Source organism: Podarcis raffonei, chromosome 17 (assembly GCF_027172205.1).
Source record: "Podarcis raffonei isolate rPodRaf1 chromosome 17, rPodRaf1.pri, whole genome shotgun sequence".
Taxonomy (NCBI): domain Eukaryota; kingdom Metazoa; phylum Chordata; class Lepidosauria; order Squamata; family Lacertidae; genus Podarcis; species Podarcis raffonei.
The window spans coordinates 40,143,480-40,209,909 of NC_070618.1; the positions used below are offsets into that span (position 1 = coordinate 40,143,480).

The window sequence follows — 66,430 nt, forward strand, 5'->3', positions numbered from 1 at the left end:
GCAATGATTTTGCAAAGTTTTTTGCAGATAAAGTTGCTCAGATTCGGAAAGAGGTAGACTCCACCGTGGGAGCAGGGCCAGGGCAGGAGAGTGCAAGAGTCTTGTCTTGTCTAAATGCATGGGATCAATTCCAATCTGTTACCATCGAGGATGTGAACAGGCTGCTTGGACAAGTGAAACCAACCACCTGTCTCCTTGATCCTTGCCCATCCTGGCTCATAAAAGTAAGCTGGGAAGGACTGGGCTCTGCATAGTGGTGAATGCTTCCCTCTGTGAGGGAGTCTTCCCAGCCCTGCTGAAAGAGGCAGTCATTAAACCACTTCTTTAAAAAACATCTTTGGGCCTGGCCAATATGGCCAACTATCGCCCAGTCTTGGGCAAGGTGACTGAGTGGGTGGTTGCTGAACAACTCCACGCACACCTGGAGGATGCGGACCATTTGGATCCCTTCCAATTGGGATTCAGGCCTCACCATGGGACTGAAACCACCTTGGTCGCGCTGGTCGATGATCTCCGACGGGTTAGGGACAAAGGCGAGAGCTGTTTCCTAGTTCTGCTGGATCTCTCAGCAGCCTTAACATCATTCTGGACCGTCTAGAGGAGTGGGAGCTGGCGGCACCGTTATACAGAAAGTCGTGTTGGGGGATGAGTGTTGAGACCCCTGGGCTCTCACTTGTGGGGTGCCTCAGGGTTCTGTCCTCTCCCCCATGCTTTTTAATAATCTATATGAAGCTGCTGGGAGAGAACATTGGGGGTTTGGGCTGGGTGTTCATCAATATGCAGATGATACCCAGCTCTACCTCTCTTTTAAATCAGAACCAGTGAAGGCGGTGAAGGTCCTGTGTGAGTGTCTGGAGGCGGTTGGAGGATGGATGGTGGCTAACAGATTGAGGTTGAATCCTGACAAGACAGAAGTACTGTTTTTGGGGGACAGGGTGCAGGTGGGTGTGGGGGACTCCCTGGTCTGAATGGGGTAACTGTGCCCCTGAAGGCCCAGGTGCGCAGCCTGGGAGTCATTTTGGACTCACAGCTGTCCATGGAGGCGCAGGTCAATTCTGTGTCCAGGGCAGCTGTCTACCAGCTCCATCTGGTACACAGGCTGAGACCCTACCTGCCCACAGACTGTCTCGGCAGAGTGGTACAGGCTCCAGTTATCTCCTGCTTGGACTACTGCAATGCGCTCTATGGGGGGCTACCTTTGAAAGTGACCCGGAAACTGCAACTAATGCAGAATGAGGCAGCCAGACTGGTGACTGGGAGCGGCTGCCAAGACCATATAACACCAGTCCTGAAAGACCTACATTGGCTCCCAGTACGTTTCGGAGCACAATTCAAAGTGTTGGTGCTGACCTTTAAAGTCCTAAATGGCCTTGGTCCGGTATACCTGAAGGAGCGTCTCCACCCCCATCATTCAACCCGGACACTGAGGTCCAGCACTGAGTGCCTTCTGGTGGTTCCCTCACTGTGAGAAGTGAGGTTACAGGGAACCAGGCAGAGAGCTTTCTTGGTAGTGGCGCCCACTCTGTGGAAGGAAATAAACAACTATCCAACTTTTAGAAGACATCTTTAGGGAAGTTTTTAATGTTTGAAGTTTTATTCTGTTTTTAATGTTTTGTTGAAAGCCACCCAGAGCAGCTGGGAAAACCCAGCCAAATGGGCGGAGTAGAATGTATGTATGTATGTATGTATGTATGTATGTATGTATGTTACCATTGGGAAAGGCACCTGACTGAGCAAGCAGGGAGGCAGTAAGTATGTGACTAAAAAAGCATTTATTTATTTATTAAATCTGTATACTGCCCTATCCCTGGAGGTCTCAGGGCAGTTCACAGAATAAAATCACAATATAAAAGCACAAAATACATAATCCAAATAAAAACAAGAACAACCCTATAGCCATGACACCTGCCATCATGCATAGTTTGATCTTTAAATGGAAGCACCCTGAGGAAGGTCTCCTTTTCAAACTTCTAGGCAGATTTCTCAACAGAAACTCAGCCATAAGCATCTCTTACACCCTGAAACCCCACCTTTCTTCTGGGGAGCTCAAAGTGGGCTTCCTTGGGGGTCTCCCATCCCTGAGCTTCGGGCTTCAGTCCTCCAAATTTCAGCAGTGACATGTGACTACCTCAAGGTGGGGGACTCTCCTTCCTTGGAGGTTTCTAAGCAACGGTGGGATGGCCATCTGTTATGGAGGCTTTAGCTAAGAATCCTGCATTGCAGGGGGTTGGACTAGATGACCCTCAGGGTCACTTCCAACTCTACAATGCTATGATTTTATTATATTTCATCATACTTAGGTCCAGTGGGTGGGGAAAGGTTCAGCTTTTGAACCTACATATGCTGATCAATTAAACTATCTTAATGAAAGGCATGGATTTAAATGGGAATCATTTGATTCGGCTAGATTTCCTCATATTGTTTTTCAGAAAATAATGGATTTTACTTTAGTATAATTAAAATAGCATGATGGTTACGATACAATGGAACAATGTTAATCCAGATTAAGCACATTTTCATGGTATTTTAATCTAGTTTGACTCAGTCTCTGGGTAACCAATGATTTATAAGTGCAGTTGTTCAATGTCCTTTCAGGTTCCTCACCTTCAGAGTACAGTGGTACCTCGGGTTACATATGCTTCAGGTTACAGACGCTTCAGGTTACAGACTCCACTAACCCAGAAATAGTACCTCGGGTTAAGAACTTTGCTTCAGGATGAGAAGAGAAATCGTGCTCCGGCGGCGCGGCAGCAGCAGGAGGCCCCATTAGCTAAAGTGGTACCTCAGGTTAAGAACAGTTTCAGCTTAAGAACAGACCTCCGGAACAAATTAAGTACTTAACCCGAGGTACCACTGTATGTTTCTTTCTTTCTTTCTTTCTTTAAAAAATGGTGCTCTTCATCTTGCCGTAGAAATGATGAAGTCCTGCTCCGCATGCAAGAATATGTGATCCAAAGCTGCCATTTACCATTTAGCAAGGCCCCAGTCAACTGCAACCTCCCAGAGTGAAGCAGAATAATGCTTAAATCATTTGAAGTATGTATAAACAGACTACAAATAAGAATGGCAGTGACCATTGACCATTTTGAAGAGACAATGCAGTTCCATATTTCCAGCAGCAGGAGCAACAGAGAATCTGGGAGGAGGAAGATGGATAAACCCATGTAGGAGAGTGCCATGCAAAATGTCTGGCTGGCACCCTAACCATGGGGCACAAAAACTGGCTCTCCACCCTGACAACCCTCAATGGTGTCTCTCTCAATGGGCTGTTCAGCAACTCCACAGTGAAGCAGAGCACTGTATAATCCAGTGTATGACCCCTTCCTTCAGAGACAGAGATGGTGATAGAAGTCTGGTGGTTGTACAGGAAAGGTGTCTTTTACCGATCCCTCTCTGGCTGTGTCTCAGCAGGCAAGGCCTGAGGTACCTGTCCAGAGACTTGTTCAGGTTCTGGTGAGCTGTATACCATAGATGTCACCATCACAGGTCCTCTCACGGTTTAGGCAAGTAGCTTCGGTGGAATTCTCTGCATCACGGACATTGTACTCTCCTTTTTTACAGGCTGTGGATTTGAGGTAGTAAATGACCCCAGCCATTCCTCCCAGGACCAACATGGTGGCAGCAGCAATTGCTATGACAGCAATAATGTAAAGCCAATGATCTGCAAAGAAGGAAGCAGAGTATTCTTAACAGCGTATTCCTAACAGTGCGTTGCCTTACAAAAGGAACGTTTTCTCCTCCAGGTGTTTCCCCATTCACTCAGCCTTCCCTCCTGCTGTTTTTCAACTTGCAGGCAGGGTGGGAAGAATGGCTCTCTGTATCTTTTCTCCTGCAAGTGGAAAAACAGCTGGGGGTGCATGTGATTTTGAACAGAAAAACAGAAAGAAAAAGGATAAAATGAACTCCCTTTCTTCACCACCCTGCCATTCCTCTCCCACATATTTTCAGCTTCTGGTGGCTGCAGTTGATTTTTCTAAGAAGCAAGGCAGGAGATTGTACCCCCACTGTAACCTGTTGAGCATTCATTCTGATTTGCTCTGCACAAAGCTTAAAAAAGGGTTAGGTGATGTCTGGTCTTTGCCGAGCATTCATTCTGATTTGTTTCTGGGGAGGTTACATAACAATGAACATCTATCCAGATTTGCTTGCATGGTGTGTATACTCAACTATCACTTGCTCTCCCCACACTTTTCAGTGCATTTTCCCATCACTTTTCTAACTACACAGAGTTTGTTTGTTTGTTTGTTTGTTTGCTTTAATAATAATAATAATTTATTGTTTGTACCCCGCTTATCGGACTGTGCTGCCCCGGCCACTCTGGGCAGCTTCCAACATATATATAAAAACATAATAAAACATGAAACCTTAAAAAGCTTCCCTATACAGGGCTGCCTTCAGATGTCTTCTAAAGGTTATATAGTTATTCATCTCCTTGACATCTGATGGGAGGGTGTTCCACAGGGTGGGCGCCACTACCAAGAAGGCCTTCTGCCTGGTTCCCTGTAGTTTCACCTCTGTGAGGGAACTGCCAGAAGTGCTGCATCCCAGTGCCTGGGCTTAACGATGGTGGTGGAAACGCTCCTTCAGGTATACAAGGCCATTTAGGGCTTTAAAGGTCAGGACCAACACTTTGAATTGTGCTCATAAATGTACTGGGAACCAGTGTAGGTCTTTCAGTGTGATATGGTCCCAGTGGCTGCTCCCAGTTACTAGTCTAGCTGCTGCATTCTGGATTAGTTGTAGTTTCAAAGATAGCTCCACGTAGACCACATTGCAGTAGTCCAAGTGGGAGATAACCAGAGCATGTACTACTCTGGTGAGACAGTGCACAGGCAGGTAGAGTCTCATCCTGCATACCAGATGGAGCTGCCCTGGACACAGAATTAACCTGCGCGTCCATGGACAGCTGAGTCCAGAATGACTCCCAGGCTGTGCACCTGGTCCTTTAGGGGCACAGTTACTCCATTCAGGACCAGGGAGTCCCCCACACCTGCCCACCCTCTGTCTTGTTGGGATTCATCTTCAATCCGTTAGCTGCCATCCATCACTTTAAAAAAGTGAATTTGGACCAGGGCTTTAATCCACTTTAATAGTGCAATCCTAAATTTCCAGTATGCATTTCTATGCCTGCTGTAAAATACTGACAGCCTAGTTTTCTTCCCCTGGCATAGATTTAAGCTTCCAGGACACACACCTGTTAAACACTTGCACCTGCTGCTCACATAGTCTTGACTGACCTGCTCCTTTGCCAGCACTCAGTTGGGGTGGATTGTCTAGCTTTGACTTCTAGCACTCAAGATGCAACCAAAAGGGCACGCGGTATTTCAAATCCTTTCTGCTATGTGGCCTCACCTTCCACCTTGATCTCCACCTGGCTGTGCTGCTGCCCATGCTTGTTGCTGGCTGTGCACTCATACACACCACTGTTCTGTCCATCTGCGCTGGCAACAGTCACTGTGCTGTTGTTGCCACCGTAGTTGAGGTTGGAGGCCTGAGGCACCTTCCAGGAGTAGCTGGCAGCTGGAGACCCATCCGCCTGGCAGGTGATGGTAAAGTTTTCTCCCCTTCTGATGGGTAAGGTACCACTGACAGCCAGAATGGAGATAACAGGCCTGTCTGGAAACAGAAGAGAAGGAGGCTTCAGGCCAGCCAGCAAACCAAGAAGAGGCTACCTTTCTTTGCTCTTCATCACTGTGATATTTGGGTGCTGCTAGCAAGCTCAGTTGAAGAGTTACCAGGTGTAACTCAATTGATCACCCTAACTTTTCCATCTGAAGCACTTTCCCAGCCTGGAGAGGTATCAGTGGAAAACTCAGAGGGAGGGAAATGAATAACTTGTGGTTTAGTCCACCTGGAATGCAATGTTGCATTGCAATGTGGTGTTCCAGCAGCAATGCCTTCTGAAAATTTTGGAGAAATACCACCCACCAAAGAAAGCAATAGAAAATTGGACACTTGGAAAATTGAATACAGTCATACCTTGGGTTGAATATGCTTCATGTTGAGCGCATTCGAGTTGCGCTTCACAGCAACCCGGAAGTAACGGAGCGTGTTACTTCTGGGTTTTGCCGCTCGTGCATGCGCAGACGCTCAAAATGACATCACGCATATGCGCAGAAGTGGTGAAAAGCAACGTGCGCATGCGCAGATGTGCCGTTGCTAGTTATGTTTGCTTCTGGATGCGAATGGGGCTCCGGAATGGATCCTGTTCGCATCCTGAGGTACCACTGTAATATTTTTGGGAAACTGGGCCAGGACTTTGGTCCAGCCTTGGTTTAGACTGATGACTCACCTTTCAATGTTTGCTTCTCTCAGTTTCTACTTTTTCCAGTCTTATCTTAAGCTGAGCTCCACATTTCTGCATCAATTTGCATTTTTTAAGTCCTCATGAAAATTCTTCAGCAATTTAGTGCAATTTTATCCTCGTACACATGACCGTATGCTACTTGGCTTCATATGCACATATTTGCAAAGCAGTGTTCTCTAATAAATGCATTCATATGTTATCTTCATTAATATATGCATTTTTATGCATAGTTTCCACATCTTTGTATAATTGGAGAATTGATTGGAGAACTGCATCACAAAATTTGGATACGTGTGTCTTTTGTAGGATAGCTGTGTTTCACTTTGTGTACTGTTGCAGAAAGTGTGAATTAGGTATGTTCACATAAAAAAAATAGTGAAACAAATTCCTTCACCTACTCACATTCCACTTGCACATTCACCAACCATCTCTCAGTTCCGTGGCCATTGGTGGCCTTGCATTGGTAGATGCCAGAGTCATTCCTGCTGACATTCCGTTCTCTGTAGAACTCCTCAATGCCTCCCTCCTTGGCACAAATGACCAGCGGGGTGGGAGTCCCGTTGGCTTCACAGGCCAGTGAATGCAAAGCTCCCTCAAGCCAGGTCTGGTTGCTTGGGCAGCTGGACTCATCCATTTTAGGTTTGGCTGAAACACATTGATATAACAAGAAACTCCTCTTGACATAAGCAGGGTGAGCCTCTGTATGTACACAGCTGCCACCAAACTATGTCACAGAAGGCTACATTATCCACCAAACTATGCCTAAATTAATGCTCTGCAATGAGGGGGCTTGGTTTCAAAACAGATTTTGCATTGTTGCCATTTCAGTTGGCTATTTTGTAATCTTTCAGTTTAGGCTTCCAAAAATTTTGTGATAAATTATTAGCTAATATCGTGGATTACAGATCCCATCAGCCCCTGAAACCACGGCCAATCGTGAAGGAAGATGGGAGTTGTAGTTAAAAACTGGAGGGCACCACATTGGCTACCATGTTGGTGTTTAGTTGTTTAGTCGTGTCCGACTCTTTGTGACCCCCTGGACCAGAGCACGCCAATGGCTACAAGGACAAGTTTTTTCTGGTAAGGATTTCTGCACCAGACATTTTGGATGCCACTCTTGGACACTTGGCTTAGGGTCAAAGCTAAAGTGTATCACTTAGGAACAGAGAGATTTGGATGCAGAAGGTTGAAATATACTGTATAATACATATGCAAGCAAACAAATTCCCCTCAAAGCGGCTCAAAACCTGGGAAACCTCCCAGACTACAGTATTCTTCTTCCTCCTCCTCACCTGGCAAAAAGGGAAGATCAACCCACCTGAAGTAGGTGGCAGGAGGGAAGTATAGACTCCTAGTGGAACAGGATGCCACCCAGCTTAACCAAGGACTAGGGCCAGTTCTCATGCCAGGTGAGGGTGAGGGGGTGACTGGCTTGATGTGTTGCTTCTCCAGAGACCACAACCAACACTCACTTTCCACTGTAACCACAACTGCCTTAGCCACTGTCCCAAGCCGGTTTGTGGCATTGCACCAGAAGGTTCCATTGTAGAGTGGGATCCCTTGTCCTTGGCTAAGGTAGTATGTCATGCCATCTTTGGTGCATGTAACCTCTGGAGGCGGAATCCCCTCAGCTTTACAGATAAAGGAGGGCAGTGCCCCCTCCACCAAGATCCAGTTACTTGGACAGCTAGATTCATCCATTTCTGGTTTATCTGAAATGTTAAGAGAGACAGTGACATTTTGCAATAATTCCTAGACAGATTTTTGTGGCAGCTGTGGAAGCAGTTCTTTCTGGAGTTAGTGAACTTGAAAAATCACCAGGTGGGGCAAAAGCTATAAACATGTTGCATAAGAAACACCCACCCATTAAGGAGGCAAATTCAGAACAGATGGTGAAGCCAAGCTGCTGGAGGTGTGGTCAGGGGAGATTTCCCAAGAGCCACATAGAGTGGGCTCCCTTTGGCACCCAGGCCTGAGGATCTCCCCTCCATGCCATGCCTCTTTGTAATGGAGCTGAAACCAAAACAGGCCTCTGCCTTGCCAGTGTGCCTCAACCCTTTGCCCCAGGAGGCCACAAACTCCCTGCCTATTGCTACTCCACAGTTTTAGGCTTGATCTTTAAAGAGGAACAATGGTAGGAACTAATCATAAGCCAGCTGAAAAAAGAGTTAGGGCTGTTCTGATGAACAGGCTTCAATTTCAATATTCACTTTAAAGAAATTATATATTCAAAGCAATGAAATAAATTACACACCCACTCACGCCCAAATTCTCCCATTTCTAAGCATTTGTGTTTTTTCCTACTGCTAGTCAGCCTTTGGTGGCTTTTGAAGAAGAGTTTGCATTTGATATCCCGCCTTTCACTCCCCTTCAGGAGTCTCAAAGCGGCTAACAATCTCCTTTCCCTTCCTCCCCCACAACAAACACTCTGTGAGGTGAGTGGGGCTGAGAGACTTCAAAGAAGTGTGACTAGCCCAAGGTCACCCAGCAGCTGCATGTGGAGGAGCGGAGACGCGAACCCGGTTCCCTGGATTACGTGACTACCGCTCTTAACCACTACACCACACTTGCTGCTTCTTGTTGGCATTTTCCTTCCTCTGTCTTCTTTCGCAGCCCTCAGCTTCATTTTGCCACACTGTCATTTAGTAGAACTTTGTTTCAAAGAGCCCACAATCTCATCATGTCAGGTATGCCATTAACAACAGGACTAAGCCACTCTGTGGGTCAGTGAGGACTGTGAGGGCAAAAAGAAGCCAAATGGAGGAAGGACAAAGGTAGTAAAACAGCAGTCAGAAGCTGCTTGCACCAAGAGCCAGAAATCAGCTAAAATAAGAAGCACTCATGGGGGAAAAAAACACACACAGAACGATGCAACTTTGTTTGGCTGGGTCCTGAAAGCAGCCACTCAAAAACCTACCAGCATGGCCCCCCCATTTGACAGAAGGTCAGGGCTCACTTACACTCCACTTGAATGCTCACAGCTCTGGTGCTGGAGCCATGCACATTTGTGGCTGTGCAGAGGTAAGTGCCGGCATAGTCTCTGGTGACACTCTGGAGATGCCCAGGGCTGTACGTCACACCATCCTTAATGCACTCAATGGTTGGCTCTGGGTCTCCCCCAGCAGAGCAGATGAACATTTGCTCTGTCCCTGATGTCCAGATCCAGCTATGGGGGCAACTCAAATCATTCATCTCAGGTCCATCTAGAAGACAGGGAGAAAAAAAGAATCTGATTTTACAGTGGTAATTATGGTAGGATAACACAACCCTGCTAGTGGCTCACAGTTGCGGCAGCCAGAGGAACTGCTTGACAATTCCTGCTGAAGACATATGGGCCTCAACAGAGCAAAAAATATACCCTCCTATACTTCTTACATTTCTGGTGGGAACTTGATCACCTTTTGCCACTATAAAGCTAGACAAATTTTATGGTCAGTTGTCTACTCTTACATTCTGTTAAAACCTGTGGGATTAAAGTATGGATCATCTGCACATGCCTAGTTGCTGCTTCTGCTTGGATTCTTCAGCATCAGCTGCACACATCATGCATGCAAGGCGCAAGTTGCACTTACACTCAACTCTGCTTGTGACCATCTTGCTGCTTGATCCATGTGCATTGGTAGCATTGCAGTGATAAACACCAGCATGGCTTTGTGTGATGTTCTGCAATTTGTTGGAATTGTACACTTTACCATCTTTCATGCAGGAAACATCTGGAACTGGGATCCCATGAGCTTGGCAAATGAAATCCAGTTGGCTGCCTTCAACCCAAGTTTGGTTACTTGGGCAGTCAGACTCACTCAGCTGAGGCCCGTCTGCAACAGAGAGAAGATGGACAGTACATCTACTGAAAGCTGGGCAGGAATAACTTGTCTTACACCAAAAAGCAGCCCAAATGACCCCATGGTCTTATAATTAAGGATGTGGCCTCAGGTGACAGCCAAGGCCAGGGAGGAGGATGAGTTGATCAAGTCTGTGTCTACCACACTGCCAGCTGAAGAACCTGAGCCGGGCAGCTTTGGACCTGCAGATCCTGGACCAGGACTTTAAGAGACCAGGGCCAGGGGCCAAATGCAGCCCTGCAGGCCTCTCCACCCAGCTCTCTTTCTCTTCTCCCCAGGCCAACTTCCTGGAGTGTTTAGCCTGGCCAAAATGTATACTCCCCCCCCCCCAAACAAGAGTATACTTGAGCCCTGCTCATGCTTCTGGCTTGCTTGGGTGGAGGACTGAGAAGGGCATGAGAATGTGCATGGAAACCGGCATACTAGACAAAGGTAAAAATGGTGTTCACCATTCAGTACACTTTTGCTTCTGGTCTCATCCAGCACTGGCTTGCCTAGAATGGGATGTAACCCTAGGGCTGAAAAGCCCCCCCCCCCCCGTAGTAGATGGTCCGTCCATCCGTCTGAAGTCTGAGCAGCCAACTACCTCCCACTCCATAGCTCCTGCCCAGTGGAACAGGCAAGGCAAGAAGCAGAGAAGCACTCACTGGCAGGCAAGTGAGCCAGGCTCCTTGGGCAGGAGGGGCTGGAGCCAAGGAAGCAGGGTGTGCACAAGGCTTCTGCCAAGCTTGAGCTTTCGTTTGAGCAGGTTGCTCACTGAGGTCTCTCCAAGGTGCTGCCACACTGTGAGCTCCTGCTTGAGATCAAGACCCAGTAGGCTGTTCCACCTGACATATGTGATGCTAAATTCAGAGCCATTGTCCCAGGGTGGCTAGCTTGGACCCCATTCTTGCTTGCCTCACATAGATCATAACACAGAAATTTCACTTACATTCCACATAGATGGTGACTGTTCTGGTGATGGAGCCGAGCTCATTAGTGGCAGTGCAGTTATAGACGCCGGTTTGGGTCTGGTTAACCCGTTCCTCTTTTTCCATGTTGTGAGCCACACCTTCTTTGGAGCAAGCCACAGTTGGCTTGGGGTTCCCCTCAGCCAGGCAGTGGAGGGTTTGGTGTGTCCCCTCTACCCACGTATGGTTGCTGGGACAAGTGGACTCATCCATTTCCGGCACATCTGCAATGTGCAGAGGGAACACACACATTGGTTGAGGGTCTTCTCTCTTTGGGTAAGAAATAAAGGGGGGGGAGGTTTAATGTTGGAGAATGTTGGTCTGGAACATTTGGGTGGTGTTGGGCAGATGGTTACTTAAGCCTCATTGGTACAGGCAAGTGTATGTGAGAATGTTTTAAGAAAAGCTGGGCCTTGCATGAGGCAGATCAGGTGACTGCCTTAGGCAGCTGGTTGTCATAAAAGGGGGAGCAACCCAAGGCGGTTGCCCCCCTCTGCCTTGTGGCTGAGCCGGCCTTGCCTCTTATGTTTTTGGCTTCAGATATCAAAAAATCCTGGGCTGACTCTGGTTTCAGAATTTTATTGTCACAAGCCGCCTCACAAGCGGACTCTTTGTTATTGCATTTGCAATTGTTCAAGATAAAACCTATTTTGGAAAGAAACTACTTTTGCCATTTTATGGGTCTTTATTGTTTGTTTACAGATAGTTGCCTTGGTGATATTACCTTGTGTCAGATTCAGAATTCATTGAATCACCACCATTGTATTGTTATACTCTGTGGGGATTATGGCAAGAGTTCATCTGTTTGCATTTACAGATAAGGATAGAGAGAAAAAATAACATCTAAACTACCTTCTTTGAATTTGGGATATGACAATATGACCAATGACTGGTCTTAACGTATTAATACGCACAGAAAACGGTTGAGAATGCATTTACATGCAGTTTGGCTTAATGAATATTTAAAAGTAGAACACATTGTTCAAGGCTTCTTACGCTTACAAAAGGCACCAACCCTCTTAAGGACGATGAAGCATTTTGTAGGGCGCGGTCATTAATTCTTAACAAATGCTTGTTTGACCTAATGTTACTCATTATAGTAGCTGCGGTAAATGAGACAGAAAAGTTGTAGGGATGTATCAAGACACTCTAAGACTCATTAAAGCAGGAGCAAGAGGTCGATACTCTTGCAACAAAGATGAAAGAACTTGATATCAATATCAAACAGTAGTCAGAGCAGATTAATGAATTTAAAAAGTCAAAATTCTTAAGAGATCAACACAATTACAACAACAAGCAGGTGTAAAAGGTAAAGGTAAAGGTACCCCTGCCCGTACGGGCCAGTCTTGCCAGACTCTGGGGAAGTCTGGAAGCCGCCCAGAGTGGCTGGGGAAACCCAGCCAGATGGGCGGGGTACAAATAATAAATTATTATTATTATTATTATTATTATTGTGCGCCCATCTCACTCTAGAGGCCGGGGGCCAGCGCTGTCCAAAGACACTTCCGGGTCACATGGCCAGCGTGACAAGCTGCATCTGGCGAGCCAGCGCAGCACACGGAACGCCGTTTACCTTCCCGCTGGTAAGCGGTCCCTATTTATCTACTTGCACCCGGGGGTGCTTTCGAACTGCTAGGTTGGCAGGCGCTGGGACCGAGCAGCGGGAGCGCACCCCGCCGCGGGGATTCGAACCGCCAACCATGCGATCGGCAAGTCCTAGGTTTTTACCCACAGCACCACTCGCGTCCCCACAAGCAGGTGTACTGGTGGTTTAATAAGGGAACTACAAATTTCAAGAAAATCACTCGGTATGATGCTACAACTTTGAATTCTGATTAGGACACATCAGAGCCACCCTTATGTCAGGAGATGAGGGACTTGGGGTTCAACATAATGCTGGTGAAGGCAACTCATCCTTGAGAGCTATGTGTAGACCTAATACCAGACCTAATACCAGAGCTTTTCAGAAGGAAGCAACTACACCTCAGAGTTCAAATTTTCACTCCCGCTCATTGAGGATGTACCACAGGTAGCAGTAATTAATTTGTCCTCTAGGCCACTTACGGCTATAGGAACTGACGTATTGAATCTGGGCTTATCCTTTGCCCCCACTCCACAATATAACTCTTTTCAGACACAGGTTGATCTGCATAAACTTATACGTGTAATAAAACTTAAAGCATATTTTGGCGATGAGTCTCCCCACATTGTGAGTCATTTTTGACCTGTCACATTTTATACTATCTTTACTGGATCCCGTCATTCAGACTTTCCAAAACACAGTTTTGCGGGAGATTTCTTGAATAGAGGACCAATCAGTTAGAATTTTCAAGGGCACAAAGAACAGCTTTAAGGGATCTATCACAGGATGAGTCAATAGTTATCAAACTGGTCAATAAAGGGGGAGCTGTTGTGGTTTTAAATACAACAGACTACAATTTTTAAATACAACGACAACTTTCTGATACCACATATTACACCCCCGTTACATGTGATCCTACTGGAGGAGCGGCCTGGGGAGCGCAAAGACAAGCAGCCAGGCTCTTCCCACTCTGAGCCAGAGAGGAGAGGCGTGATTTTTGCACCCACCTGGGCCTGCACACCTGGCCAACCAACAGATTCCAAGATCCAAGGTGAAGACCTTGCTTCCAATACAATCCAAGTCAACTCCCTTTCTCTGCTTCTGTGACAGAAGCCAGGACTGATACCATGCCCCCCACCATCACCAGCCCTAGTCCCAGGAGTCCTTGACACAGCCACTGTGGCATATAATCACGTTTTATTGGCTCTTCCTGACAGGCGGGAAACTGCAAATGGGTTAAGTCTGTCTCCTTTTCTCCTTCTGGCTGTTAAATTCTGTGAACACTGTCTTATTATCACTGCATGTGAAGCGGCAGTGGCAGTGGGAGTGTGATAGGCCTCGCTGGATTTCTGTTTTTGCAGCAGTCTGCAAGTCTCAGAGTGTCCTGGCACCTGCTGAAAGAGCAGTTAGGCTGGCATCCAAGCAGTTTGCAGTTGTGGCAAGGAGGCAAGAGGAAGAACTGTATCACTGGGGAAAGGTATGACCCCGGCTGCATACCAGGGGTGCCATCTTGCGGGGGACTGAGGGCCCCCCAAATTTTCTTTTCTTTTTTTTATAAGATATTTATTGAAATTTTCCACTTTAATACATTAAAAAATCAAAAAACAAAAAACAAAAAAAGTTAAAAACACATAAAGTTTACAATCCTTATTTTTCTATAACATATTTCCCTGACCTCCCCACACCTCCCCTTCTTATATTCCAATTCAAATTGTTAGTTCAACAAGTTCTTATCCCCAATTTTTGACCTTTTTCTATTTAGTTCATTTTTTAAAAAGCCAATTTTACCTTATAAACATCAATATTTATATATCAATACTCATTCTTAAAACCTCTTTCTAAAGTTGACCCAAATTCCCTCCCACGACTTCCCCAATTTTCATACGAATAGCAAAACAGAATAAAAGCAAAAACAGATTGTAATTATGCACCCTTTGGATCCCCAAACTCCACCCCCCCCTTTCCCGGTTTCAATCCCCAACAAATGTCCATCAGTCTTAATCTACTATCAGCCTGGAGATCTCACGTCCGAGGCTCTTAATTCTCTCTCAATTCCTCTCTGCCGGTTTTTTTGATAGTCCTTAATATTAAACACCAGATCTCGGAGAAGCTCTAGCCGAATGGGATCCATGTTTCTTCCAGCCAGACCTCCATACTTAAAAGTGGAGCCCGAATCTTGTTTCTTACTCCTTTCAAGTCCAAATGTCCCCAAAGCTCCAACTTCCATCTTAATCAGATTTGTAATCCTTGGATCTTCAGATCTCCACATAAGGAGATCTCTCCGTTCTTCAATCTCCAATTCAAACCAGATTTTCAACATCAAGTTCTTATTTTCCTTTGTAGCCATCATGTCAGGCCTCTGGCTCTCCTTTGTCATCTGCAGCATTACAGCTCCTCCTTCCTTTTCCTCAGGAACAGCATATATCTCTTTCTCCACACTCTCAAAGTTCTCAAGTTTCTCTTCTTGTCCAGCTGCATGGACTTCCTGAGTCAAGTCCTTATCAAATTCAATGAGTTTATTTACTGTTAAATCCAGAGTTGCAACATTTGCAGCCAAAACATCAATTTGGCCTTGTAACTTTCCCAAGAGAAGAAACACTCTGTCCAATTTAGCTTGAATTTTTCCTCCTTCAGCCATTCTTGTAATGTCCCAAAATCCCCTCTAGAGGGATTTTGGTTACTTTATCTTCCTTCCAGTTCAAATCCAAAAATCAAGTTAGTTTGTATCAGTTCTTACTTGTTTTCAACAAATTATAACCAAATTGTAACAAATATAACCAGCAGAGACAACAGAAACAAAGTTCTCTTTTTCAGTCTTGACAGCTAATTTGACAGCTGTCAAACTCTTCAATACCTCTTCAACAGGCTCTCTCGCGGATCACTCCCGGGTCCAGGGGGGTGGCACTTCAGCTCCCAAAATTAGCTCTTATCCTCCAGTAAAATTACATATACTGCCAAATCGTGAAATTAATGTCTTTTGCCCAATAAACAAGAAAAAATTCTCTTGACCTTAGTTAGCTGATCCTTGCTTTAGATTGTTTACAAGACGGGGAGACGGACTTCCTGTTTGCGCCTTCCCCGATCATGCCTAATTCAAAAAAAAATTTCTTTGTAAATCCAATTTCCGTACCACTCACGGGTTGTTGCTTTTAATGTCCAATTGTTCACAAGAAGAAGTCAGCGCTCTCCGACCATGGCATGCGGCTTCACTCCGCAGGAGAAGCAGTCGACTCTCAGCACCGCGCCGCTCACCCCGTCCCCTGTTCCGAAGCCTTTAAAAAGGCTCCTTCGCGGGTCGGGGGGGTGCAAATGGTGCCCGCCGAGTCACCAAGTTCAAAGGCTTCACCGCCTGTGATTTCTGAGGGTCCCCGCGTCGCCGCCGCAGCAAGACCCAACTCCTGCGGAGCCGATTCCCTCCGGAGCTCGGAGGGAATCCGCCATTAGCCGATGGCGCTAACCCGGAAGTCCTGAGGGCCCCCAAATTTTCAAGGAGGGGACAGCCCCCTCAAAATTCTGTGGTGGCTGTACACACCTCATGCATGCACACCATGTGGCATGTGCGACTGACGTCAGTGTGTTGCACGGTGTGCTCACAAGGCATGAGCACATTGCACAGGGTGCTGATGTTAGTTGCACATGCCATGCAGTGCTGGTACCCTCAATTGCAGGGATAAGCCAGCATGCTTGCTGGATGCACACTGTACATTTAAAGCACATTACACACCATAATTATGAAGCACATTTTCCACCCCCCAAAGACCTATGTTTAAGTGCCCAAAGTGCACCACATACATTGCCTCAGCAAACTGTGGCTGTGTACACCCCATTCATTTAAAGCATATTTCCCTCCCCCTAAAGGAACTGGAGTTTATGAAGAATGCTGGGAATTGTAGCTCTGTGAGGGGTAAACTGTGGTTCCCAGATTCTTTGTGGGTGGGTGTGTACACCATCCCAATCTGTTTCTGAGATCTGGCTGCATAAGCCATTCAGGTGGCAGCAGTGAAGCAGAAAGCAATAGGAAAGGGCTGTCATAAGACCACCTGTGGTATCACAGAAGATGCTGTGGGATTCACTTTTCAGGTGACACAGGGCAGGTGCCAGAGGTGGCAAAATGCCTCAGGCTAGGCAAGTTTGGGAAGGAGTACAAAGGCCTGGTTCTTCTGGTTGTGGAGGTAGAAAGCTGTTCAAGCCCTGCTTTCCTCCATATTCAGCAAATATGGAGAAAGGTGCAACCACGTTTTTCTGTAGCTCACCAGGTGGATCTCTACCCCTACGTCTCCCACCTCATAGACCCTTATGCCTCCTGTTCAAGTTTTCTGGAGATGTGGGGCAGGTATTCACACATGTGACCTCTGACCTTGCAGTTTGAAAACAGAGCATTGCTGCTTGAAAGGCACAGCTGTATGGATCTGCTGCTGCATCTCATATACAGTATATATATTATGTTTTTACCGTAAAAAGAGCAAAACCAAACATTATTGGAAGGGAAGTTCTATACTCACAGAAGACAGTAAGATTGGCAGACGTCTGCTTAAGGATGGTCTCACCACCAATCCCCCATTCTGCTTCACATATGAATTCCCTCTCATTATCTTCCTTCTCAGCTGTAAGGGTGGACTGCAGAGAGAGCTGGTTGCCAGACACCAGGGTCCTTCCAGAAGCAATTTTGGTTTGAAGAGAAATGCCGGGTGGTTTAGTATCAGAAGAATTGCATATAATGGTCACAGAATCATTCACAAGAGTCTGAGATGGAAAGATCTTCAAGGAAGGCTCAGGGAAACCTGCAATTACCATGAAGAAGATTGTTATTTGTATAACTACTCAAAAATGCTCCCTCTGGTTTCCAGCTAGATGCTGGTGAGCGGGAGTGTTTGTTTTGAGCTCTCTGGCTGTCTAGTGCCAACTGGAAGCTACCGGTACATCAAAATGTCAAATGCCAGCCATTATCTGAGAAGTCTGTGGCCATAAAGCTGCTCTAAAATGAAGATGCCCTTAGGGGAAAACTAGACGGGGTGGTTAAATGTGTGGTGTCCACCAAAACCAGCTTTCACATGCCTTCACCTCCTCCAATTTACAATGCCATGAACCTTCCACGTTTCCCAGCTTCATTTCATATCATTGGCTGCCAAACAAGAAACAAGGTCCATTTTTCTAAATCAGGAGCAAGGAAGCCTTTTTATCCCATGGGACATATTTCCTTATGTTCCTGGGCCCACATCATGCCAGCAGTGGGCGAAGCCAGAGGCAAAAGTGGGCAGACCAATGCATGGAACAATGCAAGAGGCTGCATTTCCAGCCACACAGAAGTCCATCTTTCCATCCTCCTGTGAGGCAAGCAAAAGACGTCATCACAGTGCAAGTTCCAGCAAGACCAAAAGGCACGAGGAGGGTTCGATGTGGAGGTGCTAAAGGGTGTGGCCTGGGGGGGGTGTCTGAAAGCCAGGCAGAGGGGCCTGGACAGCTCCTTTTGGGAACACAGCCAACCACATATTTATCATGACGCCTGGTTTGTTTAGACCTCAAGGGTCCAGATCCAGAAAGTCTTTTTTGCTGCCTCCTCTAAATGAGAAATGAATAACTAGGAAAACTTGAATGGTAATGGGAACCGTGGGAACTGCAAAATCATCTGCCAGTTGAAAATAAGTAAGCATGAAGAATAGGTCTGTCTGGGATAGAATGTGTTCTGGTGCAACCCATCATGCATAACTATGTGCATCTAGAATTGGAGCAGCTTGTGGATGCTTTAAAATTAAGAAAATAGTGCAGTCATTCATGGTTTGCTCTTACTGCTGCTTTAGCTGTTCTTCCCAAATGATATTTTTGTAAGAATCTGGTGTGTTTTTAATTACATGGCATATTTATTTCTTAAAACTGCCTTGAGCTCTTTAGAAAAGTGAAAAATAAACCCAGCAAATAAATGATGTTTACCAATTTACCATGTCTTCTGTGTGTTTGTGAACTGCTAACCACTTGTGATAGGAATTTTGAGGTCTTAGATATATGGTAATGTTCATAACCACACATACTTAGATCAGCACAGGAAGACCAACCTGGACCCATTTTGATTCCTAAACTGAGCAAATGTTTTCTCTGCAAGGTCAAACTGGAAAAAGGAGACATGAATGGAGTAGTTTCAACAAATATGGACAAAGCACAAAGACAGGTAGTTACAAAAGACGGAAGACTGCCAAAAACTTTCTTTGAAATGACTGACAATATGGACTTGATTGACATTTGGAGAATAAAACACCCATTAGAAAGAGAGGGAACCTTCTTTTCTGAAGCCAAAATGACATGGACACGGATTGACCAAATTTGGGTGACTAGCAGTATGGCGTCGAACATAAAGAAAGTGGAAATCTGCCCAAAAACCTTCTCCGACCATAACGCAGTAAAGATGGTGATGAAGCAAACAACAACTGGTTCCTTCAGATGGAGAATGAATGACACCTTACTTGGAGATGAGGAGATCTGCAAGAGGGCCCAAAAAACTTTGAAAGATTATTTTGAAATTAACTTGAAGACTAAAGTAGAAAAAAGAATAGTATGGGACGCAAGTAAAGCCGTGATGAGAGGATTTTTGATACAACAAAATACATTAAAGAAAAGAAGGCAAAATGAGAGGAAAGAGAAAATCCTGGAAAAGATAAAAGAAGGGGAAAGGAAACTAAGATCGAAGCCAAAATCGCAAGAGATTTTAAGAGAAATCAAATTATATCAAACACAATTTATGGAATTGATGAATCAAGAAATAGAATGGAAAATTAAACAAATGAGACAAAAGACTTTTGAATCTGCAGATAAATGTGGCAAGTTACTGGCTTGGCAAATAAAGAAGAGACAAAAACTCAACACGGTAACAAACTTAGAAGTGGATGGAAAGAACATATGTAATCCAGTGGAGATTAGAAACTGTTTTCAGAGCTACTTTAGACAATTGTATACACAAGGGCCGCAGAAAGAAACGGATATACAACAATTCCTCGAGAAAAATGGGATGAAAAAGATCTCTCAGGAAAGTAAGACAATTTTGAATCAGGAGATATCAGCACAAGAAATAGAAGGTGCCATCCAAAGTATGACGTTGGGCAAATCTCCTGGACCGGATGGACTGACTTCCAAATATTACAAAGTTTTGAAGGAAGGGTTAATACAACCCTTGAAGGAAGTCTGCAACGAGATTATGGAGGGGAGAAGGGCACCCGACACGTGGAGGGAGGCCTACATTACACTTATACCAAAGACAGAGACTGAAAAGACCCAACTTAAGAACTACCGACCCATCTCGTTATTAAACGTGGATTACAAAATCTTTGCTGATATTTTAGCAAAGAGACTGAAAAGAGTATTGATGGAGGAGATTCACGGGGACCAAGCGGGCTTTCTCCCGAAAAGACATTTGTCGGACAACGTAAGGAATATAATTGACATTTTGGAGAAGTTGGAAGTGAATATAAACACTAAGGCAGTTTTGATATTTGTGGACGCCGAGAAAGCCTTTGACAATATATCTTGGAGTTTTATGCTGAAGAACCTCCGGGGGATGGGGGTAGGCCAAGGGTTTGAAAATGGTATAGGTGCAATATATTCTGAACAGAAAGCAAAATTAATTGTAAATAATGTGGTTACAGAAGAGTTCAAGATTGAAAAAGGGACACGTCAGGGGTGCCCTATCTCCCCACTACTTTTTATATCGGTCCTGGAGGTTTTGCTTAATATGATTAGGAAGGACCAGTTGGTCAAAGGGGTTCAGGTCGGAGCTAAACAATACAAATTGAGAGCATTTGCAGATGACCTGGTACTTACATTACAAGAGCCAGAAGCTAGCACGAAAAGAGTTTTGGAAATAATTCAAGAGTTTCGTCAAGTGGCAGGATTTAAATTGAATAAGTTAAAGACTAAGGTATTGGAGAAAAATCTAACACAGTTTGAAAAAGAAAGGTTTCAGAATGAGACAGGGTTGACTGTGGTTAAAAAAGTGAAATATTTGGGAATAAATATGACAGCTAAGAACGTGAATCTATTTAAAGATAATTATGAAAAAACTTGGACAGAAGTGAAAAAAGATTTGGAGATTTGGTCAAACTTGAAGCTTTCCTTGTTAGGTCGTATTGCAGTTATAAAAATGAATGTATTGCCAAGAATGTTGTTTTTGTTCCAAGCATTACAAATAATGGATAAGACGGATTGTTTCAAGAAGTGGCAAAAAGACATATCTAAGTTTGTCTGGCAGGGCAAGAAGCCCAGAATTAAATTTAAGATACTAACGGATTCAAAGGAAAGAGGGGGGTTTGCCCTGCCAGACTTTAAACTGTACTATGAAGCGGCAGCTTTCTGCTGGATAAGAGATTGGCTACTTCTTGAAAATACAGATATTTTGGATTTGGAAGGTTTTAATAATATTTTTGGGTGGCATGCATATTTGTGGTATGACAAGGTTAAAGCACATAAAGGTTTTAAAAACCATATTGTCAGAAAAGCACTATTAAATGTCTGGATTAGATATAAAGATTTGCTGGAAAGTAAAACTCCAAGGTGGTTGTCGCCAATGGAAGCTAAGGCAGTTAAAAAGTTAAATATGGAGTCTAAATGGCCAAGATACTGGGAAATTTTGGAAAAGGAAGGGGACAGACTGAGATTGCAGAGTTTTGAGAAACTAAAAGGGAAGGTGAGAGATTGGTTGCACTATCATCAAATAAATGAAGTGTTTAAAATGGACAGTAAAATTGGCTTCCAGGTGGAAAAATCAAAACTGGAGACTGAATTGTTAGAATCCAGCACTAGAAATTTGTCAAAAATGTATAATTTGCTGCTGAAATGGAATACACAAGATGAAACGGTTAAATCAAGTATGATTAAATGGGCTCAGGACATTGGTCATAACATTTTGTTTGCTGATTGGGAAAAGTTGTGGACCACCGGGATGAAATTTACGGCATGTAATGCCTTAAGAGAAAATATTATGAAAATGATCTATAGGTGGTACATAACCCCAGTCAAGCTTGCAAAGATCTACCATTTCCCTGATAATAAATGTTGGAAATGTAAGGAAAAGGAAGGTTCATTCTTTCACCTCTGGTGGACGTGCCCGAAGATTAAGGCATTCTGGGAAATGATCTATAATGAATTGAAAAAGGTATTTAAATATACCTTCCCTAAGAAACCAGAGGCCTTTCTCTTGGGTATTGTCGGCCAAGGGGTGTTAAAGAAGGATATAACCTTTTTTATGTATGCTACAACAGCAGCAAGAATACTCATTGCAAAGTACTGGAAGACACAAGATCTACCCACTCTGGAAGAATGGCAGATGAAGGTGATTGACTACATGGGCCTGGCAGAAATGACGAGCAGAATCCGAAACCAGGGAAGAGAAGCAGCGGAAGAAGAATGGAAAAAATTTAAGGACTATTTAAAGAAATATTACAATATTAATGAAAGTTAGAATGATGTTGGATTAGAAAGTAAACGGTTACTATCAGTAACGGTTAAGACAAGGAGAATAAGGAGGATTAAATTAAAATAAAATAAGGGAAGATTTGCTGATTAATTGATTAGAATTTGGAATACAGAAAAGGGAGGCATGAGGAAGTCGGGGAAGTAAGGTAAAAGAAATTAAGAAATGAAATTGTACTTGTCTTTCTTGTTTGTGTTTTTGTTTGTTTATGTATTTGTTGTGTTTGTTGTATTGTTATGTTATGTTTTTGTCGTTATAAAAAATTCTTTAATAAAAATATTATCAAAAAAAAAAAAAAGCCTCCCCATTGTCTCTTTCCTCACAAATCCTGTCTTAAGGAGACATTTAAGATCTGAATAGGGTGTGAGCCTGTGACCTGGCCCAGGAACTAAGTATTTATCATTACAAAAGACTGGCCAGGCTACCCAGGAAATCCATTCAAGTAACCTGCCAGACAGGAGATAAACAAAAACAGGAGAAAAACAATATTAAAATTTCTATTTTGGACCGCCTTTTCTGTGATGTAGGTGTGATGTATCTGAGGGGTGGTCTTAGGTTACACCCCTTCTGTGATGTATGTATGATGTTTCTGGGGGTGGTCTTGATCTACAGGGTGGCAATTTCAAAAGTCTTTATAAGGCCTTGCACACCATTTTTCTGGGTCCTCCTCCTTTCCTGCGTGTGAGGGGAGCACCCTGTTGCAACAGATCAATAAAGATCAAGCTTACTAGCTGCTTTGCTTCTCAATATTCTCTGGTTGGCCTCTGTTATTTTCTCCTACCAATAGGGAACCTATGTAAGGACTCTATATGGGCTCTTGGATAACCCATAAGGGAAAGGGGCAATTTTTATTTACAACACACTCAAGAAAAGCTGCCTGCATTTCCCCCTTTCATCACTGAACTCTCCTAATGCATTTGCAGTATGTTCCATTTGCTCAGGTGAGGTTGGGGGTACTTGAACAAAGGCTGTGAGTCAAACATCCCTCGCAGCTTCATTAAAGCACCAAGCTCAGAGACCAAAAAAGAAAGAAAGATTGAGGGGAACAGGCAGTGTCTTTGTCACAGAGTTATTAATAGACTCCCACTAACAGGATTATAATAATTGCATATTTCCTGCATGCCCACCGGCAGTAGAATGCCTTTCCTGAAAGCAGAACTGGAAATTGGTAGTTACTCAGGGGGGAAAAAATACAAGCTATGTTTTTTGTTCTGAGAATGAGGTCCTTGCTAAACTGGCTCACATCAAGAGCCCCTCAAATCCAGCATCCTGTAGCTAATTGTATTCGCGCAGAGGAAGTGACTGAAAAGCTGTAGGACCCAAGGAAGGGAGCAGGCATTCTGAAGTGCTCCAGCTTCTTGTGGCCACTTTCAGCATCAGAAAATAGCTTTGTGTAAACTGGTTGGACTGCACTAAGTGCCCTGAAGTTTCCTGAAATATTTTTTTGCTAATATGATCAAAGAGGTTCATGAAAGGCTGGGAAACTAGACAAAAATGGGGGAAAGAGCCTCTGGATGGGGGCTATTGATTCCTTTTGTTTCATTTCAAGGTACTGTTTCAGAAATTACACATCTCCCTGACTTTCTGCTGAGCAGTAGCAAGACTCCATGTGGGCTCCAGGTGCTCCCCCAGGGCTTGTGCTCCTTTGGAGAACTGAAGATGCAGAGGAGACTGTTGTAGCTTTAAGAAATATTATTCATTCACATATTTACACCTTCAGTCTGTGTGGAGGGAGTCCAGTTCTTACAGCATGGTCCTCTTAAGAGGGGCTTGTCCCCCACAGCAGAGCAGCACTGGAATGCAAGGCATCTCTCCCAGCCTGCCTTCAGCTAGCCTGCCCAAAATGGATCTCCCCTTTGTTCTCTCTTTCTTCTTCCCAGCACACCTTGCTCAAAAGACTATCTATTCCTCTGCCACCTCAAACACACACCCTGTCACCATGGCAACCTCTATCTGCCCAGGCCCAAGATTCCTCTCAGATGGGCCATCAACACCTTTTGTCATGTTAATACCTCTATCCCAGGTGAGACCCTAGCTTGGAAAGGAAGCTTAGCCTGTTTTTCCACTGGCCTCCAAACTTCCCTTCAATATGCTATCAAAATCCTACGATTATTAATTTCTAGGGTTTAGGGGGGGTTCCCTCAAATCTATAACAGTACTAATAAGTGAAAGCAAAAGGAATCCCAACTGCATAACGAACAAGGGTGGTTCTGTGTTGGGACCAGCTGCTTGCCACCACTCAGCCAGCTGAAGACATGCTCTCCAGCCCAACAAGGAGTGCAAGTCAGCAAGCTTACGTAGCAGCCAGTTGCCCTGGTGACAGACCTGGCGACAGAGGCATGGAGGAAAACCCCCGTTGCACTGGCAACGTGTTTGCACCTTCCTCTGCCTGTTTGTTTCTGTCCCCTACTTTCTTTTCCCCAGTTCTGCTGCCTTGCAATTGACCTCACCATGCCTCTCCGACCTCTGATTTGTTCTTGCATCGTTTATTCACATGGCTTTTTAAGAGGGAGAGAAACCAGGAAAGCTGGTTCCCATGTTATGCTAAGCCAATGCTCTGGTGTGTTTCCTCTCAGTGCAGCAAAGAGGGAGGAGGGCAGGCATAGTTTGAACAGCCTGCACCAGCAGCACACTGGCTCATTCCCAGTAAGCTATGTTTGGCGCTGGCTGACTGTTCATGTGCATACCAGAATAAAGGGAAGACAACAGTACTGAGGCATATGGACCAATGACTGGACTCTGCCTAAGACAACTTCTTATATTCTCATGTCCTCATGATGCTGGACACACAAATTTTAAATACACTTTTCCAATTTTCATTCCACTAATATAGAAGTGTGTGTGTGCTTAATGTGTGACAGTCTCTTGTAAAAAACACACAGCTTCTGCCAGTTCATTCTTCAAATTCTGAGCTATTTTCTTTCTCTTTTTACAGTAATTCAAATCATTAATTTTCAGTGAAAATTCCAAAATTAATTTTCATTCTTAAGAGGAGAAGAAATAGTATACAAATGATAAAAAGCTTGCAACTCACCAAAGACCTTTAGGACCTTGATGAAGGCCGCCTTCTCCAAGAAGGGCCCTTCCGGCCTCAGGTCCAGGGCTGCATGGCAGGTGACTTCCTCCCCATGCTCGTCCTGCTGAGCAGCTATGGTGTGAGTCACCACAACATCACTGGCTTCATTGTCACTGTGGTCCTCAAAGGTCTTGACATACAGCTCCTCCTTCCCTTTATGCAGGGTCACAGTGAGGTTCTGGACGGGGGCAACGCTGAAAACCCGGCAGGTCAAGTTATATTCCTTACCCACCTCCATCACTGGCAATGGATCCAACACTACCTGCTCTGGAATCTCTGGAATGATATGTGGAAGCACATTGGAATGGGATGGTAAGAAAAACACTGGGGCCTCATTTGAGCAGTGGAAGGCTTGGTTTCTGGTGGGCGGGGCTCGTGCTCCGGGATGAGCCCCTCCCTTCCAGGTGGGCTCCCTTCAGAGGGACCGTCGGCCTACTCTTGCTTCTTGCCTCAGACTTGCCTCATGTTGCATTTAGTTTCTCTCATTATCTTGTTTTGTTACAGTTTTCTCTCAGTTTATTATTAAAGCTTGTTTACATTTACATGAGCCACTTATTTCTCTCAAAGAAAAAGAATCTTTGCTTAGGGAAGGTGTGGAATGTCCTAAACTTGGGTTTGCCAGGAGGATTGGTTTTGCTAATCACCCTCCACCTCCACAACAGGGATTACACATGAATGGCAGCTGCTGCTGTTGAAATCCCACAAGTAGGCCACATCCACACGATACATTTAAAGCATTATGATGCTACTTTAAACACTCATGAATACTTTAAAAAAAACCCCAAGAATTCTGGGGTTATTAGAAGACCCCTCTCCCCCTCCAAGAGCTACAATTCCCAGAGTTCCCTGGGCAGAGCAATTGATTGTTAATTAACCACAGTGGGGGCTGCAGAGCTTTTGCCACAATAGGGAAATGCATGAGGAAAAGGGGGTAATTGTTCAATGCACAATTGTACACAACCTACCCATAAATAAATCAAAATGAGTGCTCAATAAATAGCCAATATCTTTGTGCAACAAATCAGGATGACTGCTCCATAAACAGCAGAATCTCCAGGAAGAGTAAGAACTCAAGGTGAAGGGACAGAAATAAAGGAGAGCTAGGCTGTTTTCTGCTTTACTTGATGATATTTGCTATTTGCCATTCCCATGACCCTCAGGCTCCTCCTTAACCACTAGACATAGCCAGGTTCTGCCACCTGACATGCCATCCTTAACCTTCCACTACTATGTCACCAGGATCCATCCCTGTTGACCCTCTGCATGAGGCCCATTCAGGCAGTCAGGGTGGAGAGTCTAGGGTGGTCAAACACCCTACTTTACAGGGGACAGTCCTTTAATTAAGACTTTCAAGTATTATTGGGAAGGTCCTCTGCTTACCTAGCTGCCTAGTCCAAGGCCAGCTTAAAGATGAAGAAGCCTAAGGAGGGAAAGCAGAAGGCACCTTGAAGTTGCCTCTCAACAGACAGGAGACGGAACTGGCCCACTATCCACAGACTCTCCGTGATGTGAGCTGCATTAAATTTCTATTTAAGCTCCGGTGATTCTTTTAAAATGTATGCATTTATGCAAATTTTATGCAAATCTCTGTCCCTCTTTGTCCTACTTTTTATAATGCATACAACAAAGGGCCACCACAGTGATCAGGAGATCATCCACCAGATCCCAAGAAAACTCCTTTGGAGTCAAAGGCAAGCATATTCACGCCTATTAAGAAATGTGCATTTGAGCACTTCTCCTTGCTCCTAAGAGGCGATACACCTCAGAACTTTCAAATGGTGCTGCTCATGCTGGGATTTGAGAAAGGAAGGGATCTTAAGCTGTGGGGCATCTCCTGCAATGCCATCCTCCCTTGGGAAGGAAACTAGCTTGGCCTGACGCCGTTCATCTTGTTCAGTTTTTGGGCCAAACTGGCTTGGATTTTGTAATTGCCTAGACCAGAGACTGCATAGGAGCAAGCCACTACAAGTTCCCTAGAGAAAAGGGAAAAGATGCAAAGACCACATTTTGTTTTGTTTTTAAAATAGCCTTTGCTTCATAGCTACTTACGATACACCGTGATGTTTGCATGCACAGATCTGTGCTTTCCGTAACAGCTGAAGGAGCACTCTGCAGTGGGCGCCCACTCCGTGATGTTCACAAGCTGGAAGGCTGCCCAGCCGGTCCCATTGTCTCTCTTCTCCTTGATCAGAGATGTCTCCAAGCTCCCCCTGGCATCTGTTTCCTGACAGCTGGCACTGCAGTTCAGCCAGAGAGACCCACCATGCACCACCACAGGGTTTTTCGGCCAAATGGTCACATCAAAAGTGTGCTGTTCAGCTCCTGAAATAGTGCACATGCTCATAAGCGTTTTGTCAGGGAGTTGGCAAAAAAGAAGAAGGTCACACAGAGATTGACAGGGTCCTAAAACAGAGAGGATCTAATATTCCTTGCATTTGGGGCTTGGGCTGCTCTACATGCCACAGACATTGCCCACCCGAGCCAGGGCTCAGACTGTCCTCTGTTTGCTCTCCAAGATGTGGCAGCCCTACCTAACTTGCACTCCCCAGCAGGCCCATGCAGAGCTTGTCTGAGGCCCAGGGTGGGAGTCCCAAGTCAACTGGGAGGTGCAGGGCATTTTTGGCATGACAGTGTAAGTCTGGCAGGCCCCTCATGCTCCTCTGAGGCCTGAGTAAGTGTACAGACCCTCCAAGTGTCCCTATTTTCCAGAGACAGTCCCAGATTTACAGAAGTCACCCTGGTTTCTGATTTGATCCCAAAATCTCCTGCTTTTCCTTAGGACTTCCCTATTTTCATCCAAGGGTATGGAGTTATGCGATCCCCAAGCCAAGGAGATAAGTAACTATACATCTGAATGCAGCCCTGTATGGGGAAGGTTTTTTTAATGTTTAATGTTTTATTATGTGTTTATATATGTTGGAAGCTGTCCAGAGTGGCTGGGGAAACCCAGTAAGATAGATGGGATATAAATAATAAAGTTGTAGTTGTTGTTGTTATGGAATAGGGTGTCCCTATTTTAACCAGAGAAAAGTTGGAGGGCGTTAGTGTACCTGGCTGCCACTGCTCTGCATGGGTCTGCTCTTCAGCATGTTACCTAAGGCAGAATGTGGTCTATGGACAGAAAGTTCCCCAGCACTTGACTGGACTTTTGTATTTCTTAAGTGAAAGTTGAAACTCTTAGGAAGCTTTCCTTTGCTCATACTAAATTTTGCTTGTACAGTGGTACCTCGGGTTACAGATGCTTCAGGTTACAGACACTTCAGGTTACAGACTCCGCTAACCCAGAAATAGTACTTTGGGTTAAGAACTTTGCTTCAGGATGAGAACAGAAATCGTGCAGTGGTGGCAGCGGGAGGCCCCATTAGCTAAAGTAGTACCTCAGGTTAAGAACAGTTTCAGGTTAAGAACGGACCTCCAGAACAAATTAAGTTCTTAACTCGAGGTACCACTGTACTATGTATAACTATTGAACACTGCAGAATTTGCTGTGTTCCACTGGAATCCACTGACTGGGAGCGGCTGCCAGGACCATATAACACCGGTCCTAAAGTACACTGGTTCCCAGTATGTTTCTGATCACAATTCAAAGTGTTGGTGCCAACCTTTAAACCCTACATGGCCTTGGTCCTATATACCTGAAGGAGCGTCTCCACCCCCCATCGATCAGCCCTGACACTAAGGTCCAGCTCCAAGGATCTTCTGGCGGTTCCCTCCCTGTGAGAAGTGAGGTTACAGGGAACCAGGCAGAGAGCCTTCTCAGTAGTGGCGCCCGCCCTGTGGAAAGCCCTCCCATCTGATGTCAGGGAAATAAACAACTATCTGACTTTTATTAGACATCTGAAGGCAGCCCTGTATCGGGAAGTTTTTAATGTTTGATGCTTTATTATGTTTTTATATGAGTTGGAAGCTACCCAGAGTGGCTGGGGCAACCTAGCCAGATGGGTCAAGTATTAATAATAATAATAATAATCCCTTTTCTGACCCCTGGTCCTGTGCTTCACACTCAGTTTAATTGGTTGTTGTAGGTGTCTCATCTTTCCAGTCCTAAATTCAGTTCTCCTCATTCCACATCAGCTTCCAAAGTATTTTGTTTAAAGTCCCCAAGAAAATTCATCAATTAGCTTCTCTTAATATACACAGCTTTATATGTAATTTTATCTCATAAACACAGTTTTGCGAAGCAATTGTTCCAATTACAATGTATTTTCATACATTATTTCCACTAATATATACATCTTTATGCACACTTTGCCCTAGTGTTTGCCCTAGTATAGATTACTCAGCTGGAGAACAGCACTGCAAAATTCTGAGAGGTGTGGATTTTGAAGGATGGTTGTGTTTCAGTTTGTGCATTGTTTCAGAAAGTGAAAATTATGCAGATTCACCTTTAAATGCAAACTTAATTGAATTATCCATCCCTTTGTTGTTGTTGCTGTTTAGTCGTGTCCGACTCTTCGTGACTCCATGGACCAGAGCATGCCAGGAACTCCTGTCTTCCACTGCCTCCCGCAGTTTGGTCAAACTCATGTTTGTAGCTTCGAGAACACTGTCCAACCATCTCGTCCTCTGTTGTCCCCTTCTCCTTGTGCCCTCCATCTTTCCCAACATCAGGGTCTTTTCCAGGGAGTCTTCTCTTCTCATGAGGTAGCCAAAGTATTGGAGCCTCTGCATCACGATCTGTCCTTCCAGTGAGCACTCAGGGCTGATTTCCTTCAGAATGGATAGGTTTGATCTTCTTGCAGTCCATGGGACTCTCAAGAGTCTCCTCCAGCACCAGAATTCAAAAGCATCCATTCTTCGGCGATCAGCCTTCTTTATGGTCCAGCTCTCACTTCCATACATCACTACTGGGAAAACCATGGCTTTAACTATACGGACCTTTGTTGGCAAGGTGATGTCTCTGCTTTTTAAGATGCTGTCTAGGTTTGTCATTGCTTTTCTCCCAAGAAGCAGACGTCTCTTAATTTCGTGACTGCTGTCACCATCTGCAGTGATCATGGAGCCCAAGAAAGTAAAATCTCTCACTGCCTCCATTTCTTCCCCTTCTATTTGCCAGAAGGTGATGGGACCAGTGGCCATGGTCTTCGTTTTTTTGATGTTGAGCTTCAAACCATATTTTGCGCTCTCCTCTTTCACCCTCATTAAAAGGTTCTTTAATTCCTCCTCACTTTCTGCCATCAAGGTTGTGTCATCTGCATATCTGAGGTTGTTGATATTTCTTCCGGCAATCTTAATTCTGGCCAGGGATTCATCCAGCCCAGCCTTTCGCATGATGAATTCTGCATATACCGTATTTTTTGCACCATAACACTCACTTTTTTCCTCCTAGAAAGTAAGGGGAAATGTCTGTGCGTGTTATGGAGGGAATGCCTACGGGTGGCACGCCTACGGATTTTCCTCCTCTAAAAACTACGTGCGTGTTATGGTCGGGTGCGTGTTATAGAGCGAAAAATACGGTAAGTTAAATAAGCAGGGAGACAATATACAGCCTTGTCGTACTCCTTTCCCAATTTTGAACCAATCAGTTGTTCCATATCTGGTTCTAACTGTAGCTTCTTTTCCCACATAGAGATTTCTCAGGCTTGCAGTAAATCCAGGAATGGAAAGATCTGCCGATTTTGGTTCTCTCAGTTTTCCAATTTTAAATTTTGTTAGCCACATTTCTGCAGCAATTTGTGATGGTTTTAAAATCCTCATGAAAATTCTTCAGCATTTTAGTGTGAATTTCTCCTAATAAACCCATTTTTCTATGCAGTTTTGACTAATGTACACAGTGCTGCTAGCAATTCCTCCTACTATAATGATGTTTTTATATGATATTTTCACCAACATATTCTATAATACTATGATTCAATTTAATGCACTCCCCCCCCCCCCAAATACATGCATGTTTGTAAACACTGGACTCATTGAGACATCACTTTCCCTGCTGCTTCCACCCAGGAAAACCCGCTCTTTATCACTGAGGGCTCATCCAGACTTCCTTTTGTGGCATGTTTCTAGGCACAAGGTGCACAGTGGGTGCTAAGCCCACTCTTTACTGCTGAAAACAATTCCTTGAAAAACCAAATTGCTGTTTGTTCCAATTCAGCATTAAGGATCAGGTTATCCTGTGGAAAGTGGCAGCAGGAGAGAGAGAGCACCCACTTCTGCTCCATCCCCCCTACACTGATTGCAACCCCGATAGATTGCCCCCCGCTTTCAGAAGGGACGGGGGGGATGTTTCTCCATCCCTGAACTAGAGAGTCCATGAGTTAAGGAAAGTGATGAGCAGATACAAAGGAGATCTGCAGCCTTCATAATTGTGTGGAAGGAAGAATGTTGTTAGGAGCAGCTTTAAATGGCCCAGCTCTGCACCCTGTGACATGAAGTGGCTGCTGAGAATCTGAATCATAGAATCATAGAGTTGGAAGAGACCACAAGGGCCATCAAGTCCAACCCCCTGCCAAGCAGGAAACACCATCAGAGCACTCCTGACATATGGTTGTCAAGCCTCCCTTCCTTTTGCATGCTTGGCCATCTGTTCCAGGAAGGCATCATCTATGTCCTCCGTTTGGCTTGGGGATCTATAGTAAACTCCCACAATGAGGTCACTGTTATTCTTCTCTCCCTTAATTTTGACCCAAATGCTCTCACTTTGGCTTTGAGGTTCTAAATCTTGGATCTCTTCACAGGTATACACATCCCTGACATATAACGCCACTCCTCCTCCTTTCTTGTCTGGTCTGTTTCTCTGAAATAGATTGTATCCCTCCATTATTACATTCCAATCGTGGGACTTATCCCACCAGGTTTCAGTGATGCCTATTATGTCATATTTAGTTTGCTGTGCCAAGAGCTCAAGCTCATCTTGTTTATTTCCCATGCTTTGCGCATTAGTGTACAGACATTGAAGACATTCTCCTTTGCTTCTAGCTGTGGGAATGCAACAAGAGGGAAGTAAATTGTTGCAAGGGCCCCTGAGTCTACAGGATAGGGCAAGGGAGCTAGAACTCCACAATCATGACTTCCAGCCCCTCCCTTTCAGAACCCTGTCTTTCAACTCTGCCAACGCTTGAATTGAGACTTCTTTGTTTCTGATGCTGTGGTGTGGGAAATAAGAATTATTAATTTTTTGGCCCTGATCATATGCAGAGTATCTCTCACGCATTGCTGAGTACCACAACCATCCTCCGTGGAGTGAGAATTAAACTTCAGAACTCCATTCTAAAAGCCAGAGATAAAACCTCAGGGCAGACTATGATCCCAGTGGACACTTCTACAACTTTACCGGGACATCCTCTGGAAGAGAACCCAAAGCACCTCTGGGAACGCACAAACACAATTTTCTTAAACAGCAGGAGGTTTTCTTACAATCAAGCAGTATATAAATTTTGTTAAATAAATGCAGTGCTAATACCATCAGTTGAAAGAGCTTGAAACAAAAGCTTTCCTCGCTGGTTCACTTTATACTATAAGCCAAGAAGAAGGAGTCTTATCGTTTCCCAATGAAAGCGGGGGGGGGGGGAATGCAGGATGCAGCATTAGAGGATGGTTTACAAAGGGGGGGGGCGCAAGCTGTCTGGTCACAGGCACGTGCCGAGTCCCTGTGAGATATCTAGACAGAGATGCCTGTAAAGTCCCCAGCAATTGCGCGCGCGCCTACACACACACACACACACACACACACACACGGTTGGAGAATGACCTCCTTGTTTCTAGCCTCGCACAGCCCCGGCGAATTCATCCAGCTGCATCCATCTCAGCAGATTCCGTTAGTGGCAAGGAAAGGCGAGCCTCCCCTCCAAGCCCCCTTGCTTTGTTACCAGCTCCCCGAGAAGCCCATCGCCATCGACTGGAGGAAAGGAGCGCATCGGCTGAGACCCTTACCTGCCAGCCCCAGAAGCAGCAGCAGCAGGAGGAGGAGGAGGAAGCAGCAGCCGAGCAAGAGATGTCCCAGTTTCTGGGTCTTCATGGCTGAGAAAGCAAAGCTGAGCTGGAGAGAGAAGCCTAGAGAGCGGAGGGGGGAGAAGGCGGGGGGGGCTCTGGATTGGTTTAGCGTTGCTAACTTGGTATCTAAGGAAGAGGAAGCAGCAGAGGCGGCACAGAAAGCAGCAGAAGCTGGAGACCTGCTGTTCTCGGGCGCCAGAGGCTGCGTGTTTCTCTTCCCACCCGCCTCAACTCCTCAGGAAGAGACCCGGCCCCATAGCATCAGCAGAATGGTCCACCCATTCCTGCATCCCATTTCCCATCGTGGGCAGCGTGATGGATGCCACACATGGAGGTGGGGCGGGGAAATGCAGGACCCCCGCTCGGATTGCCACAAGCACAAATGGGTCACCTGAAAAAATGGGCAGAAGCCCACCTGCAGTTTAGTAGTCTTCCAGGTGCGGGTTGTGATCGGCACAGAGGAAGAGAAAGAGCCGGAGAGGGAGAAGGAGATGAGGTGCTTGAGATCTTGGTGGAGGCGTCAGAGAACTTGTTTGCACCAACCTCTTGCTCTTCCAGCAGGGAGAGCTGCCTGACTGCAGGTCTCACATGGAAGGTCTTGAGCCTTCTTGGGTCAGCACCTCCCTCTTAAAAAGCCATGGCCGCAACAGAGCAGAGGTGTGGGGGGGCTGGGGGGGCGTCACCCCGGGCACAGTTTTGCAGATGCACAAGGCAGTTGTGAGCTGTTGTGTCCTTTTCAGCCCCCTTCCAGCTGGAGGGCGCTTGAGAAGGACACAAACAGCTCACTGAGCCCTGCCAGCCCAATGCCTTTCTTTCGAGTCTCACCAAGTGCTGCTGGCCTCACAGGGTGCCATGCATGCACCCCTCAAAGCCAGCTGGCCAGAGGGTAGGGATCGGTCCAACGGTGTGCCCCCATCCCCAAGGTGTGCCCCGCCCCCATGGCGCACTGTGAGTGCCCTGGCACACACTTCCCTGCCCAGTGGGGAACGCTCTGCCACTGCAACAGGAAGATAATTTGGGGGAGGGCACAGTAGAAGCAAAGTATAGTTCTGGGTGGGTGAGCTGAGCCCAGGGGCGGGTCTGCTATGAAACTAATGAAGCTTAAGCTTCAGGCCCCCTAATCCTGGAGGGCTCCAGAAGAGACTTTAGTCCACATTGTCTAAGAGAACCAATTTGAGTGGCACAACTCAAATCTTTCTATATGATGCATCATGCATGAATGTAACAGTCCTCTAATTTTCATCCCCTGCCCCATAACTTGAAAACTATAAGGCATAGGCAAGAAAACTATAAGGCATAAGGATTTTTTATTCACACTTTGACATGTGAGATAATACAGTAATTTTATTCAAAATTTGAGATGCAATAGTTGTTTTTTAAAAGAACAACCCATTGTAGAAGAGAACAGTGGTTACTCAGACCTTGTTTCTGGTTGCAAAGGGACCTCCATTATAGCACAAGCTTCAGGACCCCTGAAATGTAGGTCTGCCACTGGCTGTGTCACACACCTCTGAAGAAAAATAGCAGTATATCTTAATGCCAGGGGTCCAGCAACTGGAGCAGGGGGCAAGTGAGGGGAAATCTTCTTTGGGGGGGCATGTGCTCCCTTGCCTCTCTTCTGGCACTGCCCATACTAAAAGGCCCACTCCCTCCAGGCCCTACTTCCTGCATGGTGACAGCTGTCATCAAAATGGGGAACTCCTTGAGAAGACACCCTTTTTCCTGCTTATTACTTGCCAGGTGTGGTTTGCACAAAAAGAATATGATAATGATGATGAAGGTGGTGAGGATGATGGTAAGTTCATCAATATGGTGCATACAAGACTTGACAGAATAACATTCCTCCTTCAGGAGGAGGGGAGGGTATTAACTGGATGGATGGATGAATATAAGTCAGATTTTGAAATCTAAACTTCAGCAGATTTTGAAATCTAAACTTTAACATTTTCTATCAAAGGAGACGCAAGGGTAATGAGACAAACAAATGCAGTTACATGTACTTAAGTATTGTTTCAGTTGTGGTAAGGACACAGAGGGTCTCTCAAGACCACAAGGGCCATCGAGTCCAACCCCCTGCCAAGCAGGAAACACCATCAGAGCACTCCTGACATATGGTTGTCAAGCCTCTGCTTAAAGACCTCCAAAGAAGGAGACTCCACCACACTCCTTGGCAGCAAATTCCACTGTCAAACAGCTCTTACTGTCAGGAAGTTCTTCCTAATGTTTAGGTGGAATCTTCTTTCTTGTAGTTTGGATCCATTGCTCCGTGTCCGCTTCTCTGGAGCAGCAGAAAACAACCTTTCTCCCTCCTCTATGTGACATCCTTTTATATACTTGAACATGGCTATCATATCACCCCTTAACCTCCTCTTCTCCAGGCTAAACATGCCCAGCTCCCTTAGCCGTTCCTCATAAGGCATTGTTTCCAGGCCTTTGACCATTTTGGTTGCCCTCCTCTGGACACATTCCAGTTTGTCAGTGTCCTTCTTGAACTGTGGCGCCCAGAACTGGACACAGTACTCCAGGTGAGGTCTGACCAGAGCAGAATACAGTGGCACTATTACTTCCCTTGATCTAGATGCTATACTCCTATTGATGCAGCCCAGAATTGCATTGGCTTTTTTAGCCGCCGCGTCACACTGTTGGCTCATGTCAAGTTTGTGGTCAACCAAGACTCCTAGATCCTTTTCACATGTACTGCTCTCAAGCCAGGTGTCACCCATCTTGTATTTGTGCCTCTCATTTTTTTTGCCCAAGTGCAATACTTTACATTTCTCCCTGTTAAAATTCATCTTGTTTGTTTTGGTCCAGTTCTCCAATCTGTCAAGGTCGTTTTGAAGTGTGATCCTGTCCTCTGGGGTGTTAGCCACCCCTCCCAGTTTGGTGTCATCTGCAAATTTGATCAGGATGCCCTTGAGTCCATCATCCAAGTCGTTGATAAAGATGTTGAATAAGACCGGGCCCAAGACAGAACCCTGTGGCACCCCACTAGTCACTCTTCTCCATGATGAAGAGAAACCATTGATGAGCACCCTTTGGGTTCGGTCAGTCAGCCAGTTACAAATCCACTGAGTGGTAGCAAAGTCAAGACCGCATTTTACCAGCTTCTTTACAAGAATATCATGGGGCACCTTGTCTAATCCTTGCTGAAATCAAGGTAGGCTACATCCACTGCGTTCCCTTCATCTACCAGGCTTGTAATTCTGTCAAAAAATGAGATCAGGTTAGTCTGACATGACTTATTTTTCAGAAATCCATGCTGACTATTGGTGATCACAGCATTCCTTTCTAGGTGCTCACAGACTGTTTGCTTAATGATCTGCTCCAGAATCTTCCCTGGTATTGATGTCAGACTGACTGGGTGGTAATTATTTGGGTCCTCTCTTTCCCCCTTTTTGAAAATAGGGACAACATTTGCCCTGCTCCAGTCTGCCGGGACTTCGCCTGTTCTCCAGGAATTCTCAAAGATGACTGCCAGTGGTTCTGAGATCACATCTGCCAGTTCTTTTAATACTCTTGGATGCAGTTCATCTGGCCCTGGAGACTTGAATACATCTAAACTAGCCAAGTATTCATGTACTATCTCCTTAGTTATTCTGGGCTGTGTTTCCTCTGCTGAATCATTTGCTCCAAATTCTTCAGGTCGGGCATTGTTTTCTTTATCGGAGAAGACTGAGGCAAAGAAGGCATTGAGGAGTTCAGCCCTTTCTGTGTCCCCTGTTTGCATTTCACCATCTTCTCCTCTGAGTGACCCCACTGTTTCTTTGTTCTTCCTTTTGCTACGAACATACCCATAAAAGCCTTTTTTGTTGCTTTTAACCTCTCTAGCAAGCCTGAGTTCATTCTGTGCTTTAGCTTTTCTGACTTTGTGTCTACACGTGCTGGCTATTTGTTTGAATTCCTCTTTGGTGGTTTCCCCCCTTTTCCATTTTTTGTACACATCCTTTTTTAATCTTAACTCAGTTAAAAGTTCTTTAGATAGCCGCCTTGGCTTCTTTAGGCACCTTCCATGTTTCCGCCTCATTGGTATTGCCTGAAGTTGTGCTTTTACTATCTCCCTCTTAACAAACTCCCAGCCATCATGAATTGTGTGCATGTGCATAAATTAGCTCTGTTGCCATAAGGACTCAGATGGCAACCATCTCTCCCCGCCCCCATATTCCCCTCCTACCATGGCCATAACTAGGGGATGGTGAGGTGGGCCCCCAACAGGGGCACAGGCAATGGGGTGGGCAAAATCAGCTAAAATTATGTCTATAAATATCAATTATTGCCTCATAAGAAATGGTTTTAAATAGAGGGTGAATTGAATAGTTGAAAGGGAGGGAGGTTGGAGGAGAGGTGGAAGGAAGAGCTAACTTGTCAGTGGCTGGGGGGCGCAATCTGGATGGTTCTGCCAGGGGCGCAAGATCACCCGGCTACGGCTCTGCCTCCTACCTCCGAAACAGGAGCTTCCAAAGGGAAGAGCTATTTAGGGCAAGTTGACTAGCACTGACCAGCAACACAGTTGTGGGAATCAGCAGGAGTAGTGGTGAAATGCCTGTGCATGTACCTGTCTACTGTGGCCCAATGTGTCCACTTCATTTTTTACTTTTATTTTGCAGGGAAGGCCGTCCTTGGAGAACATGCCCTCAGTGAGAGAGGTGCTCCCTTGCCACTCTCCCTTTGGGCCATATCTTCTGCCTTGTCCAAAAGGAAAAGGCAAGGCAGGTGAAGGTTGCTCTTCTCACTGCTGAGCAGCAAGTGGAGGGGCATAGCCCCAGGGCTTTGGGGTCAGCGCAGTGGGTCCCTTGCTTGGATGGGGGGGCCTAACCAGGTGCCCAACAATGTCAACCCCTGGTGCCAGCTCTGATGCCAATCCTAAGCTATTGTGAGACTGCCAGCTCACCGGTATACCCTCAGCTTTGCTGGCTTCTTCATTCAGCCTGTCCGCTCAGTGGCTAATTTGGCTACGGAGCCTCCTCCCCTGGACCACCAGTCCTAACAGGCTCTATGAAAGCATCACCATCTTTCTGTAGCCCAGGTGTGAGGAACCTTTGGTCCTCCCAGATGTTGCTGAACTACAACTCCCATCAGCTCCAGCAAGCATGGGAGTTGCAGTTCAGCAACATCTGGAGGGCCAAAACTACCTCACACCTGGCATAGCCAATGCCTCCGCAGTAGCAAATGCTGGTTATGAATCTACATTTGGGAAGTAATCCCTTGTGACCAAGCAGGAGGAAGCTTGCTAGGACCAAGGAAAGACCCTGCAGCACTGATATGTGCATAGGTCTCCAGCCTCGAGATTCACAATGCATGGATGGCAAAGTCCACCTGCCCCATGGATATCTCTTGTTCCCAAAGGTGCAAGGTACATCTTCAGCTTGTCTACGTGATCGGATGCTTTAGCTCAGAAACTGGAAGGAAATATGCTTTCCTTTGGGCCACATCAGTTAAGCTGATCTTCTCTGGGCAGCCCAGGAGCTCTATGCACACTGCCATAGACAGGCTTGCGACCCATGAAGGTCACTTCAGTGCTGCTAACACAGAAAATACAATGTAGGAGGCAGCAGTTACGTGCTACCAGTCTCGGCAGCCACAGCAGGCACGGTGATTCTCCTCTTCACCCCAGGAGACTCACTCCATTGTCTCTCAAGACAGATGAATGCCAACAACAACAAGATTGGGTTTTTAATGGCTTTTGAATAAGTTTTCGGTGGTTAGTTTTTAAACAAGCCCAGAGCATTCTATTTGTCTTAATTGTTCTGTTGTAAATTGGTTTAAAAATAGGTTTTATGCCACCTTGGAAATTTAGTGTTTAAAGGCAGGATAAAACCATATTGAACAACTGGATGAATGTCTGCTGCTGGCCCCTTCCATTCTCTCACCTCAAGCTGTGTGCTGGCTTGATATGCTTGCAATTGCTTTTTGTGTGGCAGGTGCTTCTCAGGTGGCTTATTCTGTCATCCTTGACACGCTTGCAGAAAGCTCCATTCAACTCAATGAGAGTTACTTATGAGTAAGCATGCACAAGATTATGCTCTTATAGTCTGATTGGGAACAAGCGGCTGCAAGGGTTATTCCTAGCAGCAGCCTGCATCTCAGTAATAGGAATAACGGTCTGGGCATATGGGGGCAGTTTCAGCCTGCACTTGAAGGTGCCAGATGGTTGCAAAAAGCCTTTTGGGAGGCGTGCAGGGTTGCTATTTCAAATTCCAACCCAAAAGCACTCTCTTGAATCACGTAGAGATGAACTGCACCCCCTCCCCAAAAACCCACCCAGAGGGGGGGATGGGTGTAGCCAGGGGGCAGCGGCCCCCCCTAAGTCAAGTGAGTAAATAAAAATACCTAACTGACCAATCCTGCCACAGATAGGTTGGTTCTGTCCCCCTAACATAAAGCCCCCCCCCATAAATCCTTGGTATTCCCATGGAGAGAACCCTGTTATATTGTGGGAATATCAGTTATGAACAGATAGGAATTTGGCCAAGTATGTACTCTTACTGAACCGTATAGTTATTTTGACACAAATTTGGGGCTGTTCCCTTCACTGAACTGTAAAGATGTTTGGGCAAGACTCCTCAAGGGCAAATTAAATTGGTTTAATTTAGGGCTCATCCACCTTTTTGCTTGACCCATCTTTTGATCACATTGTGCACCGATTAATTCCCCTGGACCTGAGACTTTTTCTTGCTGCTCCATTGCTGGGCCTTGTGAAAATCTGAGCGCACCTGCTGAACTGAAGCTCTGTTTAGTGAAATATCTCTTCGGATTTCCCACGCACCTGATAAGATCCAATTCAGCAGGTAAGATTGGATTTTTGCAAGGCACAACTACGAAACACAATAAGACCTGGGGAAATTTGATGGCACACAATGTGATCAAAAGACAGTTCAAGTGAAACTCTTGGCGAACCCTTGGTGTCTCCCTCATTGGTGCTGGTTAGCTGTTATGAGTTACACCCAGGCAGAGATCCATTTTCAACCCCTTTTCTACCAAGCACTTGGGGAATTATCACGGACCCTAATTTAAAAGGGCACACACACATTTTTTTAAACAAAGCTACAATCAGTGATGGGAGGTTGCAGCTGCCCACCAACAATCAGTTGTTCTGGGCATCAGACTGAGCACCTGGTGACAGTCTCCCTGTTACTGTGAGATGCATAGTATTTCTGCTTATAGTAATCACCACACATAAGGAGACCAAATGTGAAGAAGTATAGGGTGGCTTTATACTGCTATAGATTTGTGCAGGATGGGGGGGCTAAATGATAGGATTTTAATTATTTGAAGTGAAGTGTAGGTGGGTTCCCATGAGGCAAGACACAGTCAACTACAATAACCTTTATTGAACTACATAACTGGGAAAAAGGGGCAAAGCAACTGCTTATATACATTTCTGAAAGCCTGGGCCACGCCCACTACAAGAAAGAAGATTCCACCTAAACATTAGGAAGAACTTCCTGACAGTAAGAGCTGTTCGACAGTGGAATTTGCTGCCAAGGAGTGTGGTGGAGTCTCCTTCTTTGGAGGTCTTTAAGCAGAGGCTTGACAACCATATGTCAGGAGTGCTCTGATGGTGTTTCCTGCTTGGCAGGGGGTTGGACTCGATGGCCCTTGGGGTCTCTTCAAGCTCTATGATTCTGATTCTAAACATCAGGAAAAACTTTCTGACAGTAAGAGCTGTTCGACCGTGGAATGGACTCCCTCGGGAGGTGATGGACTCTCCTTCCTTGGAGGTTTTTAAGCAGAGGCTGGATGGCCATCTGTCATGGATGCTTTAGTTGAGATTTCTGCATTGCAGGGGTTTGGACTAGATGACCCTGGGGTCCCTTCCAACTCTACAATTCTATCAGCAAGCCAGGCATTCCCCGTCTTATATTCGTGCAGCTGGTTGTAGACAAAGCTTCTGAAATATGAGAGGTCCTTAAAAACAATGAATGGGTGGCACATCATCCACTTGGACATCTGATTGGTGCACCTCCAGGAGAAGGAAGAGAGCAGTGGAGGGAAAGAAGGCTATTGGCCTGACAACATGCCTCTCCCCACCTCCCCTGGGTGTCAGGCTCAAGACCAAGTCTGATTGTGATTCCGGCTTGTGTTACTTTTTTTAAAAAAAGGTTCACAATACTTTTCCATGTACAAAATGCTTCATAGTTGCTTTATGCTCATTGCTTCTGTAATGGATGTTCATAAAACACAAGTTGTGCGGTCGTCTTTATCACTGTGACAAAGCTTTTTCGACTTACTTAGCTTGACATTTGTTCTGCCCTCCTGGGTTCTATTTAGAAGCTGTAGGCACCTAGACCAGATAGTAGAGGAGAATGCCCACCAGCAGGAGAGATAGCATGGCTATAGAAGAAGCAGCTACAACTATAGCTGTGCAGGATTCTGAAAGTGAGAAGAAATGTAAGAGAAGAGGAAAGCAGGGAGGCAGGCAATGTCCCTAAACATCAGCAAAGGTAACAGGCAAACTAAATCAGCAGTGGGGGCCTGTGGCCCTGCAGATGTTGCTGAAATGCATCTCCCATCAACCCCAGCCAGCATGACCAAGAGAGAAGGTTGATGGGAGTTGTAGTCCAACAACATCTGGAGGGCCAAAGGTTCCCCACCTCTGATCTAGATCCAAGGGAAAGAAAAAACACAAACATTCATCATATTGCCCAACTTAGGTCAAGGTTCTCCGGAACATTAATGAGAAAATTGAATACTTCAGTTTCAATGTGTTCAACAAACTTGGGGTCACAGTTCTCAAACAGTAAATTCAATGTCACTTTATGTCCCACAAAATTAGCTCTGAACATGCAGTGAATTTAGAGAACATTATTGCTTAATGGGCATATCTGATTATATGTCAGCATCAACTTTTAGTACCTGAAAAGTTATATTGTACTTTGGAAGTTGCCTTGCAAAAATCTGCTCTTTAAAACTGAAGCACAACAAAGGGCAATTCAGATTTCCCCCAGATTGCCATTTACTCTGATTTAGCTTTAAAGAGTGGGTTTTCACAGGGAACACTAATACAAATTTTATTATTTATACCCCGCCTATCTGGGCGGCTTACAGAATATATAAAACATAATAAAGCATCAAACATTAAAAACTTCCTGATACAGGGCTGCCTTCAGATGTCTTCTAAAAATTATGTAGTTCTTAATTTCCTAGGCATCTGAAGGGAGGGCGTTCCACAGGGCAGGTGCCACCACCGGGAAGCCCCTCTGCCTGGTTCCCTGTAACTTCACTTCTCACAGTGAGGGAACTGCCAGAAGGCCCTCGGAGGAGAGGAAAGCTCTGGAGCAAAACACACACACACAAAGAGTGCTTGGACATGGAGCTGTGCCTTGGAAAGTGTGGAGGGCAGGTAAGGGTGGGTAAGATGCTGGAAAGTGGCTGCCAGTCTGAATAGTAATTACAGAGCATGCTGGACATATAAGGCACTTTGGACACATGAGTGAAACCTTACGCTACAACTCTTTACCTGAACTGTGCCTACTCACTTGCCCTTGTCACTCAGAGAAGGGAGAAGACAGTAGATGAGCAGCCTCCCTCAACCTGGCACTCTCCAGCTATTTTGGACTACAGTTCCCATCAGCCTCAACTGGGGGGGGGGCTGATGTAGTCCAAAACACTTGCAAAGCTGGAGAAGGCTGGTTGGTTAGGAAGGAATCTGTTCTCTCATCAATGTATTTGTATTTGTTTGTGCGTTTAAATTATCTGTGGCAGCTATGCACTTATGCTACTTGAGGACAATGGTTCTTATACATTATGGTGAGACTGAAGCTGCACAATCCCAACGTGGAGAAACTTATTTAAATGTTGCAAGCCCTAAGCTGAAGCATGGATTCATATAAAACAGTGGCTGGTTGGTTTGTTAAAAAGGTGACTCAGAGCACGTTATGCCTACAAACTCACCAGCAGTCCTGAGTGCCACCTTGTGGGATGCAGCAGTGAAGGGCTTTTTGTGGGGGCTGAAATCCAGCATCACGTGACAGGTAGCCGCCTTCCCATGGTCCCACGGTCCCAGGGTGATGGGGTGGGTGACTGTAACGTTGGCACGCTCAGGCCTGGTATAGTTCCAGAGTTTCTGCGAATGTAGCCTCTCTGCCCCTTTGAAGAAGGTCACTGTGAGCTTGCTGAGGGGGGCCACTCTTACAATGTGGCATTTCAGGTTATAGTGCCAGCTTTGGCCTGTGGAAGACTTCTGGAGCTCCATGATCACCTGCTCTGGAGGGTCTGAAATGACACATAAAACAAGGGAAACATTAAGATTGCCAGGCAGCCCACTGGGCTTCCATGTTCCTCTCCTCTGTCCACTGCGCTGCCAAGATCTGAATGCGTCAAATGCCTCTTGGCAGTGCCACCCTTGATTCACACTGAACTTGCTAGTGTTGACTACACCATCCTCATCAGACCCATGGGGGACAATGTGCATGTGCTGAAGATCATCTATGCTTTTTATTTTTTAAAGGATCTCTCGCCTGATGGTTTGCAGGTTTGTGATGGCCAATGGTTTTTAGCAAACAAATTTGAATCACTGTACAAATTGACCTAATCCGCACCTCCCAGAATATGCTTTGTGCAGATTGCCACCTTCCAAATGTGCTGGTGCAATTCTTAGTTCAAAAACATTACCAAAATAAATGTTAAAACTAGTATTGTAGGGCAGAAAATACATTTAGAATTGCCATTTTGGGGGAGAAAAATGTGTTTAAAACCTGTATTTAAATGCTAATTTTCATACTGATTGTTTTGTTTAAAATTATCGATTAATATGAAAATGGGACAGAACAGGTTTGTGAGTAGGCGTGTACAAAACTGACATGGGACAGAAATAGACTGATTTGTCCATTTTATTATAAATATTTACCAACAGCAGGCGTGTGGCCCAAGGAGAGCACTGCCTAATCTTCCAAGGGCCACATGGTGGGGGTGAGCCAGAGGCAAGAGTGAGCTGAGCAACGACTGTGACTCTTACCCTTGCAGAAATGCAACCCTGGTTAAGTGCCAGGACCTCTGGGATCTTGCTACCGCTCGGAAGGGATTGCGATGGCCTCTGTAACAATATCTATATCAAGTCACATGTATGAGAGTGTAGAGGGACACTTTAAAAAATAAATAAATGGGTGGCCCCCATCCCCCCCCCCCGTGAAGCTCCTGACTGGGTGGAGAGAGGGGGAGAAAAGGTACTCTCAGGCTCACCCACACTTCTGCTTGTTCTGTTCCTAGAGAGCATGGATCTCTAGGAGACATGTCACTTTCTCCACACCCTTCCTAAGGAAAATTTGCTCTTCAGCTCTAAATCAGAGCAAACATCAATCCAGAGAAAACCCAAATTGCCATTTGCTCCAACTGAATGTGAAAGAACAGTTTTCTCCAGGGAAAAGCAGCAGGACAAGAGGAAGTGTGGATTAGTCCTCAGATACAACATTGAGAAGAGGCTACGTAGGTTGGAGAGGCCCAGTAAGCCTCAAAAAAACCTGTCCTTGCACAGACTTCTGCTTGTCCCACATCTAGAAAGTACGGGCCCAAAAGGTTTTCCTCTTGCCCCGTTCCATTCCCAGGGATAACCCACGCTTTAGCGATAAATTGGAACAAATGGAAATCTGGGAAAAACCTGAATCGCCGTTTGCTCCAATTGAGCACTAAAGAGTGGTTTCCCTGGGGAAAAGCAGCAGGACAAGAGGAAAGTGTGGATAAGCCCTTAACTCCTCAAAACCAGACATTTGTGCTGCCATAGCCACCATGCCCCAAACTTTCCCTGGTACAGCCACTTACATGCCACTCTACTTTGATTATTTGATGCCTTTTCCAAGAAGGGCCCTTCCGGCCTCAGGTCCAGAGCTGCGCGGCAGGTGACTTCCTCTCCGTGGTCATTCTGCTGAGCGGTGATGCTGTTGCTTGTCACCACAACATTGCCGGCTTCAGGATTCCTGTGGTCCTCAAAGGTCTCCACATACAGCCTCCTCTCCCCTTGATACAAGGTCACGGTGAGGTTCCGGATGGGGGCAACATTGAAAACTCGACAAGTCACATTATACTCCTTACCCACCTCCACTTCTGGCAGCGGATCCAACACTACGCGCTCCGGAGCTCCTGGAACAGAATAAAAAGTGACAACTCTTCATTTGTTTATCTATTTTAGAGGGGCAGAAGAACATAAGGGTGAAGGTTCTGCCTCTCTGTGTCTCCTCTGGAAAGAATTCTTCCTGCGTGCTCCCAGGACAGAGGGTGGTGTGCCCAGGCCTTAAGGATGAGGCCCATGAGGTCATGAGGCAGCCCCTCTCAGCCCACTTCCAGCTTCCTCCTTTGCAAAGTGTGTTGAACCAAAGGTGAACTGTTCCAGAAGCTTTGCTAACACCAACTTGGTAGTCAAGGTAACCCCACAATTAACTGGTGGTTGTTGTAGCAGTGAGCTGATTTATGCTTATATTCACTTGCTTTGATATAGGCTAAATGGCTTTGCTGGGATGCTATCCTCACCTGTGGGCTTGGGATACTGGGCTCTGAGCCCAGGAAGGGGAACTATCTGTCAGACTTGGGTATTTGCCACCTATGCCTTCATCTGGGCAGGTGAAGCAACGGGAAGCCTTAGGCAAAGTGACAAATGCTGCTTTGTGTATGAAGAATGTTATGCACCTTTGCTTGGCCACAGACAAGCCATCTCTCTGCTGTGGCGTCTGTCCCACATCTGCAAAGGCTTGGGAAGCTGGCAGGCTGATTTGCAGTAAGTCTATACCTTTCTTTACAAAGCTCTGGAACTGATCACTATGGCGCCTTGGACATCCTTCTCCGGTATACCTGCACCCCACCCCTCCCACCAGGCCTCTTTGGACGGACAGCAGAGCCAGAGCAGTCTGGGCATGCAGCCCCTCAGAATTCCAATAGAGGGCGAGAGCCTCTCTCTGATTGGCTACCAAGATAGCCAGCGAGAGGGGAGGGAGGGAGAATAAAAAGAGCATTTTCTGAGGGAGTGTTGAGCTAGAGACCTGGGCATAGCCAGGGTTTTGGTCAGTTAGTTAAGCATTTCTCTTGTTTTCCTTGATTTCCCATTGCCCTCCCTTGGCTAGGCCCATGCATAGAGATAAAGCTAGAGATAGAATTTTCAGGGACAGTTTTGGGAGGGAGAGTTGTTGAGTTGATTCTGCTCAATGTGTGTAACATCCACTCTGAGGAAATTATCTACAGCAAGAGAAAGGAGAGAGCCAGTGTGGTGTAGTGGTTAAGAGCGGTGGACTCTGAATCTGGGGAACTGGATTCGCTTCCCCGCTCCTCCACATGCAGCTGCTGGGTGACCTTGGGCCAGTCACACTTCTCTGAAGTCTCTCAGCCCCACTCACCTCACAGAGTGTTTGTTGTGGGGGAGGAAGGGAAAGGAGAATGTGAGCCGCTTTGAGACTCCTGAAGGGAGTGAAAGGCAGGATATCAAATCCAAACTCTTCTTCTTCTTCTTTTGGCTTAGCCTGGAAGACAGTGTGGAGTGTCTTGGGAGAGCATTCAGACAGGAGCTAACCGGAGGGCTAAGGCTGAGCCAGGAGAAGTAGAAGCCATGAGGACACCGTCTCCTTGGGTCTCCTTCCAGCGAGAAGGGGAGACTCCCAGCGCAGCAACCTGGCCAAAGAGCTGCTTCCGTCCAGACAAATGGAGAGGTTGAGAGAGACAGAGGCTGGCTGGCTGGCTGAGGGAAGTCCCTTCCCCGGCCAGCAGCAAGGGACAGGGGCTCTGCCAAGAGGTGTCTCCTGCCCCCGCCACCAGCGGAGAGGCTACTGTGGCCCCGGCACAAGAAGCGCCACTCAAGGGGGTCCACTGGACCTGTCCCTCCTGGAGTCCCATAGCCTGGGGAAAGGCTGCTCTGGCACCAAGGGGCTCAGGAGCTGGAAAGAGGTTGTCACCAATCCACTAAGTCTGCTGGGACCAGAACGAACTCTGGGGCCCTGTGCTTGCTGTCGTGAGAGGACCTCAGCAGAACGCAAGGCGAGCAAGAAGTCGCTGAAGAGGACTTGCTCTTGTTTTGATCTTTTGTGGGCTTTTGGCCCTGTGCTACCTGAGGAAAGGAGCACAAAGCTGGATCAAGGGCCTGCCAGTCTTGTCATGTTTATGCATGTTTCACCACCACCCCTCCACCCAGGGATCATGGGGCATTTAGGGATGCGCACAAGAGACAGAGCTCCTGTATGTACATTCTGTAAAATAATCAGCTGAATTATGCAAAACATCATCCTGACATGCACAAATAACGGGGAAATGGAAATTTGCTTTGTTTGCTTCCATCACAAATGTTATCACTTCAAGTCCCTGAAGCCAGACTTCCTTGATGGGTGCCAAAACCAGACTGGATGGGCTTTACAGGGGGAGGTTTTCCGACTGGTTGTCTTTCAATGTGGAATTCTTTCCTTCAACAAAGTCAGAATCCGTGCATCTCCTAAAAGCTATTTCTGTTTTAGGATTATCATCATCACCCCTGCAGATCTCAGGGGAGTTCACAACGTTGTTTTAGGGCTAAACTGGGCTGGCGGAGGTGGAGCTGGGAATGTCCCCTGCCTGAAACCCCGGAGAGCCACTGCCTGTCAGTGCAGACAATACTGAGCCAGGTGGGCCAATGGTCTGACTTGGCATGAGGCAGTTTCCTGTGTCCTGTGTCCATTTCATTTTATCCAAATGCTTTTGTGCACATTTAATATGTCTGCCAGGCATCTTGGGGAATCTGCTCTCAGTTACAGTTCTGGGCTGGATGGGCCGATGGTCTGACTCTGTATTTCTTATTTTCCTTGACAGGACTCATGACAGCTTACAGATAAGAACAAGAACCATTAAAAAGTCCATTATTAAAATACAGCTGAATATTGGTAGAATTAAAACGATATAACTATATGAAATCTGTTTAAAACATACCAATAGTTACCATAAAAGCAGCACAGCACCAGCCCTTTCAATAAAAGCAGTCAGTTCTCAAAGGGCTGCTGGAAAAAGAAAGACTTCTCTGCCAGTGGGGTGCACATTCAACCACTTTCTAGTCTGGACTCCTGCTGAATTTGAATCTGTGGCTCTAAGCAGAGGAAACCCCTCCCTGTGTTCCACTGAGTAAGCTCCACTTCCCTTCAAGGTGAGCTGAATGATTATTCCAAGGCAGTCTAAAATATGACTTACGGTAAACGGTGATGGCTGCTTCCTGAAATGTATTACTTTGACATGTAGCATAACACTGTGGTTTTGGTTCCCAGCTGCTGACGTTGGTGAGGCTGAAGGCTCTCCAAGTAGGTCCGTCCCCTGCTGGAGCATTGTTTAAGCTGGTCTCCAGGGCAATGTTCTTGCAACTGGCACTGCAGTTTAATACAATGGAGCCTCCAAATTCCACCACAGGCTTTATGGGCCAAATCCTCAGAAACTCCTGCTCCTGCTGAGCCCCTGAAAACACAACAGATACAACTTGTATGAAAATGCAATAATATAGCGGGGAGGGTATATAAATGTTGAGGAAGTGTTTGGGGGAAGCAGGGGCACTGAGTAGGGGGGAGTGGGGGGCCAGGCCCCCATATTTCTGATTAAAGGGCCAGGACACCCCAAGTTCTTTGCAGCCGTACATGCATGCCATGGGGCATGCTTACATCACATGCGCAAACCGCAGAACATCAGCACGCCCCAGAGCATGTGTGAATGATGTCAGCATGCTGCGGCGGGTGCTGACATCTTGAATACCTGCCACAGGGAATGTGCGTACGGTGTGCTGACGTTGCGTGGCCCTGGGCCTCCTTAATTGTGGGGGCAAGGCGGTGCACATGGGAGGAAGTAAGGGCTTGTCCACAGTTCCTCTTGCTCCACTGCTTTCCCCTGGGGAAAACCACTCTTTAGCACTCAGTCAGAGCAAATGGCAACTCAAGTTTTCTCCAGATTGACGTTTGTTCCAATTTAGTGCGAAAGGACAGGTTTTCCCTGGGAAAGGAGAGGGCAAAGGGGAAACTGCTCAGACTCGTGCCTGGAAAGCACGGGTCAAGCAGAAAACTGTAACCCATAAGAGAGGAACAGACAAAAGACAGAAAAAGGTATGCCAGGGATGGGCGAACTTGGGGAGAGTGTAGCAGGCCAGGAGATCACTAGAGGCCCAACTGTCCTTTGTGGCTAGGAGTGCCTTTTACCAGCTGTCTGGTTCGCCAAGGACAGCCATTCCTAGACAGGGAAAGTCTGTTCACTATAGTACATGTTTGTAACCTTGAGGCTAGATTGCTGACATGTACTCTATGTGGGGTTGCCCTGGATCTAGTTCAGAAGCTCCAGCTGGTGCTGAATAGGCCAGAAGGCTGTTGGGAGCTTCTGGTTGAGAACATGGGACACCATTGTTGAAACTGCTGCCACTGGCTGCCTATCTGATACCAAGCCATGTTCAAGGTTCTTGTATTGATTACAAAGCCCTGAACGACCTCAGGACCATCTGCAGGAGTGTCTCTAGTCATTCCCTGCGCTGGTGAGGCTCATATGACAACAATGAGAAACCAAGCCTTTAATCTTATCCACCCACTCCTGTGGAACTCTGTACCAGACACGGGGGGGGGGGGGAATCCTCAGCAGCCATGTGCACACGCTGCACATGCTGATTTTAATTGTGCAGCCTGCTGGCGTGCTCACACCACTCTCACACACCCTGTGGCATGTGCATGATGTGCTGACATCACTCGTGCATGGCATGTGCCACCAGCCCCTTAAATTGTGGTGGCAAGGTGGCATCCTTGTTGCCAATAGAGATTCAGCGGGTGCCTTCTGTGCCAACTTTTAAGCAGCTGTTGAAAACCTTTCTGTTCCACCAGGCAATTAAGAGTATGTCTCCCACTATAGTCTATTAATGTTTGTTTTTAATAGCTTTTTGCTTCCAACTTATTGTTAACTGCTTTTCACGTTTAATTTGTTTTTAACTTTTTGTGATTTTATTGCCTGGTTTTATGTTTTTATATTGTTCATAGATTAATTGAATTGTATAGTTGGAAGGGACCCCAAGGTCCAGCCCCCTGATATGTAAACCACTGTGGTATATTTTTATGATGCACTGCTATATAAATATATTTATAAATAAATTACAATAAGTATCAAGGTCCCAAACCATATAGAACCTAAAAATTAACAGCAGCACTTTAAATACTTCCAGATGGTCACTAAATCAAGTGTATACAGAGGTACCTTGGTTTACGAATTTAATTTGTTCCGGTAGTCCATTCTTAAACTGAATTGTTCTTAAACCAAGGCACACTTTTCCTACTGAGGCCTCCTGCCGCCGGTGCCTTTCCACTGTTTGCCTTCTGTTTGGCTTCTGAGGCAAAGTTCGCTAGCCAGAACACCTACTCCCAGTTTTGTGGAGTTCATTAACAGGACTGTTCGTAGGCTGAGGTACCACTGTACTGGAAATTAGGTTTGTGCAATTAATATGGAATACACACACACACAAGCAGTTTGTGTTCCTATACAGTCTTCAGAGTTCACACGATGTTCCCCTCAGACAACACCATCTCGATGCCTTTTTCTTGTAAGTGCATGTTCATCAGATACAGGTCTTTTCTATAAATCAGGGGAAATTGTCACGTGCCAAAGACACCTGAGAGCAGAAGCAGCCAAGCAGGCTGGGAAGGGCTGGGATGGCACAGTCATTTGGGCCTCCTAAAGTTATTCAGGCCTAACTGCTAACTGGGGAGCCTCTGGCAGGGGACGTGGCAGCCATTTTCTCTCTCTGCTCTCTGTAAGATTTCAGTCAGAGTCCGTCCGCCTCAGTTGTGAGCAGAGTCAGTATGGAATCTCAGTCAAACTGTTTGGAAGCATGTTGTTTATGAAGAAGTTTATTTTAACTCAGTAAAGCTCTTATTCTTTCACTTAAAAACTCTGCATTATTAATTTACACTGCACATCAGAAATGAGGCTCCAGACCAAAGAGAGTCATAGACAATTTGTTTTGGTGTTTTGGGTGAATCAATTTTCACTTTCTGCTACTCCCCTTTCAGTGCCCACTGCTTTCACATTGCTTTCGTTTTCAGCCATGCCCATAAATATTTCTGGTGTGCTCCTGAATGGAGCATGGCCTTGTAAGTTTTCTCCCTTTTGACGCCTCAGATTTGCACAAAACCAGCTATTTGCACAAATTACTGTATTTTTCCATGTATATATTTTTTCAAGTTTAAAATTGGGGGTTGTCTTATACACAGATAGTGCATATGGGGGATTTCTTTATCTGGAGTCCCCCAAAATAGGGGTCATGTTATACACGGGGGGGGGGGTGTTATACACAGAAAAATATGGTACATGAAAAATGGTGTGCCAGAAATGGCCTGACTGTACACTTTTGTGTATTTGCTGGGTGGAGTTTTTTGTGTGTGTTTTTAACCCACCATGGTGCCCATGCAGCCATCTGTGTGCCTGCCCCATCTGTATTTCATAGTATAGCAGAACCAACAAATTAGAAGGCAGGGACAAACACAAAAGGGAATGCCTACTGCTATGGATGGGAAAGACCTAAGCTGCTCCTCATACACTGTATGTGTGGCTGTGGACTGGGGGGGGGGTCAGCCTCTAAACGATGCCCCAAAGTGGACAGGCCCCTATAAACAACCCACAGGCATATCAGAATAAATGCTCATTGCAGTACAACTTGACTTCCCAGCAAATCAGAATGAATATCAATAACCGCTAAATAAGCTTTGTGCAAGCAAATCATTGCAAATGCTGAATAAATAGCTCCTCTGGAGGAGCCCTTTGAAATGGGATTGAGCTGAGTGTACAGTCCCAGTTTCGGAGCACCGACCTGGAAATGCCATGAGGGTCACAGCACACCACAGAAAGTCAATGCAGAGCTTCCAGGATCTCATTACTGTTAAGAAAGAGAGAAAAGCAGAGTTTTAGCTTCCAAAAGAATTCTCTCCAACCAACCTTTAAAAGGAATCCAAGGTTTTCCCCTTGGCTTACTTCTTCTGGTTTAGAAGCACTGCCCAATGACCCATTGATGAGTTTGTAAAGTTGTCATCAACACCAACCCAAATGCTTAGGAATGTACATGAAATAATGTCAAGAAATATAAATATATTTCTTGCAATTTTCAATTCTCAGCAATTTTCTCAGGGACATATGAAGCCGCTTTGGGTCCATTGTGTCCAGTACTATCAATTCTCTTTTCAAACATCCTCTCAGTGGAGATCTGTCAGGATCCCTGTCTAGGTTTTTTTACACTCCAAGTTGATTTCTTTTGCAGCAGTCTTGTAATGTTTAAAGTTTTGTTGCTGCTGCTTTCTGTTTCCCTTTAGATCAGTGGCGTAGCGTGGGTTGTCAGCACCCAAGGCAAGTAATTTGTGCCCCCTAACCCGTGGATTTGCGCCCCCTAACCCTAACCCCCAGATGTTGCGCCCGGTGCGGCCGGCCCCCCTGCACCCCCCACGCTACGCCACTGCTTTAGATTACTGCAGTTTAAACATGGTCCTTTGCCTCTCTGACGCCTATTTTCCCCTCTGCATTTTCATGGTGTGAAGCTACCCTGCATACCCTTTGAGTAGCAGAGCAGGGCATTAATTACTTACTTGCAATGCAAGCGTGGGCATCTTCAATCGTAGAAGTAAGTCCCACTAAGTTCAAAGGGACTTTCTCCTTTGTGTGATTGCAGCCATACTTATTATAACTTAATTCTTTCCTTTCATTTTGACTTCTTGCTGCCTTTAAATTGATTTTAATTTTTAATCAGTTTTGTAATCTTTTTCAATGAGGTAAGGGATATATACATAGCAGGTAAACAATTGAATTGACTTTGCTTTTCTATTAAGTAGCAACACAAATCCCATAATTTACTTCTTTTCCTTCACCATGTTACTCAAAGGTATACATGAGGTTATTCAATTTTATTCTCAACAACTGCCGTGTCAGGTTGGCCAGGCTGAAAGAATGATGGGCCAAACAAGACCACCCAAGCAGCTTCTGTCAAAGGCTGCAGTTTGGCTTCCATTATCCACCCCCACCTCTGGCTAGCTAGAAGAGGAAACCCCAGGCTTTGTGCACTTTTCCCAGTCCCCAAGAAGTGACACAGAGGGGGCTGGCTCACTTACCTGCCGTGACAAAAGTGGCTGGAAGAGTAAAGAGCACCCAAGCAAGACAAATGGCAGGCGGTGAGGCTGGTGTTCTCTCCTTGCTGTGAGACTGCAGGATGAGCTATATGAATACTGTATAAGGAGAGCAAGCAACATGCAGGAAAGATAAGAAGGCTTCTGCTGGTGGTGGGCTGAGGGCGCTGTATCCTTTCTGCTAGAGGAAGATAAGTCAGCAAAACTCAAGAGTGCCTAGAAAGAACATTCTGGAGGAGCAGGCTAGGCACAGCCTAGCCAAAGCAACTGCTTTTAGTAAGAGAAAGAGTTGGGGGAGGAGGTGAATCTATCAATTTTGCTTTATCTCAGTTTCTCATTTTCCCGGCCTTCTGTTCAGTTATCCACATTTTGCATTTGTGATGATGTTTTTAAAAAGGATTCCTTATTAACAATTGTGAGCATTTTAATGAAAATTTCTTGTAATATACACATTTTTGTATGCAAATTTGACTAATATTTTCACTTTCCTCTAGTGCTTTTCAACCAGTGCACCGTGGCACCCAGGGGCACCTTGAATGTTGGTCAGGGGTGCAGTGGGCAGCACTGGCCTCCATCCCTCCCTCCTTCCCTCCCTCCTCTGATGCCCTCTCATGTCTCTCACAAATCCAGAGATTTGTGTCTGTGTCTGTTTGTTGTAGCGGCCCTGGCCTTGGAGACAGTAAGCATGCGAGTGAGGCTTTCCGAGGAGAGGAGGCTGAGGGAACCCTCCACAAGGGAGGGTGTCCAAAAGAGGGGTGGGGGCTGACAGCTCAGCAGGCAAGGGACAGCAACATAACTGAGCCCCTGAGACTGGAGCATGTTTCCCTGCAGGGGAGCTGGAGGAAGAATGCAGTTGGTCAAGGGAACTGTTAACTCATAAAAGTTGAAAACCTCTGCATGCAATTTGCATACATTATTTGGCTAGAACTGCATCACAAGAGTCAGAGAAGTGTGAATTTTCTAAGGATAGCCATGTTTCAGTTTGCATCTTTTTCCAGAAAGTGTAAATTGGCTAGGTAAATCCAAACCAAATTACTTTTCTCCCCATCCCTAACAAGAGTTCAGCATGTGCTGAAGGCTGAAGTTCTGGTTGAACACAGTGGGATTTACTTCTGAATAAACAGGCATAGGATTGTCTTGCCCCTTCTCCCCTTGTATAGAATCACTGAATTGTAGAACTGGAAGGGGCCCCAATAGTCATTCATTCATTCATTCATTCATTGCATTTATTTCCCACCTTTCTTCCTCCAATGAGCTCAAGGTGGCGTACATGATTCTCACACTGCTCACTGAATGCCCACAATAACCCTGTGAGGTAGGTTAGGCTGAGAGGCAGTGACTGGGCTGAGGTCACACCAAATGAGCTTCATAGAATCATAGAATAGAATCATAGAATCATAGAGTTGGAAGAGACCACAAGGGCCATCGAGTCCAACCCCCTGCCAAGCAGGAAACACCATCAGAGCACTCCTGACATATGGTTGTCAAGCCTCTGCTTAAAGACCTCCAAAGAAGGAGACTCCACCACACTCCTTGGCAGCAAATTCCACTGTCAAACAGCTCTTACTGTCAGGAAGTTCTTCCTAATGTTTAGGTGGAATCTTCTTTCTTGTAGTTTGGATCCATTGCTCCGTGTCCGCTTCTCAGTACATAACACCCCTCCCCACCGAGATAAGGCGTTAGTTACAATCGTAATGGTTTCCTTATATACAGCACTACACGTAATGGTTCAATTAGGCACAAAAGCATATCGGTTACATTTCCCATACTTGGACCAACAGTGATACATGTCCAACAACATAGTCCTTTAAATAAGTTGGGCGCTTGGAAACTCTGCCAGACCGCCGGGGACTGGTAGCCAAGTCCAGGGGGCCACACAATTCTTGCTGAGGCTGTGGTGCGACCCTAGGTGGCGTTGAAACCAAATCCCCTGGATCCTGCTGTGGGTGGAGCCTCCGCAAGTGGAATGGTCTGAGTCTGTGGTAAATCTGGCAGACCCTCTGAAGCGGCTTGGTTTGGCTCCACGCTGGCAGTTTGCGAGGGAGTTGTAGGTGGAGCCTCGCCATCTGTGAGTGTCTCTTCTGGAGCCACAAGCGCAGTTGGGGGCACCACGGTAGTGTCCAAGTCCCCAACCCTGCGCCTAAGCTGGTCTATGTGCCAGCGCCACAAGCGTCCGTCTTTGAGTGCCACCTGGTACGAGCGAGGTCCAGTGACTCCCACTACTGTGGCTGGCACCCAAGGAATGTCCCCCACATAGTTCCGGGCAAAGACCTGGTTTCCTGGAACAAATGACCGTGGCGTGTTGGCACAGCCTGGGGATTCGGCCACGGCAAAGTCCGGGTGCAGCCGGTCGAGCGGTGACCTGAGGTGGCGGCCCATAAGCAGTTCAGCAGGACTCCGCCCTGTGGCCGCAGGAGGGGTGATGTGTTGCACGAACAAGCATTCGGCGACCCTCTCGTGCCAGTCTCCCCGGTCCAGGCGCGCCAGTGCCTCTTTTGCCGAGTGCACCATTCTCTCCGCTTGCCCGTTGCTGGATGGATGAAAGGGTGCTGTTAGGGCATGGCGGCAACGGAATGCCCCTCGGTGGGTGACGATCGTCTGGGCTTCAGCAGTGGCATCATCAACGGGCAGTTGTTGATAGGCTTGGGCAAGGTCCAGCTCACCGACCCGTCTGGCTTGACAGGCGTGACGATGGGGGTTTCCCACTTGGCGTGGTCAACCGGCTCCAAAACTCCTTGGGTGATCAGCTTGTCCAGTTGTTTGTCCACCTTAGCCTTGAGAGCAAAGGAAACCCGGCGTGGCATTAGCTTGATGGGGGCGACTTGTGGATCAAGGCTAAAGGAGATGGGCGTACCTGTATATTGCCCCAAAGTGCCGTCAAAAACCTCGGCAAAGTCTTTGACCAGACCCTCAGTCTCTGCGTTAAGGATGCAGTTGATGCCGGTGACTTTCAGGCCGAGGGCATCAAGCCAGTCTAGCCCTAGGAGGCTTGCCGCTGACCTTCGACCACCACCAACCGAAGCAGGCCAGAAAAATCCTTGAAGGCGATCCGGAACCAGCCAACGCCTACCACGGGAATGTCGTTTCCCTGGTAGTCTCTCAGGTGTACGTGGTGAGAGTTGAGTTGCCTTTTGGACACTCTGGGTACCAGTCTTTTGATGGTGCTCCAAGACACGATGGACAGGGCAGACCCGGTGTCGATCTCCATGTCACACGGAGCTCCTTCAATGAGCACTGCGACGTTCAGCTTGCGTCGCGTAGGCGAGTCGGTTTGGCCAATCGTGGTTCCAGACGGGCAGCGGCAGTTGGTGAGAGCGAAACAGCTTTCCTTGGCAGACTGGAGTGAAGACTTGGACTTGCGAGTCGGTGAAGGGGGGGGTGTCAGACGGAGCCGATCGGCAGACCTTAGCGATGTGGCCCCTTCTGGAACACTTCCTACAGACGGCGTCTCTGAATCGACACTTGGCACGGGAATGGTTGCCTCCGCAGCCGGCACATTCCGGTTGGCCCTTGGACTTCTGTTTGAACTTCCTGCGCTCCTGCTTTGTCTGGTGCACGTCATCGTCTTCACTGGAGGATGCCTCATCACTGCTGGCCTCTTCATGATGCACTGGAACTGGCTTCCTAGCAAGACGCGGGCTGCTAGACTTGCGGATCTCCTGGGCGGAGTGTTCAGCAGCTTCTGAGGCCACAGCCTCCTCAATGGCTTTCTGTAGTGTGAGGTCTGGCTTGGCGAGGAGACGCCGTTGCAGATGGATGTCTCGGACCCCGCAGACGATTCGATCCATCAGGGCATCATCTAAGTCTCGGAACTCGCAATGCATTGCAGCCTGTCGGAGGGCAGTGGTGTAGTTGTTGATTGACTCCCCCTCTGCCTGGTTCCAGTGGTAGAACGCATGGCGGGCAGCAATCTTGGACGGCTTTGGCGCGTAGTAGTTGCGGAGCTTCTCTTGGATCGTGTCCCACGGTGTTGCCTGGACTGCTTCAGGTGCAACCAATGCTCGGGCCGTCTCAAACACCTCAGGCCCACAGAGGCTGAGGAATAGGCCCCGCTTACGCTCCTGTGATGCTTGCGTCAGCTCGTTGGCTTGGAGGTAGCAGTCGAACCGAGCGAGGTAGGAGTCCCATGATTCAGAGGCTGGCGCAAACGGCGGTAGAGGCACAAGTGAAGCCATGATTCCAATGCCGGCGTGAAGGGTGATGGATGGAACACCGTGCTCTAGCCAGAACAGTCAGCTCTGAATTGGTTCTGTTCAGTGATTTCCCTCAGTGATTCAGCTCAGTGATTCAGCTCTGCTCAGAGGTGGCTGCATCTGGCTGTGCTCTGATGTCCATCGATCCCACCCTCGTCGCCAGTGTTAAGTTGTGGGCGAACATAGCAGACGACACAGCAATTTCTCCAGAGCGGCTCTTTATTTGTAAGCTGGACAGAACTGAACAGCAAACAGCTCAGCCGGCCTGCTTTTATAGGCAGCCAGCTATCAACATTGTAGCAACAACAACCCAGGGTTTCCCGCCTAAAATAACTGATGTGGACCTGAGTGAAAACTATCTACAGTATCCCCCTGCTGGCCCAGGGTGAGAACTTCAGTACATAACAAAAACAACCTTTCTCCCTCCTCTATGTGACATCCTTTTATATTTGAACATGGCTATCATATCACCCGTTAACCTCCTCTTCTCCAGGCTAAATGAGAATGGGGATTCGAATCGTGGAATCCTGGTCCCTTCCAGGTCCTAGGCCAACACTCTCACCCTTCCGCCGCACTGGCCAACCCCCTGCAATGTAGGGTAAGGTTACCAGATTTTTTTCAAAGAATCCGGGGATACTTTTTTTTTTTTGAAAAGAGAAAAAAAAATATTTTTAAAAAAGTTATTATTTTTTAAAAAAGAAGTAATATCTTCTCTTCTGTGGTCTCCTCTGTCGCGTGGCCTTCCTCTGGGCCCCAGCCTGATCTCTTGGAGTGCTAGCCGCCATGGAGTAGGCTCGGGTCGGGCCAGGACTTGGCCACGTGTCCTTGCCCTCCCAGTGCTCTACTACCTCTCCTCCTCAGTGGCGGCAGCAGCGTGGCAAGGTCGGGGCTCCCCTCTTTTTTCTCCTTCCTCTTTCTCTCTCTTCCTTCTCCTTCTCCTCTCCTCCTTCTCCCTGCATCAGCTCCAGGGTTTACTTGGCCCCAGAGTGCCGCTGGGCAGTCAGCTGGTGCTCTTGCTCCCAGCTCGATTTGGGTCGCAGGGGGGTCAGTGGTTCCCCCAGTTGACGCGCTGGGCGTCCCTAGTTCCCTCCCAGCAGTGGCGGCGGCAGCAGCAGTCTCAGCAGCCCAGAGCCAGCCTGGTAGTGCAGTTGGCTCTGGCTGGCCTCAGGAGCTGCTCACTGCCATAGCGCCCGCCATTTTGCCTCAAAGGAAATCCCCATATGATGTGTCTTGTGCCGTTGAACCAATCATGCAACATTCATTCCCTACTAATAAATCTACAACACTTAAAATATAAATCCGGGGACATTAAATGAAATCCGGGGACAGATTTATAAATCCGGGGACTGTCTCCAGGAAACAGGGACATCTGGTAACCATGATGTAGGGCACATTGTCTCGCGGGTTCAGTAAGATGTTAAAAGTGGCAAGGGGGGGAGTGGACCATAAGGAAGACTCATGTCACACCTTAAAACCTGACAAGCAGTCAGAAGATCCTGCAGATCAAAGGTAGGGCTCTCAACCACCAGCCTCATTTGCACTTCAGGCTTCCTATACATCTGCTTGTAGGGCAGCGGCTGAAGAAGGAACAAAAAGGGTTTTCTTGTGTGAGTTTCTTGTGGCTGATTAGCTGCTCTCCCTGTGCAAAGGTCAGAGGGGGCAGGGCTTCTGTTGAGGTAGGTGATTAGCTGTGGGAGGAGCTTATCAGAGCTTGTAGGGCAGCGGCTTGATCCATCTTTAGATTTAGGGGAGATAGTCTCAAACGTTTGTTGGGGGAGACCTAGGTTTTTTTGGGGGGGGATTTATTTGTCCTGTCTTCATGCTTTTTATGATAGAGGACCGCTGTAGTCTCCCCCAACGACACATTCTCAAGATGGAGGGTGAGGGAACAGCTGCAGTCACCTGTGGTTCCTGCGCAATGTTTGCCATCTTGCCAAAGGTTGCAGGCAGCTTTACCTGCAGCAATTGCATGTTGATTGCCCTCTTAAAAGACAAAGTCCAGCAACTGGAGGAACGTGTAGCTACGCTCCAAAGAATTAGAGAGCTGGAGCTCTTCTTGGAAGCAACAGAGCACACCGTCTCCACCAAGGAGGAGACAGGGGACTCCCCTGAGAAGGAGGCTAGTTCACCAACACAGGAGCCAGATATATGAAGAAACGTGACTCAAAGAAGTAGGAGGCCCAGGGTTTGCTCTGATTGTTTAGAAATACACAATCGCTTTGAGGTCCTCTCCCCTAGCATGGAAGACGAAGAGCAGACTCCATTTGAGGATCTCTCCCTCATTACAGTCGATCAGGTATATGAAGACGAGCAGCAACGTCAGCCCTCAGGGAATGTGCAGGCGACCTTGGAACAGACAGCTCATGGAAGAACCCCGACCAGACCTAAGAGGAGGCGTATAGTGGTGATAGGGGATTCCCTACTGAGGGGAACAGAAGCAGTGATCTGTGGGCCTGACAAGATGTCTCGGGAAGTGTGCTGTCTCCCCGGGGCTAAGATCCAAGATGTAACTGAACGACTGCAAGGAATCATAAAACCCACTGACAAATACCCCTTCCTCTTGGTTCATGTGGGAACCAATGACACTGCAAGCAATAGCCTCCAGAAGATCAAAAGAGATTACGAGGCTCTGGGCAGGAAATTGAAGCAATTAAATGCACAAATTGTCACCTCATCTGTCCTCCCAGTTGAACGACGTGGCCCAGGGAGAGAGGGAAAAATAGTGGAAGTGAACAACTGGCTTCGCAAATGGTGTAAACAGGAACGGTTTGGATTCTTAGATCACGGAATGCAGTTTCTTGAAGATGGACTTCTGGCAAGCGATGGGCTGCACCTCACAACGGTTGGGAGGAATGTTTTTGCCAAAAATCTCAGAAACCTCATCAGGAGGGCTTTAAACTGACTAATGTGGGGGAGGGAGACAGTGCTCCTGAAGGTAGGAGTCTATCAATTGATGAAGATGATCATCCAAATGTCATAGACCGAATGGAGCAAACAGCACGCAGACCTAGTGGTGAGAGGAAAAAATCCTTAAATAAGAGACACGGGGGAATGATTAATGGACTTCAATGTCTTTACACTAATGCGCAAAGCATGGGAAATAAACAAGATGAGCTTGAGCTCTTAGTACAGCAAACTAAATATGACATAATAGGAATCACTGAAACCTGGTGGGATAAGTCCCACGATTGGAATGTAATAATGGAGGGATACAATCTATTTCAGAGAAACAGACCAGACAAGAAAGGAGGAGGAGTGGCGTTATATGTCAGGGATGTGTATACCTGTGAAGAGATCCAAGATTTAGAACCTCAAAGCCAAAGTGAGAGCATTTGGGTCAAAATTAAGGGAGAGAAAAATAACAGTGACCTCATTGTGGGAGTTTACTATAGATCCCCAAGCCAAACGGAGGACATAGATTATGCCTTCCTGGAACAGATGGCCAAGCATGCAAAAGGAAGGGAGATAGTAGTAATGGGGGACTTCAATTACCCGGATATTTGTTGGATGTCAAACTCAGCCAAGAGCATAAGGTCAAACAGATTCCTCACTGGCCTTGCAGACAACTTCATTGTCCAGAAAGTGGGAGAAGCAACAAGAGGAACAGCCATTTTAGATCTGGTCCTAACCAATGTTGATGACCTGGTTAGTGGGGTAGAAGTGGAAGGATCATTAGGCGCGAGTGATCATGCTCTTCTGAAGTTTACTATACAGCGGAAAGGAGCAGCCAAGCATACTAGGACTCAATTTCTCGACTTTAAGAAAGCCGACTTCATAAAACTTAGGGAAGTGCTGGATGAGATCCCATGGACAGTAATACTAAAAGGAAAGGGAGTTCATGATGGCTGGGAGTTTGTTAAGAGGGAGATAGTAAAAGCACAACTTCAGGCAATACCAATGAGGCGGAAACATGGAAGGTGCCTAAAGAAGCCAGGGTGGCTATCTAAAGAACTTTTAACTGAGTTAAGATTAAAAAAGGATGTGTACAAAAAATGGAAAAGGGGGGAAACCACCAAAGAGGAATTCAAACAAATAGCCAGCACGTGTAGACACAAAGTCAGAAAAGCTAAAGCACAGAATGAACTCAGGCTTGCTAGAGAGGTTAAAAGCAACAAAAAAGGCTTTTATGGGTATGTTCGTAGCAAAAGGAAGAACAAAGAAACAGTGGGGTCACTCAGAGGAGAAGATGGTGAAATGCAAACAGGGGACACAGAAAGGGCTGAACTCCTCAATGCCTTCTTTGCCTCAGTCTTCTCCGATAAAGAAAACAATGCCCGACCTGAAGAATTTGGAGCAAATGATTCAGCAGAGGAAACACAGCCCAGAATAACTAAGGAGATAGTACAAGAATACTTGGCTAGTTTAGATGTATTCAAGTCTCCAGGGCCAGATGAACTGCATCCAAGAGTATTAAAAGAACTGGCAGATGTGATCTCAGAACCACTGGCAGTCATCTTTGAGAATTCCTGGAGAACAGGCGAAGTCCCGGCAGACTGGAGGAGGGCAAATGTTGTCCCTATTTTCAAAAAGGGGGAAAGAGAGGACCCAAATAATTACCGCCCAGTCAGTCTGACATCAATACCAGGGAAGATTCTGGAGCAGATCATTAAGCAAACAGTCTGTGAGCACCTAGAAAGGAATGCTGTGATCACCAATAGTCAGCATGGATTTCTGAAAAATAAGTCATGTCAGACTAACCTGATCTCATTTTTTGACAGAATTACAAGCCTGGTAGATGAAGGGAACGCAGTGGATGTAGCCTACCTTGATTTCAGCAAGGCATTTGACAAGGTGCCCCATGATATTCTTGTAAAGAAGCTGGTAAAATGCGGTCTTGACTTTGCTACCACTCAGTGGATTTGTAACTGGCTGACTGACCGAACCCAAAGGGTGCTCATCAATGGTTCCTCTTCATCCTGGAGAAGAGTGACTAGTGGGGTGCCACAGGGTTCTGTCTTGGGCCCGGTCTTATTCAACATCTTTATCAACGACTTGGATGATGGACTCAAGGGCATCCTGATCAAATTTGCAGATGACACCAAACTGGGAGGGGTGGCTAACACCCCAGAGGACAGGATCACACTTCAAAACGACCTTGACAGATTGGAGAACTGGACCAAAACAAACAAGATGAATTTTAACAGGGAGAAATGTAAAGTATTGCACTTGGGCAAAAAAAAATGAGAGGCACAAATACAAGATGGGTGACACCTGGCTTGAGAGCACTATATGTGAAAAGGATCTAGGAGTCTTGGTTGACCACAAACTTGACATGAGCCAACAGTGTGACGCGGCAGCTAAAAAAGCCAATGCAATTCTGGGCTGCATCAATAGGAGTATAGCATCTAGATCAAGGGAAGTAATAGTGCCACTGTATTCTGCTCTGGTCAGACCTCACCTGGAGTACTGTGTCCAGTTCTGGGCACCACAGTTCAAGAAGGACACTGACAAACTGGAACGTGTCCAGAGGAGGGCAACCAAAATGGTGAAAGGCCTGGAAACGATGCCTTATGAGGAACGGCTAAGGGAGCTGGGCATGTTTAGCCTGGAGAAGAGGGGGCTAAGGGGTGATATGATAGCCATGTTCAAATATATAAAAGGATGTCACATAGAGGAGGGAGAAAGGTTGTTTTCTGCTGCTCCAGAGAAGCGGACACGGAGCAATGGATCCAAACTACAAGAAAGAAGATTCCACCTAAACATTAGGAAGAACTTCCTGACAGTAAGAGCAGGGGGCAGGCCTTGCACTGGCTTCCAGGAATTTACCGGGGGAGCGGGAGTAGCCTGGGGTGCAACTGGGGGCGGGCGGTGGAAGCATAATGGAAGAAGAGAAGAAATTTTTGAGAAACCCATTCAGAGCTGTTTCATGCGTTGTGTAATGGCGCTGGCTGGCAGGTGGGGTGCAGGGCAGCAGCAATGCCTCCCCAGGACCCGGAGGTCGTGCTGGAGGCAGGGGGTTTCCCCGGCTTCGGGGATAGCTGATTGTGGTGATTTAAGAATGCTGCTGACAGAAATAGAGCCAAACCTGAATAAATTGATAGCAGTGCACTAGGATTATTTTTAATGTTATTCATAATTTTTATTTTAATGTTATCCTTCATTATCTTAATTTTCTGTGTGTAATGCGAATGTTACTATGGCTGATTTTACATTATGCCAGAAGTGGTTTAGTCCTGCTGGCCACATAACCCAGAAAGCTGTCTGTGGACAAACGCCGGCTCCCTCGGCCTGAAAGCGAGATGAGCGCCGCAAGCCCAGAGTTGCCTTTGACTGGGCTTAACCATCCAGTATTGCCTACCTACTCTGTTCTCAGCAACAGACATTGGTCCAGTTCATAGAATCCAGCTATGCACTTAGGGAACTGTGATGCAGAGACATAGCCTGTGTTTCCATTTGTACAGTCTCTTTTCTCCCAAGCTCGTTCCATTTGTGAGGGGGCAAAATCACTTCAATAAATTTTTTAAAATAAATAAATAAATAAACAAACTATATCCCGCCCATCTGGCTGGGTTTCCCCAGCCACTCTTGGCAGCTTACAGCACATAAAAAATTGTAAAACATTAGGCATTAAACATTTCCCAATACAAGGTTGCCTTCAGATGTCTTCTAAAAGTCAGATAGATGTTTATTTCCTTGAATAATAATAATTTTAAAACAGCCAGAAGATTGAATGCTCACATCATAGGTTACCCCAAGATTAGGCCCTGCAGGTGATCTGGTTTCAGGATTTTTTTGCTCCTTTTCAGGGGCAGCAGGAGCAGGTGTAAGACCTGGGCAGGATGCAGCTGATGAGCTCCATCAGCAGAAGTCCTAGGCAAGGCCTTCCCCATGCATAGCAGGGCTTCTCCCAACCTTTTCTAAAACGTTACTGTATCACATCAAATATAAACGATCTCTAGAAAAGAAAACTGGAAACAGAGACACCGTATGTACTTACGTAAACCAAGAAAATGTTTAATAAAACAATTTTTAAAATAACAACAGGGCTTCCCCCTCCCTCTCCATGCCTCCCCATTTATTAATTTTATTTACTTATTTCATAAAATGTATATACTGCTTGACTGTAGGAAACATGAAAGTGGTTTACCAAAAAAGACAGAACAATAAAATCATCTCTAAAAATTTTTTTACAACCATAATTTAAAATATACAGAAGATTAAAACCACAGTAAAATAGACTAAAACAAATTTAAACTCCTACAAACTTTCAGAATATCTGGGTAGGCTTGTCTAAATAAGAACATCTTCAGCAGGTGCTGAAAGGGCTACAGTGAAGGCGTCTGAGAGCAAGAGGCTGGGCGTTCCAGTGTTGATGCTGCCACACTAAAAAATCAAGTGCTGACACATGTGGGTCATGTGCAGCCTCTGTGAAGGTGCCAAGCTCTGCCAACAGAAGTGGTCAAGCGGTCATATGTGGGGCAAGATGATCTCAGATGTAAACTGATCCCAATTTGTTAAGGACTTTATATGCTAATAGGAACACCTTGAACTTGGCCTGGTAGTGAGCAGGCAACCAGCGCAGATCTCTGAGCAGAGGTGCTCTATGCTGACGAGGCGTCTCTTCTGCCAGCAATTGTGCTGCAGCATCCTGCACTGTCTTGCAGCTTCCAGACCAAGTGCCAGAGAAGCCCCACATACAGCACTGCAGCACTCCAGCCTTGAAGCCACTTTAGAAAGTTGGTGTGTCAGTGCCTCCCAGGTGTTCTTTTACTGACAGGTGGTTGGACTAGATGGCACTCAGGGTTCCTTCCAACTCTACAGTTACATGATTCTATGATTTATTTGCAGTGATAAACCTCTTTAAAATTTTATTGTGCTTTGAATTGTTGGGAGCTGCCCAGAGTAGTTGGGGAAACCCAGCCAGATGGGTGGGGTATAAATAATAAATCATTATTATTGTTATTAATTATTACTATTATTAAAAATCTCTAATGTCTAAGCTATGGAAAGTCTACAGAATAATAATAGTGAAATATCCTTGAATTTTAAATTCAGAGCATTCTCATTTTTATATATGGTTGCATGATAACACTGACAGAGCAGTTAAGGAAGCATAATCACAGCACATGCCGCCTGCCTCTCAGAAGACACCGTGTCCCACATACTGTTAGCAGTGTGCAGTTCTTCCTGGTAACAGAGTCTCACCATGCTGCAGTGAAAGTTTCATTCATTCAGGAGATGGCATGAACAGAATTTAGCAAACAATTTTATTCTCCAGGCAATAAGACAAGAACATAAAAATAAATTCATTGAGAATGACTTGCTAGGTTTTGATGCAAGAAAATTAACTTGCAGTCCCTTCAATTCAGTTGCTGTTTGGGCGCTCAGCCTCCAGAATAGAAGCTCAAAGATTTTTGAAACAGTGGGGTAATTCTCCTATACAAGGTTAGATTTAAAACAAGGAGTCATTTTAAAAAATCTAGATGACAAGTTCAAGGTTCTGCAAGAGCGCTTTCCTCCTATTCTAATGTATGTAGACCATTTCATACATTTTAGGCATACCCCCATAAAGCATAATTCACAAAGCAGATTTTCTTGGTGTTTCTACATATAAATGTGGCTTTGAGCCACATGTGCAAAAATGGCACTTTAAACTTGAGGAAATGTGGAAAAACTGAGCATGTGGAAACACATGACCCAGCATTTTTCAGCAGTCATTTAAAAGCATTTAAACCATTCTCATATCCTTCACATTAAAGACTTCAGCCTGGCCTGACTCTGAAAAAGACAAGTTGCCTTAGAGTTATGACATGTAGTATCTTTAAAGAAGAGAATCCTGAGTTCATGGATCATGATAAAAAACCATTTTATGTTGACTATGCCACCGCATAAGAATCTTGGCTTTCCTTTAAGACCCAAATGGTGCCAGATTGCACCCTGGAAGAGCTTGGATGGTCCAAGAAGGAGACAATTGTTTTCACAATGCAAAATGCAATCATGATCTTGCCGGCTTATAGTCCCAGTGGGGCGAGGTGAAGGATCCAGGCAGATGCTTCATTTCACACTGCAGGAATGAAAATCAACGTTCTGAAAGCATCCACTGCTA

At 46.1% G+C, this 66,430-nt stretch overlaps 2 protein-coding genes across 3 annotated transcripts; both read right to left on the reverse strand.

Moving 5' to 3' along the window:
* Nucleotides 1-1,755: 1,755 nt before the first annotated feature.
* ICAM5 (intercellular adhesion molecule 5) lies at nt 1,756-33,678 on the reverse strand. 2 transcript variants are annotated; one of them, XM_053370303.1, is made up of 11 exons: nt 33,081-33,678; nt 27,261-27,533; nt 25,170-25,487; nt 17,184-17,462; nt 11,081-11,323; nt 9,880-10,122; nt 9,268-9,510; nt 7,780-8,019; nt 6,710-6,952; nt 5,353-5,616; nt 1,756-3,661 (listed from the first exon to the last, which is right to left on the reverse strand). In XM_053370303.1, exons 1-11 carry the CDS (start codon nt 33,163-33,165, stop codon nt 3,444-3,446), a joined length of 2,649 nt encoding a protein of 882 aa, XP_053226278.1. In that variant the 5' UTR covers nt 33,166-33,678; the 3' UTR covers nt 1,756-3,443. The 2 variants fall into 2 exon arrangements, with proteins under 2 accessions (XP_053226278.1, XP_053226280.1); XM_053370305.1 differs by lacking the exon at nt 25,170-25,487.
* Nucleotides 33,679-41,082: 7,404 nt separating this feature from the next.
* LOC128404610 (intercellular adhesion molecule 3-like) lies at nt 41,083-51,970 on the reverse strand. The gene is made up of 5 exons (XM_053370307.1): nt 51,892-51,970; nt 48,264-48,521; nt 44,895-45,212; nt 43,032-43,352; nt 41,083-41,510 (listed from the first exon to the last, which is right to left on the reverse strand). The coding sequence occupies exons 1-5, from the start codon at nt 51,953-51,955 to the stop codon at nt 41,422-41,424; spliced, it is 1,050 nt and encodes a 349-aa protein (XP_053226282.1). The 5' UTR covers nt 51,956-51,970; the 3' UTR covers nt 41,083-41,421.
* Nucleotides 51,971-66,430: the final 14,460 nt, after the last annotated feature.

Coding starts and splice junctions, on each gene's coding strand:
- LOC128404610 (XM_053370307.1), bottom strand. CDS start 51,955: ATGAGATCCTGGAAGCTCTGCATTGACTTTCTGTGGTGTGCTGTGACC. Junction 48,522..51,891: donor GACCCTCATGGCATTTCCAG/GTCGGTGCTCCG, acceptor TTGTGTTTTCAG/GGGCTCAGCAGGAGCAGGAG. Junction 43,353..44,894: donor TAATCAAAGTAGAGTGGCAT/GTAAGTGGCTGT, acceptor GTGTCATTTCAG/ACCCTCCAGAGCAGGTGATC.
- ICAM5 (XM_053370303.1), bottom strand. CDS start 33,165: ATGAAGACCCAGAAACTGGGACATCTCTTGCTCGGCTGCTGCTTCCTC. Junction 27,534..33,080: donor GCTGCTTCTGGGGCTGGCAG/GTAAGGGTCTCA, acceptor GCACTATTTCAG/GAGCTGAACAGCACACTTTT. Junction 25,488..27,260: donor TGCAAACATCACGGTGTATC/GTAAGTAGCTAT, acceptor ATATCATTCCAG/AGATTCCAGAGCAGGTAGTG.